The following is a 72089-nucleotide window of genomic DNA, read 5'->3' on the forward strand; positions in this document are numbered from 1 at the left end:
TCCTGCTGGTATACAATGATCTTGCTACTCGCTGGGTGTATGACCGTCGGGCTCTGCTGTAAACTGAGCTTTTATGGAAAATCAGGGCGCTCCATTTTCATCTTTTGTTGATGTGCCCTTTTGGTGGCTTTGGTTTGTGCCATTAGCTAGCAATGCTAGCATCAGTCGGTGCTACACGAGCTCCCGCTAAAGGCTACCATCCTACATAAAGCTCTCAAATATGAAAGACATTTAAAATTTTTACAGAGGTATGAATTTTTGAAAATTCATTCAATGTTAAAGATAGGGATTTTTCCAAGACTTTTCCTGACTTTGACCTTGAAAATTGAATCAGTTCTTGCCTATAAGGATATGAATCTTCAGAAACATTTAATATTGATATATGAAAAATTTTGGGCCCCAGGATGTTCACAGACAAACAGGGGTGAAAACAACTTTGTTGGTGGAGGAATTAATATTATTATAAACAGCTCTTAAGTAGTATAGGCTTCTGTGACAGTAATTACAGAAAGTGTGCGTTGTGAAAATTTGAACTTTGTTTGTTCCATCACCAGTTCCACACATCATTGTTGGAGTGGAAATCAAAAATTTACATTCAAGAAATAATTCCAAAAGCTGATTTGTCTAATCTTAAGAAAATCCTGCACAGAGGCTTGAAAAACTGTTACGGTCCAACTATGTATGGACCTGACTAAAAACAAAACAAAACAACAACAACAATAATAATAAAAAAAAAATTAACAGTTTTTGAGATATTGTCCAGACAAAATTTTGTCTTGGGACAGACAGATGAAGAGAATTCCTTGGCTATTTCGGACATGAATAGAGTGAAGTAAGAGGTGTCATCTTTTCATTCATTCATATTCTGAACCTGCTTATTCCAGTTAAGGGTCACAGGGGGCTGGAGCCTATCCCAGGGGTCACAGGACAAGGGGCGGGGTAAATGCTGGAAAAGCCACCAATTGCAGGCCCAACACATATAGACAGACAGACAAAGTTGTTCACATGCTTACTAACATAAGTGTTAGTGTTTCCAATTCACCTAAACTGGAGAACATGCAAACTGAACATAGAAAGAACCAGGTCGGAAGTGAACCTGGGACATCTTCGCTGTGAGGCAACAGTGCTAACCACTAAGCCACCTCACTTGCCAGTTATCTGCAAAGATGAAAAGATTTGATATTTTGATTTTCATTTAGGTTTCTGTGTTAAAAGATTAAACCATGCACATCCCCAACATGAGCATTCCAGATGCATACGTTGCCTTGTGTGTAACACGCCCCTCTAGAGAACAGCACACTGCTAAAATAGACAGAAAAATGATCTGGAGACACTTTGAAATCACACTGGCAACATTAAAATAATTAACATTTTTTTATTTGATTTTGTATGGCTGGGAAATAAGTCACAGACATGAAAAATGTAAATGTGACCTACAGTATGGCAGTGACTGGATATCTTTGGTACCAAGTCTCTTTTGAGGATGCTTGGGTCCTGCTGGAATGAATTTGTGTTACTTAGGGAGACTCAGACGAGGAGCAGTATTTGCATTGTGAGAAGACATCATATGCAGCATTTTGGCCATGTCATGTGCTCGTCTGGGCATGATCCAACACACAGGTACCTCAGGGTTAGACCCCAGCAGGTGGAAAAGGTCAAGGGATGCTCATGTTGCACTGAGCTGTGGCTACATGGCTACTTTGGAGCGGTGGGGACAGTCCGGTTGTCTGCATGGGAGGTTGCCATCCAGAACCCAGGAAGGTTTCATGATACTATATAGCAACACATGGCACCTGCAGATGTTCCCAGACCTGACCTGTTGAATCATTAGTGTCATTCCAATGTGCTGTTGTTTTTGTTGACACCAAAGTTAGGTTGGTAACAGGTGGTTTGCATTGTAAAAACCATGTGATTCTATGTGTTTGGCTGTCACACATTTGACTGGACTATTTTTCCTGGTACAGTGGAAATTGTGGAATCATGACAGTAATCTCACTGCAGTGTGTAATTTTTATTCTATTCTAAAGAATACCTGTGGGTAAACCTCCAATATCAGTGTGAATAAATCCCTGTTACTGGGTTAATAATGCTGCCTCATAATTTAACCTTTTGTATTTCAATTAAACTGTCACTCACCAAAGCCCATGCTTAAATATTTTGTCCACACTTTCAGTTTAATAGACAAAAAAAGCAACACAATAACATACATTTACAATGCTGTTATCAATATTCAATGAATTAAATAACAAATCCCTTATGACAAGGTTCTGTTAACTACACAAACATATTTCTAATTTTTAACTGTTCTTTTATTTGCCATTTTACTCTTGAATTTTGAAGTGCTGCTGTTATGCGTTGATTAAAAGACTGTTTATTTTACATTATATGATTAAATCTGTGATTCATAGTGTTTGCAAGCAGTAAAAACAGATAGGTACAATTTAGTTCTCCTTCCAACAACTGAATTGAAAATAAAGTATTTTGCCACTGGCTGCGTATCCTCCTATGTTTGTTCATTCTGTTCGATGTTGGGAATAAGGCCCTTGGTGTCTACAGCAGCTCGGTTTTGATTGCTGAAGTATAACTTGTTATCAAAGGTGAATTCTCCGAACACAGGCGTGGGTATTCTTTTTCGGAAGAGGAGGAATACACCAAGTCCAACTAAAGCAATTACTACAAGTACTATAGCCACAACAACACCAGCGGAGCCACGAGAAGCCTCTTTCGTGATCAACGCTAAAGGGAGGCAAAACATAAAAACTCATTAATAATGACATAACTCATCTTACATTTGTTACAGAATAGTTCCCTTTCTTACATCCCAGTCACATTATGAGCAGTCAAGCCAGTGAGCTCTGTTGTCACCTTTAATGATTCCTCCCTTCACAAGAAAACCTTTTTTGGAAAAATAGTTTAGGAAGAATGAATATTCCTATATTTCCGCAGCACCCCCACAGGATACCCCAAGGCACCCTGTCTTTTATCTTTTCCAAGTCCACAAAATACATGTAGACTAAATGATCATACTCCCAAGACCCCTCTAATATCCTAACCCTCTAATAACCCGCATTGCTCCTCCTGAATCTGAGGTTTGACCGACGGTCTCAGTCTCCTCTCTAGTACCCTGGCATCGGCTTTCCCAGGGAGGCTGAGAAGTGTTATTCTTCTATAATTGGAACACATGGTCTCCCTTTTTAGGGATGTGGACCACCACCCCAGTTTGCGAATCCAGAGGTACCCTCCCTGACTTCCATGCAACATTGGGCAAGCATGTCAGCCATGACAGACTAACTACATCCAGAGACCTCAGCAACTCAGGACAAATCTCGTCCACCCCCGGCAACTTGCCACAGAGGAATTTCTTGACAACCTCAATGACTTCTGCTAAAGTAATTGCACCACATTTGCTTGAGTCTTTCATCCCTGCCTCCTCGATGGAGGGGATGTCAGTATTGTTGAGGAGATCCTCAAAGTATTATTTCCACCACCTGAAGATATCTTTGGTCCAGTTTAGCAGCTGTCCTCCCCTACTGAACACAGCTGGGGCTAAGAACGGCCTCCGTTTCCTGAGGTGCCTGACAGTTTGCCAGAACCGATTTGAAGCTGACCGGAAGTCATTCTCCACCCCCTCTCCAAACTCCTCCCACACCCGTGTTTTTGCATCGGTCATGACTAAGGACATAGTCGTTCTGGCCTGCAGGTACCTCCCCACTGATTCTGGAGACCTCTGTGCTCACCAAACACAAAAGGCCTCCTTCTTCAACCTGATGGGTTCCCTTACTGCTGGAGTCCACCACTGAGTTCTTGGGTTGCCGCCATGAGAAGCACAGACAACCTTCTGGCCACAACTCAAAGCAACTGCTTCAGCAATGGAGACCTTGGGATCTGGGAGAGGTTCTTTCAGAGGTGCAAGTTGAAGGCCGTCCGGACAGACTTTTCCACCAAATGTTCCCAGAAAAGCCTCACCACACATTTAGGTCTTCCAGGTCAGCTCGGTGGCTTACCCTGCCATCTGAGCCTACTCATCACCAGGTGGTGATCAGTTGACATCTCCACCCCTCTCTTCACCCAAATGTTCAAGACACATGGTCGCAGGTCTGATCACGATTATAAAATCGATCATCGACTTTTGTCCTAAGGTGTTCTGGTACCATGTGGACTTATGGACACCCGTGTGCTTGAACAAGGTGTTTGTTATGGACAATGACCAGCACAAAAATCCAGTATGTTAGGATCAGACTAGGCGTGGCACAGAAGGTGGATGGACGCAAATGCAAAACTCACAGGGACAGGTGTGATTGTATAAAGGCTTTATGTCAAAAAGGCAGGCAGGGATTCGGTACACAAGTAGACAGTCAGAGAGGCGGCGGTACAGGCTGGTGACAGGCTAAGGCGAGGTCCAAAAACATGTAGTGGTCAAAACACAAGGCAGCAATGGTCATGGGCTGAGGCGAGAGCAAGGTCAAAGACAGAACATGGTCAAAAACACTGCAGAGCAAAACAGAGCAAGACAAAGGCCTGGAACGTGAACTAGAAAGCACAAATGAAATGGCAGGGAGTGGAGAAAGTGAGGGGTTTAAATAACAGGTGCAGTAATTAGGAAAACAAGACACAGGTGTCAGGGAAAGTGCTGGAAGGGGCGTGGTCAGATAAAACAGAGGTGAGGCAGGAGTAGACTGACAGGTGGGTGTGACTAAAAGAAACAGACTCAGTGACTGAAAATCAAACCCCAACCAACTGTGATAAAAACTGAAAAACCTAACTCAGAGATGAAGACAAGAAAAGAGTGCCAACATAAGACAGTGATCAACAAGAAAATAAAGGCAGAGACCACACTAGAATGGGATCAACAAGTGGCAACAGTAAAACAGAGAATACAACTAATGACTACCCAGAAATTAAAGGATAAACAGAGCATAAAACCAATGACAAAAGTAATATGCACATTAAAGAGATACTCAGAACAAAACCAAAACAAGACTTAACAAGTGACTAAAATACAATGGCCAAATACATATAACCAGGGACTGGAATCATAATAAAGAGAAAATTAAAGACACAGGATTGAAGACTGATACACATGAGTCCAGATAATAACAAGAGCCCAGAATGGGCTGAATCATAACAGCACTCCCCCCCAAATGCCCGGCACCGACGGCCAACAGAACAACACCGTCAACAACCCAGAGGGACCCACAGCCACAGACGAGCACGGGAGGGAGGAGGGGTACAGGAAGAATGGCAATAATAAATCGGAAAACAGGTGGGAACCCCACGGACCCACCCCAGGTAAAGGGACTACCAGGGGAGTGGCCAAAAGGCCACCCAGGGACAGGAAGTCCAGCAGGATGACAACAGAACCTCATGCAGGGGACAAACGGAACACCAAGAAGGCCAGCCAAAACAGAGTCTGGGCGGCAACCACGAGGGCGATCATGAGGCTGACCCAAGCCGATCAGAAGGACAGACGGGACATGGGGTGGCTGGACGAGACTCACAGCAGAATCCGGAGGACGGCCGCGGGGCCTATCACCAAACCTGGAAGAGCTAAGGGGTTGGCCAGGAGGTCGATTCATGTCTAAGGGCAGGCCTGGAGAATGGCCGTGAGATTGGCCGGACAAAGTAGCCAGGAGAAAGGGAGGACACGGGTTAGAAAATGGACGCAAATTATTGGAATACGTAAACCTAGGGGTGACAGACCGCCCATGACAGGTGTGAAAGAAGGAGGAAAGTAACGTAACCAATGAACCAGATGAGACCTGAACCAGTTTACGGAAGTGACCACTAGTGCGGGGAAACAAGCAATAAATCAACAAAATCCCCCCAAAAACAAAAAAGCAACTGAGGGAGAGGAGGATAGATGCCAGAACCTAAACCGTGGGGAACCAAAAACATAACCTGTCCAGGAGGTAACAGAGAACTACAAACCCTGACGCACCAAGGGAAAAATAGATGGGGGAAAAATAAAAGGAGCTAACCTGCTGAAAGGAGGGATATACTGACTGGACAAACCAACGCAGCGAAACTTTATCAGAGCCCTGGAACATTAATGATCTAGCGAGGGAACGACATGATGAAGAGAACAGTTTACTCAAAAAATGTAGAAGGTGCGAACACTGACCAACCAAATTTAGAGGACCAACCGAGAAATTCATTATAGAGCTGCATGAGGTGTTAACAGAACAAAGAAGTTGTTTAGTCAAGAAATGTGATACATAGCGAAACCAACGAAATGAGATGCAGAACGAAACAGAAAACAAAAAATATACAAAATCAAGGACCCAACCAAGCACACGCATGGGCTTATGAAAAGCAGAAGACTCAGAGGAGAAACTAAAAGGAACATTAACCACACCGCTGCAAAGGTTTTCGATCTGTTTCATATTGAAACGTAAACCAAGAGGTGATCCAAAACATAAAATAGACCCAAAATTCAGGATACCAGTAATAACTGAAAAAGGCATGGTGCACACCTTACAAATGAACCTGTTCACATATTGAAATGTGCTGCTGACAACCGCATGCATTGAGTGATCACACCAACAAAATCTTCTTAGGTGTCGACAAAACTGAGAAAGCTCAAATGCAAATCTGGGGAATAAATCCTCCCACCCGTAAATGATACAGGCAGATATAACACAATAGGGAAGCATTATTACATACTGTAAAGCGGATTGTGTTAGTAAACACATCAGGAGGTGAACTGACAAAAGAAAAAGCTGCCCCAAATCAGCCACTGTCCGGCTGATCATAGACGTTTGAGTTCCTGGTGTGGATGGTTCAGATGACTGGGTGAGGTGAGGAGGTTCACCAGGTGAATCCTGGGGAGAGGATGCTGTGGGTGAATCAGCAGACTCCACCCGTGACTGTGGTAAGGCGTGCATCATGGCTGATTCAGCAGGCTCCGTCATCGACTGTGAGGAAGCGTGCGTCGTGGCAGATTCAACAGGCTCCGTCATTGATGGTGGAGAGGCGCGCATCATGGCTGATTCAGCAGGCTCCGTCATTGATGGTGGAGAGGCACGCATCATGGCTGATTCAGCAGGCTCCCTCATCGACTGTGAGGAAGTGCGCGTTATGGCAGATTCAACAGGCTCCGTCATTGATGGTGGAGAGGCGCACATCATGGCTGATTCAGCAGGCTCCGTCATTGACTGTGAGGAAGCGCGCGTCGTGGCAGATTGAACAGGCTCCGTCATTGATGGTGGAGAGGTGCGCATCGTGGCTGATTCAGCAGGCTCCGTCATTGATGGTGGAGAGGCACGCATCATGACTGATTCAGCAGGCTCTGTCATTCACTGTGAAGAAGCGCGCGTCGTGGTGGATTCAGCAGGTGCCATCAGTGACTGTGGGGAGGCGCGCATCGTGAGGGATTCAGCAAGCGCCGTCGGTGAGGCGTGTGTCGGAACAGTGCTCTCTGATGACATCGAACACCGTAGGGTGTGGAGAGCTGGGGAATCCTGACGTGTGCATGCTGTGGGGAAGCCCTGTGGTATGTATACGGCGTAATACTGTGTGGGCGTGACTTTTCCAGAAGGTTCTACTTGTTCCGGAGGCGTCACGGCAGGTGCCGCTGTGCACAGTGGAGACATAGATCTTCCTGATGGCTCAGCGGATGATTCGTAAGGTAAAATCTCCGCTGAGGGGTCAGGCAACAACAAGGCTTCTCTTTCAGACGAGGAAGCAACAGATGATGGCGCACGAAGCTTACGTGATGCTGGCATTAGGGGTTGACTGGGCGTAGCCAGTGTGGGTGTGGCATATGACCGTGGAGCTGGTTCTCCTGGTTGGCACTGCACAGCCGGCTTCCGCGTAACTGAGCATCGTGGTGGTGGTGTCGGTGGCAGACAGAGCATGCTCGGTGTGACCAATTGAGATGGCAAAACTGCTGCAGTAGACAGGGTGATGAACTGTGTCACGTGTGAGCAGGCCTTATAAATGTCACATTCAATCAGAAAGTCCATGGTATCTACAACACATGGAGGCATCTGACCTTCCAATCCAGTCCAATCCAGTTTATTTATAGAGCACATTTAAAAACAACAAAGTTGACAAAAGCGCTGTACAATGACATAAAATCAATCAATCAATCAATAAGTAAATAGACTGGCAACAATAAAAGTTTTTAAAAACAATAAAATCATCAACGCTCTAGTCAAAAGCCAAAGAAAACAAGTATGTTTTAAGACGAGATTTAAAAACTAGAGGTGACTCCGCCTGCCTGATACAGAGAGGCAGGTCATTCCACAATCTGGGACCAACAACAGAAAAGGCTCTATCACCTCTACATTTGAGCTTTGTCTGAGGAACTACAAGCAAAGCTTGATCTCATGACCTAAGAGAACGTGATGAGGAATAAGACACAAGCAGGTCAGACAGATACCGTGGAGCAAGATCATTAAGACATTTAAAAACAAGCAATAAAATTTTAAAATCGATACGATAGCGAACAGGCAGCCAGTGAAGGGGAAAAAAGAATGGGCGAAACATGGTCACACCTCCGCGATCCAGTCAAAAGACGGACTGCAGCATTCTGGACCAGCTGCAGCCGTGCAAGTGAGGCCTGGCTAATACCAGCGTACAGTGCATTACAATAATCCAGCTGAGTCATAACAAAAGCATGGATTAAAATCTCCAAGTGATGCCTTGAAAGTGAGGACTTAATCTTAGCTAGCTGCCTCAGATGAAAGAAACTTGCCTTCACAACAGCACTGATTTGTTTATCAAGCTTAAAATCTTTATCCATTCTCACACCAAGGTTGCAAACCGTAGATTTATTGAACCACAACTACCTGATTTACTTGGCCCGACCAGAAGAACTTCAGTTTTCTTTTCATTAAAGAGTAGGAAGTTTGCAGACATCCAGTCTTTAATGTTCTCAATGCACTCCAGAAGATGATTGGCACCAAAAGCATTCTCACGCTTTAGGGGCACATAGATTTGACTGTCATCAGCATAAAGGTGAAATGACACCCCAAATCTACAAAAAACTGATCCCAGCAGAAGCAAATACAATGAAAAAAGAAGTGGCCCAAGAATGGACCCTTGTGGTACACCACATGACAGAGGAGCTGTGGAGGAAACAAAATCTCCAAGTTTTACACAAAAACTCCTATTCGTTAAGTAGGATCTGAACCATTCTAGAGCATAGCCCTGAATGCCGACCACATTCTTAAGGCGATCCAGGAGGATCTCATGATCCACTGTGTCGAACGCAGCGGTCAGATCCAACAACACCAAAACAACAGTGTGACCAGAATCAGTGGACACCAACATGTCATTAAAAACCCTCATCAAAGCTGACTCAGTACTATGAAGATTCTTAAAACCAGATTGATAGACCTCAGGGATCTCATGCTCATCTAAAAAAGCTTTCAACTGATTAAAAACAATTTTCTCCAACACCTTTGACAAAAATGGTAATTTAGAAATAGGGCAAAAGTTGGATAGATCACTAGGATCAAGACCAGACTTCTTTATCAATGGTTGAACAACCGCATGCTTCAGGCAAGCAGGCACTACCCCACTTATCAAGCTTCCATTGACGCAGTGTAGGACAGAGGAAGCCATTGTGGGAAACACTTCTTTAAACAAATGTGGAGGAACATGATCATTGGGTGAGCCAGCAGGCTTCATCTGACACAATACTTTTTCTAAACAGGAGAGTGTCACAGGCTCAAACTGACATAACACGGCTTTACAAGTGACAGAATCAAACACATCAACAGATGGAGGGCTAATAAGGGCCCTAGTTGACACAACCTTGTTGATGAAAAATTTAAAAAGTTTTCACACGCCACAGGTGAGGCTTCAATACTCTCAGGCTGGGGAACATTAAGAGCCATATTCACCATGTTAAAAAGAACACGAGGGTTGTGTCTATTAGCTGTAACCATATCAGCAAAATAAAGAGCCTTAGCAGATTTTACACATTTTTGATAGCTGGACCAACAATCCTTTAACATTTTAAAATAGACTCACAGGTAGAGTCAAAGCATAAGAAAAACTGTTCAACATCACAATCAAAGTAAGAATGGTCCCTAACCAACGGAGAATCGTTAAAAGCCACAGAGAACTGGGCAACAGTGGTTGAATTAATTACATGACAGCGACGCGCAGGAGCGCACGGTTTGACAGTGTTGCATAAATAAGGCACGTTAAAAAGAACTGGCGCATGGTCAGAAAACACAGCATCACAGACTTCTAAATTACACACAGAAATACCATAAGTTAAAACAAGGTCCAGTGTATGACCATGTACTAAATCACCCACGATCAAAATACGATCAAACTGAGGCATGATTTCGGCCGAGAAGTTAGAAAAGTCATTTAAGAAGTCTTTGTTGTATTTAGGTGGCCTATAAACAACGGTACACAACACGGGAGGATCAGCAGTCAGAACAAATGCGTTTAGCTCAAAGCTTGATGCTGTAAATGTTGAAGCAAACTGTTTAAAATTTCTCTGTAAATAGTTGCTACACCGCCTCCACGACCCAGAGCTCTCGGTGTAGAAAAGTAAGTAAAGCCAGCAGGCAAAAGTTCAGAAAAGGCACTCGACTCACCAATACCAACCCAGGTCTCAGTTACGCAGAGGAAATCCAGTCCATGAGACATGACAAAAACCTCCTGTAACAGTGGAATGTGCTGTTCATTTCCAAAGTAAACGCTTTGTTGATCCGGGACGTCGTGTGACTACCACAGAAATAGCATGAAGAGTTTGACATCAGCACTTTTTCGGCATGAAAAGACGTGCTGAGGGATTCACGAATCGGGGCGGAGGCGCAGAGCACAGAACAAAAAGCAACGCCGTGATGAAGCCTCACAGGACATGTTGTGGCATGTCCAGCCCGTCCACAATTTCTCGGATAGTCACACAACTGAAAAGCCACCGAAAGCCGTCTGAATTTTCCGAATGGTGCAAGAGCTGGGCATGTTAGGGCATGTCCTGTGAGACCAACACGGAGGTGCTTTCGTCCCACGCCATGAGCGGCTCCGTGGCAAATTTCTCCGCTCCTCTTTCCATTACAAAAACTCCTGTAACAGTGGAATGTGCCGAAAATGTGCTATGTCCAGCTGTCTTGCCATTTCTCTGGTAGTCAGACGACATCCCGGATCAACAAAGTGTTCACTTTCGAAACGATCTGGTCGTTTGAGCCTGTCGATCGCCGCTTGGTGCGCGGCGCGCCATCCGCCGCTGTGGGCCGTCTTTAATCCAGTTGTAATTGTCCTTAATCTCTGTGATCCCCATAAGATCTTTACCGAAAGCCATCTGAATTTTCCAAATGGTTTCCACTTGGCTGTCTCTCACATTTTCTGAAAAAAGTTTGATGAAGCAAAGCGGCAATCAATCAGCCAATTTCCTGACAATGAAAATCCGACGAGGGGGCTGGACCACTCCTCCCACAAGGCGTGCTCACAGGCGAATGACGCAACCGACAGGCGTGAAAAAACTCACGCATGCGCACGAAGGTTCAAGCTTGGCTGATGCAATCACACATGATTCAAATCCATATAGTTTTTGCAAAAAATAAAAAGGTCCGTTACTTTTCTAACAGACCTCGTATGTGGATTATTTCTTCAGAAGAATACCACTGAAACTAACAGGTAAGAATTTATATTTACTACGTGTATTTTACTCTGCCAATCAATGCATTAATGGATGTATTTTGGTTGTTTAAGCCACAGGGTTCAAAGCATGCGAAAAAAGCGTCAGCCTTTAGCTTGTAAATTATGGTGTATCTAATACTGAGATAAACTGTGACTTCTAATACTGTGTTTTACTGCTTTTAAAAGATGATGACAGTGTTTGGGGTTTTATTTTTTACTTCTTCATTTTTCGTGTGTTCTTTGTGTTTGTGATCCTTGAATTTACCCAACAGCCCCTGCGGAGCTTAAAGTGAAACTGGTTTATCAGAAGCCGACAGTGTAATCCGATGTGGCCGCTTCCAAATCAATACTAATAGTTGCGGTTATCTGTAATAAAGAAATTTTTTTTAGCAGTTTATCATCATAAAAGATAACTTTTCAGTTATCTGATTAATGGTTATCGAAGCTAACTTTTTGGTTAGCTGTGCCCACCACTGCCCATACCCACCCGGTGCCTCTCACCCTGGACAACTCCGGGAAAAGCGAGAGTCCAGCTCCTCTCCAGGACAATGGTTCCAGAGCTGTGCTATGTGTGGAGGTGAGCCCAACTATTTCTAGTTAGTATCTTTTGACCTCCCACACAAGCTCAGGCTCCTTCCCCACCAGATAGGTAAAGTACCAGATTCACTGTAACATGCAATACGGTCTCTATATGGTCAAAGCAGGAGCTGTGTCCACATTCTCGGCATGACATCAGACCTGTTTCTGGTGAGCGCTGGACTCCACCAGGGCCGCCGCTTGTCACCACTCGTGCTCGTGATATTCATGGACGGGATTTCAAGATGCAGTCAGGGACCAGAGGGTGTCTAATTTGGTGACCTCAGAGTTGCATCTCTGCTTTTTGCAGATGATGTGGTTCTGTTAGTGTTATCAGGCAGCAAGGTTGGGTAGGATTACTTTGAAAGAATACATGTGGATTACATGTATGTATGTACATACATTTGGATTACTTGTAATCTGATTACTTTTGAATTACATTTCAAAGTAATCCTACCCAACCCTGTCAGGCAGTGGCCTTCCATGTACTCTGAGCAGGTTTGAGGCAGAGCGTGAAGCGACTGAGATGAGAATCAACACCTCCAAATCTGAGACCATGGTCCTCTGTCAGAAAATGGTGGATTGTCCACTCTGGGTCAGCGGAGTGTTACTGCCCTAAGTGGATGAGTTTAGGTACCTCAGGTCTTCTTCACGAGTAGGAGTAATTTGGAGTGTGAGATCAATAGATGGATTGGGATGTGTCTGAAATCCTACGGACGCTGTACCATACCGCTGTGGTGAAGAAGGAGCTGAGCTGGAAGGTGAGACTCTCAATTTACTAATAGATTTACGCTCCTATCTTCACCTATGGTCATGAGCTTTGGGTAATGACTGAAGGAATAAGATCGCAAATAAGAAGCGGCAGAAATAAGATTCCTACATCAGGCATTTGGGCTTACACTCTTGGACAGGGTGAGAAGCTTGACTATCCACTTCCACTACTTCCAGAAGTATCCAAGCGCCTCTGATTATATAAAAGGAAAAGTGTGTCGTCAACCCCTCACAAGGTGTCTCGCATGCTACGCACGTTCTGAGTCACAGAGACTACATTCAGAAGGGTTTGTGACTTTTTGGCAAGGAACTCTGAACAGTTCAAAAATAAAGCAAGACATGGCGCCTCCCTGCGAGTCACGCAAGGGGATGGCGAACCCTTGCATCTCATGAAAATGCACGATTTTCTGAGTCAGTGCTGTTCGCAAGCACTCGCAGCCCAGTGAGATTCCACCATCTACTGTTCTGCAGAAAAGGAATCACAGAACTCCTCCACCCCACCTCCAGAAATTATGTTGACTGCGTACCACCAGTGGGTAAACAGTCCCTTTAATATCACATACAAGAGAAGTTAATAAGTTAAAAAGCGATTACGCATTTTTTTGAGTTAATTTGGAGTTAAATAGACAATGGGATCATGGGATTTTTCTCACATAGTACAATTATCAAAACTACTCAGAGGCTTGACTGCTAAAAATGTTGTTTGACAAAGTTTTTAAAAAAGTGAATTTTTCCTTCAAGTGTGTAATGTTACCACATATATAATGAAAATAACTTACCAATGACTGGAGCTTTTTCTGTAGGTGGTATAACTAGAAAAGAAGAAACAAGAAGGAACTATATTGTACTTTCTGGACAGCCATGTTAAAGTGTTTTACAACAACACAAGTGAAAATGCCATTCCAAATACATTGAAAACACAAAAAGGTAAGAAAAACACACAATATGTTTCCACATTGATAAAGGGGACAAGACATACAAAATAACTTTATATATATATATATACAGAAATAACTTAATATATGCAACATAATTAGATAACCACTAATTCAAAATAATGAATTACAAATAAAAATGAGTTTTGAATCTAGAGTTAATTAAAAGATTCAACAGAATTTGTCTGTCAACAAGCAGGCTAGCTCACAAAGTAAGTTTTCAATAAGCAAAACTCCTCAGCCTGTTGACTTCTTTTTCAACTTCAGGACCCAGCTTCAACCTGCACCCTGAAGCAACATGGCATGAGACAGCACAGAAGGTTCAACACGTTCTGCAGATTGAGAGGCTTTTAACTGTCCAGTACTTTATTTGTCAAAAAACAGATCTTGAAATCCGATTTGCTTTTATGCTACTTAGTTGTAATCCAGAAACAAAACGTTAAAGTACAGACTAGCTTGTTGTATGTTATAGATCTGCTGGTTAAACTTACTTTTGGGTGTTTTGCAGATGTAAGCTCTATATCTGCTGCAGCTGTTTGTGCTCCACTGACCACTGTCAGAATGAACATTCACACATGATTCTGATTTTGGCATTCCTGAATTCCAGTTGGTGTAGTCCACAACGCTGTTATCAATCCACATCCACTCACCTGAAATGAGAAAATCTGTTAGATTACTGTCCAAGATAGCAGGCACAAACAATTAACACAAACTTACTTATTCTATTTGCAAGCTACTGGGGATCACATTAACTTTAGTAATCTATGGTCACCTTCATGACTCTTGTATAAACCAATCCAGAAAGACTTGGCACCATCCTGCAAAAGGTCCAGGGTCTGTTGTATAAATTGACTTTCCTGAGGATCCTGAACACTGGCCAGATTTGCACCTGTCAAGCACATGCACAAGAGTGTACATATATACACAAGGTACACTTGCCAAAACTGATCATGACCTCAGATGCAGACCTGCCCCTAATAAAAAATATATGACTGTATATTTGTTTATTTGCACCATCAGAAATATCATACCCCACTTGCATCACCATGAATTGTTTTTCTTGATAAATTGATGAAAAATTTCAAATGTTGACAATGTTAGTGCGGGGAGGGGGGTGGGGCATGTGAATCTGTGTCAATATCGGGATCAGTGATATATGTAACATGCACACACTGCCACACCCATCACACTACAGAACCACCTTGTGTCCTGGACAATGGTGGGCACAGCTAACCAAAACGTTAGCTTTGATAACCACTAATCCGCTAACTGAAAAGTTAACTTTTATAATGCTAAACCGATAGACCGTTAAAAAACTAGTGGAAGTTACCGCTAATGCTAACTTTTAGTATTGACTCAGTTGCGGCCACATTTGTCGGCTACTGATAAGCTGAGGGCCAAGAAAGTGCAGGTTTTCCTCGCAATCAATCACCTCAGCAGGTGGGTTTACTGATGAGCTTCTCCCCTGAGCAAAAACACTTGATCATCAATGAAATCACCTGCTTAGGTGATTGGTGGAAAGGGAAACCTGCAGTGTCTTGGCTCTTCATGGCACATGATTGCCCACCCCTGCTGCATAAGCTCTTCACAGGTGTCTGTTATTCTCAAAGACAGAGCACTCGAATGTCACTTCTGGGAGAGGATCTGATCAATTTAGGAAAATTACAAGGTCCATCCTGTTATGCAGATCTGCTCCAAAGTTTATTTGGTTCTTCTTCTTGGCTCGTTTTCCACACCACCCAACCCAACCTGACAGCCTGACAAACACAGGCCTGAAAATATTACCTCCTTGATAGTGCACTCTAACTTGGCAAAATATTTCATAACTTACCCATTTTCAGACATTCAACTGAGGCATGAGCCCAGTTGTCCACCACAGAGTTAAGGAAGGAATAACAATGTCCTCTGAAGGGTATCCAGCTTCTTTTCTGCTTTGGTTCTGGGCAGTTTCCAGGAAGCTGTGGGACCTCAGTAGGAGGTATGTCTGTCAGAAAGACAGGCGATGACTTCCTTCACATGAAGTTATTCATAAATCATGCACTGCTTTCAGAGAAGTAAAAGACATAGTGTCTGACCTGGTGACCTCTTGCAAAGGGAGTAATACTTGTTGGTACATGGTGCGGTCTTCCATGTTTTGTCCACATCCATATACACACAACCATAGTTGTTTTTTGGTTCATCTGTGCCCCATTTGGTGTAAGACAGGAGCCAGTTATCAACCCACTTAAACCGCCCACCAGTCTGGAAAAAAGGAAAAAATCCCACTTACAACAACAGGAGGCACTTGAATTGCTTAATGTCTGCAAGAAATGTATGAAATGCTAGAATTTTCATACAATATTTGCAACACAGCACCCAAATTAGCAAATTATAAATAATGAACTCTTTACCACATTGCTGTTGAGGCCAATCCATACAGGCTCATTGTACTTGTACACCTGCAAGGTGACATAGGCTTGAGCAATGGGGTTCAGGATACTGGCCAGATCCGCATCGTATGCTTGGCACTGCCTTCTCGCCTCGTCCCATCTCATATTCTGAGCAACCACTTTGTAGGAGTCATTGCCAAGCTTGTAGAAAGCTCTTGGTTGCACACTAGTGGGTAGGACTGCAATCTGAGAGTCTTTGTCCAAAAGTAAATAAGTAAATACATCACCAGCTTTTTTTAAATGATGCAGTAGAGTTATGTATTTTTAATATTAGTGAAATTTACATATTGTGACTTGATACTTATTATTGTCTAGAGTACATTCCATCTGAAACCGTCATTAAAATGTATAATATCTCCTCACAAAAACTTTACCCACCACTGTTCCTTTTGCAGATGAAACCACGATTAACATCACAATCTTCAACCTTCCAGACTCCTTTTAGTTTAGAGGAGCTGCCCACTATAATCACACAGTCAAATGTCTAAACAGGTAGAAAAAACACCACATTAATACTCCTTCATATTGTCATTTTTGAAAAAAAAAATTTTAACATCATACATCATCTGAGAAACATTTTTTGTTTGTTTGTCCCACTACGTCTGCAAAGTGATTGGATCAATTTCCACTAAACTTGCTGTGTGAATGTAGGCTGACCCCATAATTACCCTTAAGGGGTTTGTTTTAGCAAAGGTCAACGTAATCGGGTGAAAAGTCAAAATTTGATTTTACCTTTCTGTTTCTTCCCTGACTCATCATAGGTCCTTTGTTTAATTTCTACCAAACTTGATATGTGAATGAGTCCTGTGATTTTTCACGCCAATGTTGAGTAAGGCAAGGTCAGACTGGCCAAAAATCAATCCTTGGGGTTAGGGTCATTTGTGGTCAAATATCCAAAATTAAGATTTTCACTCTGATTTGCATGAAACCTGTCACACATATGTAGCTGGGTTCTGGAACTGCCCAAGCAAGATCAAATTTACCAAAGATTAGTCTGTTGGGTAAAGTCATGCCATTCAGTCTGTTTGGTGGCCTTCTCCTCCCAGGTCCTTTTGCAGACTTCTAATAAACTTGCTATGTTAATGAAGGTGGAATCTGACATTGCCCTGAAAGAATTCATTTTGGCAAAGGTAAAGGAATTTGATTTTTCAACAAGATTAGGACCAAATGAGGCACACACACACACTTCGGTGGATTCCACAGTTGTCCTGGGAAGGTTCGTTTGAGGTCAATCATTTGGGTGAAGGTCAAGATCACTGAGGTCAAATGTCAGATTGCCATAGTTCCTCCTGTATTTATGCCCTGATGCACTATTATCAAGTCATTGAAAATAAGCACATCAAGTTTTGTTCTTGATTTATTCTGTTTTACTAGTGTAAACCCACAAAGGAACTGGTTAACTGACAGATTTAACTGACAAGTCTGGCAGGTGTGACTTATGCCAGATAGTTACCTCATCCATGAATGAATAACGTCCATCAGGCACTGATGTTGGGTGCCCTTTGGCCCAGTTGGTGTAAGAAATCCCTTTCCCGTCTGTCCATACAAAGCGCATCTCCCAGTTAATATCGTTCATGCCGATCCACACATCTTCATTGAACTGCAGCATCTGTGTTGTTAGGAAGGCTAGAAATGGAACAACAAATCTGTCAATATTAAGTTTCATGTTATGAAGACATCATTTTAAAACAATCTTCACTATTTAATATTGTTCACATCACTCACCTTGCTCTCTTTCACTAACAATAGAGACCAAATTTGCACCCTGGTCTTTGCAGTGTTGCCTGGCCAGCTGCCAATTCTTGTTATCTTTCCCCACAATAAATTTGTAGCACTATATGAAAACAAAAGGTTTGTAATCAAATATATGAGAGATGCCAGAAAAGGTGCCCATTTCAAAACTATTTACAGTCAGAGAATATCTGATAATCATATTTCATCCTGACATAGTGCATGATCAGATACATTTTTTCGTAACTTTAATCAATTTTCAAGACAACTGAAGATGTTGGTACAGTGGTGCTTACTGATTCTTTATACATTACATATATACATGCCATGTGTCTTGGGGGGGGGGGGGGGTTCTGGGTGATCTGGGCACTCATGATGTAATACTCAGATGACACTGGATGCGTAGACTGTGTACATACTAGACAAAGTCTGCGTGATGTCACCTATAAATGTTCTACAGAGACCCGGAATAGCTGATATGAAGCTCGTGTCTGGGCGCAGCCATGTTGGCAGCAGAAGCAACACTGATTCACGATGAATACATTAATGCATAAAGGGGTAGTGCATGGGTGACTCAGTGTGTGATGAAAGAAACCTGAACACGCTCCTCTCTTTGAGTCCAACCTACTGAAGATAAACTCGGTTTGAGTGTTGATTAAATCATATTTTGGGGGACTGTGCAGTGGTTGTCCTAACTATTTGCTTTGGTTTGGACATTAAATGTTGTGAACCGCCTATTTTCTCAGTAACTGTACATTAACGGGACCTAACAGATAAAACTACAGACAGCTGCTAAAAGTGCTAAAGCCCTTAGCACGCGATATTAAATCAGACGAGAATGTCACTCAGTGCAAATATTGCAGCAGAGAAGTCTTAGGTGATCTTCGATGACCTTGCTCAGTGTCAATAAAACTCCAATGGATGTGCATATCCAATGTGAATCTGGTTCCATGATGAAAGTCTGAGCAGTCAAACGACACATGAAATCCATTTTTTCCAAATCTTTTTCAAGACTCATTCATAGGTCATTTGAAATGTGATACAAATCACATTTTTGCAAATGTGTTTTGGTCTGAGAGTTCAGATTGGATTCCGGGTGTGTTTTGTTACATCTGTGATTTTTCATGCCACATAAAGCTCAGTTGCGGGCAGCTTTAGGTTGTGAGAGCTGAGATGGTCACATTTTGCTCTCTTTCTGCTCCAGCCGATTTTCAGCCCAGTCCAATCATTCATTGCACACTCCAAAAAAAAAAAGAAAAAAAAGAGAAAACAAAATGTTCGACATAGCGTGTGCTTACAGGGCATGCTGTCAAGTGAGAGCCATTTTTCAGCTCAGTGAATCAGCTTCAAAGTGCACGCGCACACACAAACACAATTACAAAATTCACCATATGTAATATCATGTGAAATATATGCTAACAGTGTATTTCATACATTTACAGTGCATACAGAAAGTATTCACAGCACTTCACCGTTTCCACATTTTGTTATGTTACAGCTTTATTCCAAAATGGAGTAAATTAATTTTTTCCTTCAAAATTCTACACACAACACCCCATAATGACAATGTTAAAAATAGCGTTTTTGAGATTAGAGATTTATATATATATATATATATATATATATATATATATATATATATATATATATATATATATATATATATATATATATATGAAAACAACTAATAAATTGCATGTACATATGTATCCACAGCCTTTGTCTTGAAGCTCAAAACTGAGCTTAAGTGCATCCTGTTTCCACTGATCATCCTTGAGATGTTTCTTGAGTTTAATAGGAGTCCACCTGGGGTAAATTCAGTTGATTGGACATGATTTTGAAAGCTACACACCTATCTCCATATAAGGTCCCACATTTAACAGTGCATGTCAGAGCACAAACCAATTATGAAGTCAAAGGAATTGTCTGTAGACCTCTGAGACAGGATTGTCTCAAGGCACAAATCTGGAGAAGCATACAGAAACATTTCTGCTGCTTTAAACGTCGCAGGGAGCACAGTGGTCTCCATTATTCTGAAATAGAAGACGTTTGGATCCACCAAGACTCTTCCTAGAGTCGGGGTAGAAGGGTCTTCGTCAGGGAGGTGACCAACAACCCAGTGGTCAGAGCTCCAGAATTCTTGTGAGGAGAGAGGAAAACCTTCTAGAAGGGCAACCATCTCTGCAGCAATCCTCCAATCAGGCCTGTATGGTAGAGTGGCCAGACGGAAGACACTCCTTAAAAGGCACCTGAAGGACCATCAGACCATGACAAACAAAATTCTCTGGTCTGATAAGACAAAGATTGAACTCTTTGGTGTGAAGGCCAGGCATCATGTTTCAGGGAAACCAGGCACCATCCCAACAGTGAAGCATAGTAGTGGCAGCATCATGCTGTGGGAATGTTTTTCAGCGGCAGGAACAGGGGACTAGTCAGGATTGAAGGTTTCATCCTGGATGAAAACCTGCTCCAGAGCGCTCTTGACTTCAGAGTTTGAGTTTTTAAGGAAGATAATTTTGGACATTTTTATTTTTTGCATTTTTTGCATTTAAAATGCCATAAACAAATTAAAATGTTTGAAATATCAAGTGTTCTAATACTTTTGGAGGGCAGTGTAACTCCTGTTTGCTTGTTTGTTTGTTTTTACAGTGCTGCTCACCTTTACAAAGCTTTCTCATGTATTTGTGGAATGTGGAATGTGAACATTCCTACCAATTTTTACTACCCACCCAACAGATAGAAGGTGTCTTTCCTTGTACAGTCACAATGACAGCAAGTTGTCATTATGGACTTGGGATGAGAGTAATGTTAGAGGAAGTGTATTAAACACGGTTCCACAATTTTACCTTTCCATGGAAATAGAGCCATTCAGGGGCACATCCTCCTTGGGGGGCAGTTGTGGGGGCCATTGTTGTGTTTATAAAAGTACTACTTCTTTTGCAAATGGAAGGAAGATCCACACCACAGTTGATATCATTCCAGTACCCTATGTGCAGAGTTTCCATGCATCACAAAAGCAATGTTAATCAAAATCATGGAAGTGGTTTATAACAACTAATAAGGCATCCTTTTTTTTTTAAACGTACCCATGCTCTTGTACATAGTCACGCAGTTTTCCTCATTGTTAGAAAAGCTGGGCTCATTTTGTTCCCATGCAGTGTAAGTTACAGGGGTATCATCAATCCAACTGAAGAAGCGAATTAGAAACAATTAATCAACTTATAACAGCTTTCAGATCTATCAAAATATAAAGACAACACTGATGAGTAGAGGCATGAATTCAGTCAGTAGAAATATGCTACAAAAAGAAAAAACATGGACAAGAAATTAAAATAATTTGGGGTTACTTTTGTTGAATATAAAGGGACTTATTTTGATGGTGGGCACTATAAACAGCACAAATCCATTAGGGACATGTCTAAATGCACTTTTCTTTTTATGAGGTGGGAAATCCTGCTGCAGAGCCTGGTGGTGGGTGCAAAAAGGTTGGATTTACTGTGTTCATTATTCATGGCCACTTTGTAGCACCTATTCCCTTTACTGTGGAGTGAGCCATACACACGGTGCTCTGGTAAATGGGGAAGCAGATGCAACTCAAAGCATTTCTGGTGCATGAAAGGACTGGCATGAACCAATCAGATTGCTCATCAGCCACCAAAGCACGCTGAGGTGAAGCAGGCCATCTGCAAAGTGTTTTTGCAATCATTGTTAGGGGATGTGATTGTCTAGTGGTTAAGCGTTGGGCTTGAGACCAGAGGATTCTCGGTTCAAATCCCAGCCAGACTGGAAAATCACTAAGGGCCCTTGAGCAAGGTCCTTAATCCCCTAGTTCAGGGGTGGCCAAGTTCAGTCCTCGAGAGCCACATTCCTGACACTCTTAGTTGTCTCCCTGCTCCAACACACCTGAATCCAATGAAAGTCTCATTAAAAGTTTGCTAATGAGTCTTTCATTGGATTCACGTGTGTTGGAGCAGGGAGACAACTAAGAGTGTCAGGAAGGTGGCTCTCGAGGACCGAACTTGGCCACCCCTGCCCTAGTTGCTCCTGGTGTGTAGTGGGCGCCTTGCATGGCAGCAGCCTGACATCAGGGTGAATGTGAGGCATTGATGTGTAAAGCGCTTTCAGCGTCTGATGCAGATGGAAAAGCGCTATATAAATGCAGTCCATTTATCATTTACCATTTCATGTTTACACTCATGGATGTCTTCAATCAGTTCATTTTCAACATGGGGTTTAATTCTTAAAAGATACCACAAAAGACAACGATAGCAGACTAGCAACAGAAGACAACACAGAAGACACAAGAGATATACTATAACAGAAGAAGACAAGAAACAAAGCAAAGAAAGAAAGCGAAGAAGACAAATAGCATCAGATATCAGACTTGTGCCTACACAATGACATTGCAGTTACCTAAATGATTTATCCAAATTCACTGTCATGCCAATGTAGTACTGTCCTTCAGATGCTTTAGCTATCTGTTGAAACACATTAAGAGACAAAGTTACACTGAGTCACAGTAGCATGTTTACTGCTTTGCCAAACCAGCAGATGAGGACACAGAAAACCTCAAATACTGTGCAAATATCTTAAGCATAAAAGAAATAGTTTCTAAACATCATAATTTTTACTGGAGTGATATACAAAAATGACTATCCCTTTATCTGAACAATTTATTATTTTGGACAAACTCTTATGTTTACATATCTCATGTTTATTTACCAATCATTGGTTAGTCAGTTTACCCAAATTTGATAAAGTTGCTGCTTTAATATACAACTTTTATGAATCAAATAAGTTTTTTCTTTTTTTATAACATTTAGAAATTTCACATTTTTCTTTTGCAGACTAACACTTATTTAAAACACAGCTGACAACGACATTTACAGATCAACATTTGGGACTCATATTTATTGTTTTAAAAATTCCTGTTTTAATTCATACCAGTTTCCAAAGGAATTTCCTCTCACTCTCCCCTGTGATTACAGCAAGTTCACCAAAGTTCTTTTTGCAGAATGCTCTCGCAGTTTCCATGGGGACTTTGTCATTGTTGATGAAATACTGCGTGTCATTGTATATAATCCAGCCGTCTTCTGTAGTGTTATACACTATGAAGAGAAAATGCCTGATTTGTTCCTCAGCTACAGTCAGTTTGATTCATGAAAAAAGGGCTAAGATTCCAGGTTTGTAAAATAAAGGAACAACATGACAGCTGCAATAATTTACCTGGTGCAACTAAGACAGGATCCGGTTTGGGAGTCACACCTGAAAGCATACAGTACCATGAGGGAGCGTGCATAGAACAAATTTCATTTTCTATACTGCGACTACATTATTATGACTATGTTGCCTTACAAACACAAACTCATCATGAGGATAGTTGATGTTACCTTTCCGTATCTGGCAAATCCAATCATTGTAATGTTCACAGTGCTGGTCGTTCCAGTGGCGTCCATAATAATAAAACATTTCTGCACAGTGTTCATTGTTATTGTGGTTGTTTGGTTCTCCATAGCCCCAATTTTCATACTCAAACTAGGTCATAGATTTTTGAAAAAGAAGCAAAATTAGATGTGATTGAAAATGACAGTGATAATTTAAGCAGCGGTGGGCATCGTTCTGCAAATCAACTAATAGCTAATTAGCAAAGCTAACTTGCTCATTTGTGGATTACCTTTTTAGCCAACCTTAAAAACCATTGGGGGACCAGTTATCTTCCACTAAATTTAGCTGCGCTCACTTGAAATTAGCTGGGGCTTCTTCAGAATACAATTTAACAGACAAAAGCATTTATAAAGCCTAAAATCATGTTTGTTCCTGTTGGATCGTATACATTGAGCCAATAAGCCATCTCGCGGTTATAAGTGTGCATTCCTGGGAAAGCCTATGGCACTTCTGGGTCAACAGTCACAGGTACCAAACAACATAGTTTGCTGCAGGCTTAAACAATACAGCTGGAATTTGCATGACTGCTTTCTTATTCACTACTGTCACAATTGCCAATGTTATTGCTCAATCTCATGTGGCTGAACGCCACTTGTCCCTCTGAGAAGTTGATGCTGACCGTATGGGACCAAGTAACTAGTTAAATTAACCAGACTAGTAGAATTAACCAGACAAATCACTCCAACAACTAAAAACGGTCATACACCACCACCCACAGAATCAAGAAAGTGCTATCAATCTGTATCACTCACCTAAATATTTTAGCAGTTTATCTCTGTAGCATTTCACAGTTAACTTTTCAGTTAGTAGATTAAAGGTTACTGAAGCTAACTTTTAGGTTAACCGTGCCCACCACTGAATTAGTGTTAACAATCATGTAAAACATACAGGAGAACCATCAGTCCAGACAAAGCCTTCATTTGTACTGAGGTAGCTCAGGCCAATCCAGGCTGTGACAGATGTTTGGTACCTGTTGAACAATAACAAACACGGGTATTGATTACTTGAATGGTTGATTTACATAAGAGAATGTGATATATTTGGTTAACATACTGAGCATTTCTGAGGTCCTCCTGACTGTGTATGCTCATTAGATCTCCACCGATGTCCTTGCAGAAATTGTGTGCTTCATGCCAAGTTTTCTTTAGGTCCTTCCCCTTTTTATAAAGCTTTTATTTGTTGAAGAAGAGAGTTGTGATTTATTATGAATAATTGTGATTTATTATGAATAATTAAACTGAATGTAATTTTGCATTGCTGGAGTGTTCATTTTAAAGATATAGTGGGGGAAATAAGTATTTGATCCCCTGTCAGTTTTGCAGGTTTTCCCACTTACAAAGAATGGAGAGGTCTGTAATTTTTATCATAGGTACACTTCAACTGGGAGAGACAGAATCTCAAAAAAAAAAAAAAAAAAAAAAATCCAGAAAATCACATTGTATGATTTTTAAATAATTAATTTGCTTTTTATTGCATGAAATAACATCCCCTGCAAACCAGCAAGAATTCTGGTTCTCACAGACCTGTTAATTTTTCTTTAAGAAGCCCTCTTATTCTGCACTCTTTACCTGTATTAATTGCACCTGTTTGAACTTGTTACCTGTATAAAAGACACCTGTTCACACACTCAATCAATCACACTCCAACCTGTCCACCATAGCCAAGACCAAAGAGCTGTCTAAGGACACCAGGGACAAAACTGTAGACCTGCACAAGTCTGGGATGGACTACAGGACAACACGCAAGCAGCTTGGTAGAAGACAACTGTTATGATTATTTATTAGAAAGTGGAAGAAACACAAGATGACTGTCAATCTCCCTCAGTCTGGGATTCCATGCAAGATCTCACTTTGTGGGATAGGGATGATTCTGAGAAAGCTCAGAACTACACAGGAGGACCTGGTCAATGACCTGAAGAGAGCTGGGATCACAGTCACAAAGATTACATTAGTAACACCTGATGCTGTCATGGTTTAAAATCCTGCAGGGCAGCAAGGTCCCCCTGCTCAAGCCAGCACATGTCCAGGCCTGTTTGAAGTTCACCAGTGACCATCTGGATGATCCAGAGAAGGCATGGGAGAAGGTCATGTGACGGTCAGATGAGACCAAAATAGAGCTTTTTGGAATCAACTCCACTTACCATGTTTAGAGGATGAGAACAACCCCAAGAAAACCGTCCCAACCGTGAAGCATGGGGGTGGAAACATCATACTCTGGGGGTGCTCTTCTGCAAAGGGGACAGGACGACTGCACTGTATTGAAGGGAGGATGGATGGGGTCATGTATTGCGAGATTTTGGTAAACAACCTCCTTCCCTCAGTAGTGGCATTGAAGATGGGTCATGGCTGGGTCTTCCAGCATGACAATGACCCCAAACACACAGCCAGGGCAACTAAGGAGGGGCTCCATAAGAAGCATTTCAAGGTCCTGGAGTGGCCGAGCCAGTCTCCAGACCTGAACTCAACAGAAAATCTTTGAAGGGAGCTGAAACTCCAAACCTGAAAGATTTGGAGAAGATCTGTATGGAGGAGTGGACCAAAATCCCTGTTGCAGTGTGTGATAACTTGGCCAAGAATTACAGGAAACGTCTGACCTCTGTAATGGCAGACAAATATTTCTGTACCAATTGTTAAGGTCTGTTTTTCTAGGGGGTCAAATACTTATTTCATGCAATAAAATGCAAATTAATTATTTAAAAATCATACAATGTGATTTTCTGGATTTTTTTTAGATTCTGTCTTTCATAGTTGAAGTGTACCTACGATAAAAATTACAGACCTCTCCATTCTTTGTAGGTGGAAAATCCTCCAAAACTGACAGGGGGTCAAATATTTATTTCCCCCACTGTAAGATTATTCAAGAACAGATCTAAAAAGAATGAGGTTGGAGTCAGCCCTGAGACTGCTCTCTTACTTTGTAGCAGACATTTCTCTTGCCAGCAGGAGTCCATCCTGATGCACAACTCAGAGCTGCAGTGGTGGGAGGAACTGTGGTCATTTGTGCACCATCTGCAATTTTCTTGCAGATATATTTCTCTTTGTTGCTGCAGCTAACAACATCCCACAACCCAGCAAACATTCCAGTTGTCATCGCAACACATCCTTGATGTCTGTCTTTAATCAATCCCAGAAAAAGAAATCATAGAAATAATGTCAACAGATTGCACTCAAACACATGAATGCACTTTTTAAAGCATTACCCGTATGGGTATCATTTCAATACCAAACTGTATAGGTGGTGCAACAAAGCATTTGTACCCTTGTTGGTCCCTTGTTGTACCTTCACACAGAGAAGTAGGTGTATTATTTATGATTTCAAAGGCACATTTTTCACTGTCGATGATTGTGATTAAATGTCACTGTTTGAGGTTAAATATTTGAGCTGGTAACTCATTTAACAGCATTAACTCTGTTGGACTAGATTTAAACGGTGAAGTGGCATAAAACAACTAATTATATAGGCAGCTACTTATTTCTTCTGTTTCAAACAGGACTGCGCCCTTCTTCGTCAGTCGACTTGTATGACGTTAGTGGAGAGCTGCGTCAACAAACGCGAACAAGGCTAAGCCAAACAGCTACCTGTGCAATCAGTCATTTTAAAAGTTACTTTATATTAACTGAGGCAAACACGCCTATGTGTACCTCCGTAGGGATCTTCTCCATGCTACCAGCCACTTGTAATGATATTTTATTCCATTCAGCAGTGAGTATAAGTCCTGTGATGTTTTAGCTTTCCCCACAGACTTTCATTGTATAGCTGAGGAGTTGGCAACATGGTTGCCAACTCCTCAGTAAAGCCCCTTACACACGGGGCTTGCATACAGTTGCGTTGTGATGCATATGGTGTATGCTGGAAAATTGCACAGATTTGGAGTAGTCTCAGTGTAGGCTGCTATGTGATTGTGTGTGGTTGCGTTCCTAGTCTTGCTTTCAGTTGCTTACTGCCACGTATGCAACCTTCGCTCTCCACTCCTACCTACTTTTTTTTGACAGTGTGGAAATGCGCTCCCTTCTCAAAATTGTACTTGAACGGCACTCATGTTGCACAGAGAGAGAGAGAGAGAGAGAGAGAGAGAGAGACCTAGCGCCTAGGTGAAAGGTTTGGCTCCAGACACTACAGATGACACAAAGATGGATTTGATAGAAGACATTATTTCCAGGAGTTAATGGACTTTATTAACATGCCACAATCGTGAGAGAACTGGAGGACGTGAAAGCAAAGCAAAAGCGGAGCTGCTTCTGGTAGTCGCGGACACGATCCGCCATGAGAAGTGGACATCGGACGATGGACATGTCCTCTCATTGGCGAATGGTCCGTGAGCAAGAGTTAGTGGACTTTATTAAAATGCCACCATCGTAAGAGAACTGGAGGAGGTGAAAGAAAAGTGAAGCAAAGTGGAGCTGCTTCTGGCAGTCACGCACGCAATCTGCCATGAGAAGTGGATGGTGGACATGTCCTCCTGCTGGCCATCGGTCCGTGAGGAGTGGATGGTGGACATGTCTTCTGAACGTGGAAGCTTGGCTCGCCTCATCTTCAGTGATTTTGAAGCTTTACTGCCAGCAAAGTCCAGCAGGATGAATAAAATCTATCAATCCAGGTATGTACTGATGAAAGGATTTTTTGTCCTGGCGTGTAGAATTGTGGAGGCTTGGTGTACAGTAGTGCAGTTTTGTGTAGATTTACACACACTTGCGGAGTGTTGTGTAGACTTGCTTAAAAACTCCATACTTTCTGTGTCCAGTGCTCTATGCCGAAAAAAATTAAACAGGTTTATTTTTTTTGCGTCCACCTCGTGTAGCCCTCAGCATATTGCTGCGTAGGGAGTAAAAACTCAGCGTAGAGCTGCTTAACTCAGTGTCGTCAGTACGCCGCAATATGCAACTCTCCACTGGCCCCGGTGTGAAAGGGCTTAAGGAAAGTCATTACTGGCTGTTCTAAAAGCCGCTAGAAATCGCTAAATGATGTCCGTACATACATAAAAAATACATGTATGACACAAGAAAGTGAAAACACTTATTTCCGTAGTGGTCCATATTATTATTACGATTATTATATTGATCAGCTTGTTGTTATGGTTACTCTCCATGCTGGTAATTTTATTACTTAATGTATTTGATATTCATGGTGGACACAAACTCAGCTGTCAACAATTCCTGTGATTGCTTGATTTATAAAAAGCAGTTTGATTTGGCAGAATAACCAAAACAATGAACAAAATGGATAAAAAAAAAAGAAGTAAAAAGCCCAACTGGACAGATGAGCAGTGCCTGCTGTTAGCACAGCTCACTGAGGAGAATAAAAGAGTTTTAAGAAGGAAATTGGGTCCTGGGATCACGGCACAAGGGAAGTTTAATTTAATTTAACCAGGTTAGTCCCATTGAGATCAGGACCTCTTTTGCAAGGGAGACCTGGACAATTATAAAGTTTCCAATTCACCTAACCTGCATGTCTTTGGATGTGGGAGGAAACTGGAGCACCCAGAGAGAACCCACGCAAACATGGGGAGAACATGCAAACTCCACATAGAAAGTCCACAGGTGGGAATTGATCCCATGACATTCTTTCTGTGAAGCAACAGCGCTAACCACTAAGCCACCATATTGCCCAAGACCAAGAGGCAGACTTCGGTGTGCATTGTCCAACAAATCAATGCGTCGGTCCCTCTTCTTGTGCACACAAGTGCTGGTACGTGCTGCAATCCAAAGCGAGAGCGGAAATTGCAGCACATAAGCGACATTCTTCTCAAACAGGTGAGTGTTGTAGGCTAACATTTAGGCTACGGCTGCTGACATAGGTTACTTTGATATTAATAATTGTATGAATGATATAGAATTTACATGCATTTACATTTTTTTCTGTAGCCAGGTATCTCAATGTTGTGATGACCTTCATCTTAGGCGTTATTGTGTTACTACGCTGGTTGGGAAAAGTAAGCTCATTCCTGATGAGGTCAACCACAAACATCATCCCTCCACCGTCAAACTGGCAGCATGTTACTGAATCACTGCCATCAACATACGGAGAATATCTCTCCTTTCTCTCTGTCTTTCCATCATCTTGTCTGTTTAAGACACTCTTGAGCTTCTTAAAAGTCCTCCTACCTCCTCTTAATAGTTTTTCACCTTAGGAGCTCTCTTAAGGCAGAAGAGATGCTTTGTGAATAGCTTTTATCTTACCAAGCTTCAATGACTTTGAATTTGAAGAATTGTAAGATTTTTCTTAGAATGATGTCACTAAGAGCTACTTTTAGCCTTAGGATGCTTTGTGAATACGTGCCCTGGAGTTCCACTCTAAGAAATAGATTATTTTCTTCTGATGGAAGTGTGATGGAGGCCAGCAGGAGCCACTGTGCATGTGGTTGGAGAAGTCGGGGCACATTGGATCAGAAATGTTTTGTGGCAGCATAAACACATTATGCATAGGTTTAGCTCATTCTATTGTGGATTTAATACAAGTTATTTTTTATAAGGCTGTGTTATGTATTTATGTCTCCCCAAGTGTAATTTACTGGTGTTTAAAATCAAATTTAAAATTTTTGATTCATTGTGCCCTGGACACTAATTCATGGGGCACAGTGAATCAACTTAGAATATAATGAAAAAACACATTATGAAGATTTCTTCAAAATTATTAGATATATGCTGATGCATATACAAACTATAATCCAGCAAACCAGCTGTGTAATGTGTGAGTGACTTATATAGTGATATAAGTGCTTTAGAAACTATTATAAATACAGCTGTCATAACTTCTGTTCAAACGTGAAAACAGTTGTTTATATACACAAATTATAGAAATAATTAAAGGATAAATAAATGTATCAGCTTCAACAAGTAATATTTGTCACCTACTTGATAATGGGGCTTAGTAAATCACTTTCCAGACTGATTCACTGTGCCCCGGGTGCATGTGACACACATGATTCATGTTATCAAATAGCTGATAGTCTGGAGAAGACATAACACATGCTCATCAGTTGGACGGGGTAGTCTTCTAACTAATAACAATTTTTTGCGCCACTTTTTCTTTGTTGTGAGAAATAAATACAAAGACACTGACATCAACAAAATGTACTTTTGATAGGAAAAAAATTGACTTCACTTGCCACTTAGTTGTACCCTTAATGTATCCAAAAACAAAACACTAATTTATAAGGGGGTGTCTTGATGCATAAAAATATGGCATAACTACTGCAAATATATATGTAGTTTTGCAGATATAGCTACTGATTCATTGTGCCCTGGTTTCCCCTCGTCAGTAAGCCTCACTCTTCCAGCAGCCAAAGGATACTCAGGCCAGAACCTGGGTTTTCGCCAGCTGACCAGACACGAGAGAGAGAGAGCAGCCGCTACACAAGCTTGTCTGATTAACAGCTAATGCACTTCAGCGTGACAGCTCAACTGATCCATAGGCTAACTTCATGCAAACTGTGATGCTTGTATTTTTTTATTGTAGTTATCAAAAATATAAATAATTTTACTGTGATGTTAAAGGAAAACAGCTCTTCAAAAGTCAAAGAACAAAACACCATAGAGAAGTGTGTTGTACCTGGCATGCCCACATTGAAATGACTGAATGTGGCTTTTCTTCTGCTGGTCCATTTGAAAGTGTTTATGTCGTCCATGTTGGAAAATCCTATCCAGAAATATTTCTCTGGTCTCAACCCCACCAAGCTGACCAAAAAGGCATTTTCAAATCTGAATAAAAGCATAAGAAAAGTGAACTGAAAATACAGTATACACCTCAGTGAGCACATTTCTGAGTGGTTAAATTGGAATGCATTTTTACCATTTCAGACACTGAAACCTAAAGCTTGGCTTTTGAAGGATACATTATTTTGAAAACACTATTTCCAGTGTCAAAGTGAATTTAGAATATTATCAAATATTTATTATCCAATCATCCATTTTTTTTCTTATCCAACCATCCGTTTTTTTCTGATTGTTCCGTCAGGCGGGGTACACCCTGGACAGGACAAACGAACACATTCACACCCGCACGTAAAATTTAAAGTTCCTAATCCACTTAACCTGCATGTCTCTGGATGTGGGAGGAAGCCACACAAACACTGGGAGAACATAAAAACTCCACACAGAAAGGCCACAGGTTGGACTTGATCCCATGATCCCACACCTTATTGCTGTGAGGCAACAGTGCCAACCACTAAATCACAGTGCTGCCTTCAGTTTAGTTCAGCTAAATTTATTTATACATAAGTCATCTCAAGTTATGACTCACAAGTAATGTTTAAACCTCACCCATCCTATGACCAAGCACATCAGTGAAAATTGTAAGGAAAATCTCAGGCATTTTTTTTTTATAGGAAGAAACTTCAAGCAGATCAGACTCACTGGGGTGACCATCTGCTTGAGCCATGCTAACAAAAATTACACGTTCACTCTGAAGGTTAATTTAGAGTGAAAAGTTAGTTAAAACTGTATGTCTTTGGTATTCTGCATTTCAGTTGCTTAGTTTTTATGCTTCAATAACATTCAACTTCAAGTTTGCTTCAAACAATTTTAATGACTGACACATAGGGGAAAAAAAAAAAAAATCAATATTTAAAAAAAAAAAAAAAAAAGCATCCTGAATATGAATACATACCTATCAGCCACATCTACCAGATTAGAGCCGGCATCTAAACATATCTGCTTTGCCTCATCAAATGTTTTCGTCTCAGCTCCAATGTTATAACAGTATGAACCAAACCGGAATGAGCCCTTAAGAAATAAATACGGATTAAAGGACACATAATCTCATCTGTAAAATTCCACACAGATTTGAAAGGAACATCATCACTCACAGTCTTGCACCCTGGATTAGCCTCCTCCTGGGCTCCTTCAGGTGCTGTTGTAGACGCTTCCTTCTTACAAATGTATCCATACATCTTCTCGCACATACTATCTGCCCACTGTCCAAACTGTGTAATTGACCAATGGCAACAGTGCCATCGGGTTAATTATATTGTAGCAGCAGCCAGACATAATTAACAGACCGTTGTAACTGAGTGATTTTTCACCTTTCCTCTAATGAGGACACAGTCCTCTTGTAGGTTGGTGGCATGAGATGGCTCACCTCTCTGCCACAGGGTGAAGGTGACGTGGGATCGGTCCGACCATTCAAACAGCATGTGGTTCCTCTGATCGTTCAGTCCAATCCAAAGCACATCAGTCTGCACTGAAGGTTTTGAATGAAACATACTTTTATGGTTATGAACTATTTTTCTGAGATTTGTTGTAATGTATTTTTGAGTTGAGTGCACCTTCAGTTGCCATTTTATTGGGTGTTTAAATGTTGCTAATTGAATTTAAATCAGTAATTGTCAAATGAACACACTCACATTTAAATAAATTCAAAGTCATGACATTTAGCATAGAATATCGATGTGCAAACCACTGGTGGGCACAGTCACTGAATCAGCATACATCTGTTTAGCAAAGCTAACTATAAGGGGCGATTGAGACGTTTTGAGCCTGACCCAGAAAAAGTAGTACGTGGTTCTCCATCTTTTGCATTCTGAGAAACCAACATCTCAGACCTGCTATCAATACTGCACCAAGTGCGTCAAAACGTCACACATTCTTGAGAATGTGTGTCTAACCTATTTTTGAAACTGAACAAACTCTGGCACATAGCTAATTCTATTCATGCACAGGCCATTGAATTTTTTTTTTTTAATCTCCTATTTCAGAGCAATGCTTATTCTTCCATCCATGGTATTTGAGCTACTGGTGAATAATTATGATGCATTCTGCCAGCACAGTGCACAGCTGTCTGTCTACACTCTGTTTGCCCAGTTGAGTTGTTTCCCATGTATATTAATACATGGGAAACAACTCAAGTAGCAGTATTTTTATTGATGTATCTATTGCTGTCTATATTATATTTACTATCAGCATTTCTCTAATGTTTGTCCAACCAAAGCAGGTGCCCTGCACCCACATCCAGTAACTTAACTAAACCTAAGTGGCATTTTTAATTTAATTTTGGCTTATTGCAATTAACAGGTAAAATCCTCTTTTACATACTGCTGTCTGTCACGTTACAGCCTGCTATCAATTGTGCATTTGCTCTGAGTAAATCAGACGCAAAACAGTTTCCACCCCAATGTGCAAAAGCTTGGATTGATCATAGAATTTGGCACTCGTTATCTGGGATCTTGGTAAATCAGGCTCTTAATCATTTCCACTGATGCAATAATTTCCCTTTCTTCTTTACTGAAAACGGATTACATTTTCTCCCAAAACTTTTCAGTCCCAAAATTATCCTGTAACTTCTTTCATAAATATGAAATGTATATTTACAGTATGCAGCTGTTAGGCAACAATCCATTATTTACCATTATCAAGGAGGGCAATACTGCCAATTGTGCAGGCATGGTTGACCTTTAACCTGCACTGTCCATCAATTTGCCTGTCCTAATTACATGTATTGAAATATTTTGGTTTTAAGAAAAATCACACAACTCATTGCTGTGTGAAAACTATTTTATTGAGTTGCTTCTACATCATTGTTGATGCTATGGAGGTGGGTTCTGGTCCGCCGGCAGGGATGCAAGTTGGTTTGCTTTCAGTCACATGCTTGTTGATAGTCATGTTGCTAAGTGACTAGGCATCGAAAACTCAAAGGAGTCCAGTCAGACAAATGAAATTTAGTCATTATTAGGAGCCTCAGCTAAATGTTATCAGTTAGAGGAAGAGTGATCATCGAAGCTGACTTGTAGGTTTGTTGTGCCCACCACTGGTCAAAATTATAAACTCATTTGTGCACACTAACAGTATCCAGACTGTGATATAATGAAGCTCTGCTCCTCTATATTGTGTATGCTGGCCAAGTCTCCTCCTTCTTTGTGGCAGGCAGTCAAGGCATCCTTCCACATCTTCTTACTCCGGTCCAGGTAGTAACAATGACCCTCATATGGAACCCAGTGCCTGGGGCAGAAGCTGGGCTGGTTGTTGCCTACAGAAGAAGAAGGGCCTTTACTGTCATTGTACATACATAGAACACAATTTGTCCTCTGTATATAACCCATCATAATTACAGTTAGACACAATCCAACCACTAGGAGCAGTGGGCATCTACTGTCCGGTGCTTGGGGACCAACTCCAGATGAAGAGATGCTGTCTTGGTCAGGTGCACAGAAAGGAACAAACTCTAAATAAGCATGTTTTTGATTGTGGGAGGAAACTGGCGTGCACAGAGGAAACCCACACAGACACGGGGAGAACATGCAAGAAAAGACCAGGTGGGAAGCAATCCCAGAACCTTCTTGTTGTGAGGCATCAGTGCTAACCAATACACCACTGTGTCACTGTTTGCTTTTTTATAAGACAGACACCAAAAAATCTCAAATTGAGGCCATGGCTTTTGTAGATTTATGAACAAACCAGCCTGTTTTTGTCTAGAAAACAGGATGTAATTCATTGACTCTGTGAAGGCGGTTATTACTTTGCTGCTGTTCTTCTGCTTGTCAGCACAATATAGCTCAACAGATTTCAGTGAAATGTGGTGCAAATGTCAAGAAATAAACCTTTAAATTGTATTATGAATCTTGCTCAAGGGGTAAATTCTTCCTTCATCCACTGATCTGTGGCTTTCAGCTTTGAAGATATTTCCTGGTTCCTTTGACTCTGATTCAGGATCAAAGGTCAGTATCACAGATAAGTGATCATGTTGAAAGGCCAGTGATCAAGATCAACGTTAGGCAAACAACATAAAAAGCAAGCACTCTGGAACAAAGATAAGACCATGGGTCAAGAATTATAAACACAAGTGAGTGATCAGATCGATCAATGTGATTAGGTGCAACGATGAGAGTTGAGGATCACTTGATTGTTCCAGCAGATATTAGTTTTAGACCACATGTATATAAAGATGTAGATCTTTTGAATAAAAACTTTGGACATGAATAGTGGATTCAGGATTAGAATTTGGATTGAGCCTTTAAATAAAATGTGACTCTGACGCCTTGGTCACCAAGCGTGGTGGTCACCAAGGTGTTAAAAATATTGGACGGAGAATTCTCTGTCCTATATTTTGAACATTTCATGACAGGATGAGGCTGCAAGATTTGTCTTTTATAGTCATCTGTAAACACTTACGCTCACCTCCCACTAGATGGCGATGTGGGATAACATGTCCCACATTTTGAACTTGTCATTTCATGATCATGAATCAGCAGGTTTTCCCTTGCTACTTGTGGCGACCCCAAGTGCAAAACAAGGGAGCAGCTGAAGGGACTTACTTTTACTTGCACATACATCTGAATATTTGTCAGTATATCTCCAAGACCATTAACCTAAAATTAACCAGACTTTGCACATGTGCAGTCCCATAGGTATACACCCAATGGGGGCAACGATCACCATAGTAAGATAAATTGCACACAAATTAAGCCACATGACTGCATAATCCAAATTTTGACTCAGAAACAATATTACTTGCAATAGGCACAAACAATTTTGATGCAACGAACAACTGACGCCAAGATACCGGGGACCAGATGACCTCACTGTTTAGGCCACGAGGTCATACAGTACAGAATTTGACCCAGAGTTAAATGGTGGGATTTGCCACTTCAGGATGTCTTGGTACCATTTACACTGTTAGGTGGCCTGTCACTGATTACGCCTGACGAATGACATGGTAGTCAATAATCTATCAAAATAGAATGATTGATCACTTCCATCTTATATTAATATTAACCCTCATATGCTAAATTGCAAGTTCCAGTTATATTTAGTTGTGATTTACTGTGTTGAAGGTATTTCTGTGTAGGCTCTCAGTTGTCCAGGTGGTTTCCATAGTATAGAAGCTTAGATCCCGCGTCAAGCAACCCAGTCCAGTCGAAGATTCAAGCTTCTCTACTGTGTTGAAGGTACTCAATCGCTATCCCCTATACACTGAAAAAATAAATATTGGATTTACATTATTTTAACATGTGCAACCTGTGTACCGTACATACTGAAGCCATGTTTTTAGCAGATCACAATAGCTTAATATAAGTTTCTTAGCTAAACCACCTGGACCTAGGGGAGGTAATGGTCTAGTGGTTAAGGCATTGGGCTTGAGAACAGAAGATCCTCGGTTCAAATCCCAGTCTGACTGAAAAATCACTAAGGGCCCTTTGGCAAGGTTCTTAATCCCCTACTTGCTCCTGGTGTGTAGTAAGCGCCTCTGGGTGAATGTGAGACATTATTGTAAAGCGCTTTGAGCGTCTGATCCAGATGAAAAAGCGCTATATAAATGCAGTCCAGTTACCTACAGGCTTAGTATCTCTTATTTACCTGTTTTACATGCTGATTTGGTTCTCTGTGTTAATCAAAGCAATCTATGTTTGTCTGTTTACCATAACAAGACAGTATAAGGTATGATCTTGCGCATGTACAAAAAAATTGCAAAGAAGAAGAAGGAAGATAGAAGCTAGTGGTTGTAAAACACTGATTGGAAGCTCTGTAAGAACGCGGGCAAGTCCAAGAGTCTCAATTCTGGCTCGGAGTGCGGCGCCCCGTGCGCCATTGTGGGCTGTCCTTAAAGCTGTAGTAACACTCCTTATTCTCTGTGAAGCCCGAAAGCCAGATAAATTTTTCGAATGGTTTCCAGCTGCCTGTCTCTAACAGTTTCTGAAAAAATTCTGATGGAAAAAAGCCCAAATCATTCCGCCATTTCCTCGCAATGAAACGACGACGAGAGGGGTGGACCAGTGCTCACTCAAAGCCTGCCCACAGGCGAATGACGCAACCGACAGGTGTGGAAAAACTCACGCATGCGCACAAAGGTTCAAGCTTGGCTGACGTAAAAACATATGAATCAAATCCATATAGTTTTTGAGAAAAATAAAAAGGTCCGTTACTTTTCTCACAGACCTCGTATACTTCATTTAACTGCTCAAAGAAAAAAAAAAACAGCAGTGAGATTCATGCCAGTAATGTCTGAAAGGAAATGCTTTGGACAAAAACTACAGATTTTGTTTATTCCTATTCATGTCCAGAGATCAAGGATCCACCATGTAGAATTTATTATGTCCAAAGTTTAAGGATCCAGTGACCAATATCATATTTATTTACTTTAAGACTCAATAAAATGTTGTTCAATTTCAATTCAATTTCAATTGAATCGGCTTATAAAGCGCCAAATCACAATAAAAGCCATCTCAAGGCGCCTCACATAGAACAGTTCAACATAAAAAATTTAAATAAATAACTAAAAAAAATCAAATACATAATTAAAAACAGAAGTAAAAGACTAAAACAGATAAAAAATAAAAACTATTCACAAGAAAGAGAATAAAAATAGGCTTTAAGTCTTGACTTAAAAATGTCCACGGACTCCAACTGCCTCACGGTCGCAGGAAGACCATTCCACAGAGCGGGTGCACGATAAGAGAAAGCTCTTCGTCCCACTGACATAGAAAACCTGTAAAGCCTATTTTTAGTACACAAAAAATTCACAAGAGGTATCGATAAGGGAATTGATAAGGAATCGGATCGAAAGAGGAATCGATAATGGTATCAATATCGATAAAATCTTATCGATACCCATCCCTAATAAACACAGGGGCGAAGTCGAGGATCACTGACATGCCAGTCTGCAACATCAGCACTGGCGAGGTGATTTTCGATACACTTGATGAAGTTCTGAGGTATGTTTTATTTTGTTCATTATATTTGATTTATTTTTCATGTTTTTATTAATGTATTTCCATTAGTGACACACAGTTCTTGTTTCTGTAAAAAATAATTAAATTTGACACATTCAGTTCTATAAAATTCAGCTTGACGCATGAATACTAGATCTCTATTGTTTGAAATTCAACTGTGGAGGAAATACTAATGATCCTGACTTTAATGTCATTGTGGCAACTCATAATATGTGGACAAAAACCCAGTTATGTGATACCGCTATGCGGTTGTGTGTACTGTAATAAAACTGACTTTGGTGCAATTTGGAGGTTATAAGGATTTTGTGTTGATTTTATGGATTTTCTCACTGGGTTATACAGGTGGACCCTCAAAGGGGTTGATATGGATGTCTGAGGTCACCAAAATGAACATCCTCCAGTGCCTGACTGCTCCTTGAAATCCTGTCCATGAACAACAGAAACAGGACCAGTGACAAGGGACAGCCCTGGCAGAGTTCAATACCCAACGGGAACAGGTCCAATGTAAGGCAGAGAATATGAACACAGCTCCTACTTTGGACATATAGAGACTGGATTATGTATTCCAGTGGTTCTGGTACCCCGTGCTCCCACAGTGCCCACCACAGGATACCTTAGGGCAGGGGTGTCCAAACTACGGCTCGCGGGCCAACTGCGGCCCGCGGTTCAGTTTTTATTGGCCCGCAGCAAATTCTGAAAATATAATTGAATATGGCCCGCACAAGAAGCTTGAGCTCAACTTTGTTGCACTTCTCAGTTTCAACACTAGATGGAGCCAGCGGCTGGCTCCAAACCAAAGAAATGCAAAATAGCTTGTGAATGTAGAAGATTTCAAACACGGTTGGGAAACGAGTATTTCTTCAAAGAAATCAATGGAAAGTGTGTCTGTTTGATTTGTAATGAAGATGTTGCTGTGATGAAAGAGTATAATATCCGTCGGCACTATGAGACCAAACATCAGAGCTACACATCCCTTACCAAAAAATAGTACTGGTAAGTATATAAAAAGTAAACTAGAAGTATACTTGAAACATGCTTGCATATACTACTTTTTGGTAAGGGATCGTACACCGGTGCCGAACAAACACACAGAAAGTCAAGCAAATGGCAGCTAGCCTGCAAGTTCAACAGCAGTTTTTTTTCGTGCTAACAAAATACAGGAAAACGCCACAACAGCAAGTTATGAAGTCGCTAAACTTATTGCCCAGCACGGCAAACCGTTTTCAGACGGTGATTTCATAAAGCAGTGCCTCATCAAAGTCATAGAAATAATGTGCCCAGAAAAAGTGCCGGATTTCAACAATGTGAGCTTACCCAGAAATACAGTGGTGCGGAGAATTGAGGACTTGTCAGCTAACTTGAAACATCAGCTGAGAGATAAAGCTTGTGCTTTTGATTTTTACTCAATAGCATGCGATGAGAGCACAGATGCCACAGACACCGCGCAACTGTTAATTTTTTTGTGGGGAGTAGATGATCATTTTTGCTGTACGGAGGAGCTGCTTGATATGATGAGCCTAAAAGGCACAACGACGGGAAAATATATTTTTGAAGCTGTGTCAGAGGCAGTTGAAAAGATGGGGCTTAAATGGGACAAGCTCTGTGGAGTAACAACGGATGGAGCTCCGGCCATGGCGGGTGAGCGCAAAGGAATGGCATCGTTAGTGTGCGCCAAGGTAAAAGAGAGCGGAGGTGAGGCTGTTAGGATGCACTGTATAATCCACCAAGAAGCACTGTGTGCCAAGACTGTCCAGCTGGGTGATGTGATGAACACTGTTGTAAAAACTGTCAACATAATTCAAGCTAGAGGACTGTACTACAGAGAATTTCAGGCTTTCCTATCTGATGTAGATGCTGAATACGGGGATGTACTCTACCACTCTGATGTGCGCTGGCTCAGCCGCGGCTCTGTGCTGCAGCGGTTTTATTCGCTGAGATCAGAAATCGACCAGTTTTTAAAAGAGAAGGGCCGACCTCTTCATGAACTAAGTGACCCTCTGTGGCTGGCAGACCTGGCATTTTTAGTTGATCTTACACATCATCTGAATTCACTGAACAAGAACCTACAAGGCAAAGAACAGCTGGTGCCACACCTGTATGCGCACATGAAAGTCTTCTGCATAAAGCTCCGCCTGTTTGCGACACAACTACGAGGCTTTAATGCTGCACACTTCCCTGCGCTGTCTGAAATCAAGTCTGCTTTTCCGAAGGCCGACCTTTCTGCTAAAAAGGAGAAATATGTGTCTGTGATTGCATCTCTCGTGACAGAATTCAACCAGCGTTTCCAAGATTTTTCTGTCATTGAAAAACAAATCAAGCTGTTCTCAACCCCCTTCCTGGTGGAAGCAGAAGAAGTGGAAGAGAGTCTGCAGTTAGAACTGATTGAAATGCAATGTGATGATTCTCTGAAGAGTCAACATCAGCTTCTCTCCCTCCCTGAATTCTATCAGAGTTTGGATAATGCCAAGTTTCCTCTGATGAGACGCCACGCAAAAAGAATGATGAGCCTGTTCGGCTCAACATACATATGTGAACAAACATTTCCTCTGTTAAATCAGAACAAAAGCAGACTGAGAACCAGAATGACTGATAGCCATCTCTGTGAAGATGGCTATCAGTCATCCTGGTTCTCTCCCTCAGCCCCAACCAGTCCCAGCAGAAGACTGCCCCTCCCTGAGCCTGGTTCTGCTGGAGGTTTCTTCCTGTTTAAAGGGAGTTTTTCCTTCCCACTGTCGCCAAGTGCTTGCTCACAGGGGGTCGTTTTGACCGTTGGGGTTTTTATGTAATTATTGAATGGCCTTGCCTTACAATATAATGCGCCTTGGGGCAACTGTTTGTTGTGATTTGGCGCTATATAAATAAAATTGATTGATTGATTGATTGATTGATTGATTGAAGTCCTTCGTGTCTCAACCACCAAACTTTCTCCTGACATGTCAGCCATCCTTCAATCCAAAGGACAGCATCACTGCTCCCACTGAGTGCAATGTTCTTCACGTTATAGGTGAGTTAGAAATACACACAGTATTCATGTGTCAATATGTCACCTAGTGTGTGGCCCGGCCCTTTGTTTATTTTTCTGTATTTGGCCCTCACTAAAAAAAGTTTGGACACCCCTGCCTTAGGGGACTCGGCAATACCCCTTTTCCAAGTCCATAAGACACATGTAGACTGGTCCCATCACGCTTCCAAGACCCTTCTAATATCCTTGCGAGGGTAAAGAGTTAGTCCACCATTCCACGATCAGGATGTAAAACTGTATTGTGCCTCCTAAATCTGGAGGTCAACGAACAGCTTAAGTCTACTCTTTATTACACTTCTCAGCCTCCCTCCAAAGTAACAGCACTCAGCCAGGGATTTCCGACACCCTCCTGCCACCTCTTATCCTGGACAACTCTGGAGGAAGAGAGAGTAGAGAGTCCAGCCCCTCTCCAGGAGTTTGGTGCCCAAGCCTGCACTCTGTGTGTTGGTGAGCCCAATTATTTCTAGTTTGTATCGCTCAACCACCTACACAAGCTCAGGCTCCTTCTCCACCAGAGAAGTGATGTTCCACATTTCAAGAGTCAAATACCATCACCGAGTGTCAGTCCATGTGGGCATATGCCCCGTCCAGTGCCTGAACAACAGCGCACTAGACCCTTCAGACTCTCTTTATGGGTGGTGAGCCCACGTGAAGGTGACATCATGTTATTTTGTCAGGCTCTGCCTGACCAAGTCCTATGGTTGGAGACTCAGCCACTGGGAGCTCGCCTGAGAGCCCCCACCCCCCAGGCCTGGCCATCATAAGCAATTTCTTTTAGAACTAACTCTTGGCAAATATTAATGTATTTCTGGGGAAAACAGTGTATTTCATGTACACTTATACCTAGAAACAGACTGAATACCTCTTAGAATCTAATGTAATCTGACCAACTCATTCGTACTTCCTCTATTAGAAAGAATAAGGAACTCTGAGTTTTTTTTCCTCATTTTGAAATAGCAACAAACAAATAATGTTAAAAGACACCCTAGCTTTCTTTCTAAAACCCTTTGTTTTCTGGATAAAGGCTCAATCCTTTGGATTGAGAGTGACTGACCTCTTACATCTACATGTACAAATAAAATTCTGGAACTATTATTTACTTCATACTGCCACATCATCACTTTTTGTATATCGTTTAACATGCAAATGCAAAGGCAGCTATTAGTTTGTCCAGCTTGGTGCTGCTACTCGTGTCCTTGAACAACACACTGAACTCTGAAATATCTTAATATTAGTGCTCATTGCTCCCTTTGACCTCACGCAGAATATGACAAAGATGTAGAAAAACAACATACAGCACAAATTCATGATTTACACTGTGATGTCAATCCACCATTTGTCCAATATTTAACTTACCTGTCAGTGGAGGAGGCAGATTGGTTGAGTTTCCTTTGCGACATATGTAACCGAGTTTCTTGTTGCAGGTGGTGCTTTCCCATTTGGAGGCTTTACCAGCATTTAGTGTTGCACAGTTAACTCCAGGAACTGATGATGGATGGCCTGTAAGAAGGATACAGTATTTGTTCATAATGAGTATCTACCAGGGTGCTCCAACTGTAAAGCTTGTCACTGCATAAACAGTATTTACTTTAAGAAACCTGCTGGTTGTAGTCCAGTCAGGAACACCCAGTGTAGTTCTAGATTACAATAAGTGCAAATGCGCTCTTGTCACAGTGTATTACTGTGTCCACCTTCACTAACCTGGCACCCAATTTAAATATCTGAATGGGTTTCCATTGCTCCACTGCCATCCACTCTGAAAATCCAAGCTGTTCAGTCCAATCCACAGAGACGTCCCCAAAGTACTGGTCAGTCCTGTGCCGAAAACACCTTATGAATGAATGAATTCAATGATAGTTTAATGAGGCTGTTTATGGGTGAAACTGGTTTGGTACCTGAAATGTACGACTGCTCGTGGAGCTCTACGATGCTAAGGAGGTCAGCGCCCTGCTGCTGGCAGCTCTTCCTGGCCTGAAACCAGGTCAACACTGATTGTGCATTCCTCTGGTACTGGACCCCTGTGACTGGGTCAGTGTCCCAGTCTGGGGTGGCTGTATAAGAGGAATGGGCAAGCACAATAATATTAATAATCAGCATGATTAAATTCATTTCTAAACAGAGATTAAAGTTTTTGAGAGATTACGGAGTTTCAAGGGTAATTGTAAATCAAGTCAAGTCAAGGAACATTCGTCAGTGCCATGTGTTGCTGCATCCTCAAAATTACCCAAGCAGGCAACCGGTCCAGGCCTACTTTCTGAAACTAACCATCTATCGCCTGTAGCCAGGTGAAATGTGGGTGTCCCCTTGGCCTTCGCCAGCTGCTGAGCCTTCATCAGCTGCTACTTCACCATGCCAGTTATAGTCCTCAACTTAGTCTCCATAATTAACCGCTCTTTTGACGCAAAGTCATTCCAACAGTACTCAAGGATCCCTCAAAGAGACCAAGTACCAAAGAATTCCAGTCTTTACCTTATGTCCCTGGTTAATGTCCAGTTCTTACAACCACACAAGAAGACAGGAAACACCAAGAACAAAGACGTGGACCTTCATTCTCCTGCAAACACATGTGCATCGCGAAACACCTCTGTCCAGCATCCTCAAGATTCCTTAAACCAGAAATTGAAAATATCTGAAAAACCTTCATCTTTGCTTGAAAGAGATTCTCTGACATGTTTTGGGCAATTGTGGATTGACATGTCTTACAAAACAGTAAATTTGATCTTATTTTCTTTAGCAGTCCTATTTCTGCCTCCATAGGGTGTCAGGAGAAGGGCAAGGGCGTGAGGGAAGGAAAACAAATGCAGTGCTGTGCTGATGACTAAAATGTAAGGAAGTGTTGGAGATCAGAAACCAGACTTGTTCAAAGCTGACCTCATGGAATAAATGTCAGGATGTCATGTGGTTTTAGAACTAATACCTTTTGGTTGGCCGATTATAATTTCCAACATTTTTGTGCGCCCCTTTCACATGTAATTTATCTACAGATTACGCATGTGCACTTGCACTTTTCATGAAAATCAAACCATTTCAAACCAAAAACAGAGATAAAAAGCATGGCGTTTGTTTTGTGGTGAATTACTTTAAAGTTATGTTTTTTCAGTATATAAGTTGCCCATGTACTACCTGACAACTTATATACAACGCGTATAAAAACATGTCTGACAACAATAATCCAATCACAGATAAGTTACTTACTGCATACACAATAACTTTGTCAAGTGGTATTCCTTCCAAAAAAAAAAAAAAAAAAGAATTAATAAATGTATTTTTAAAGTGAATGCTACAGAGAGAACCAAGCAGTTTTGTATCACATCCATAAATACTCTGTTAAATTAAAAAAGGTGAGTATAGACTTATGAAGGTCATGTCAAAGAAAATAATCAGAGGAGCAAGTTTTGTTTTTTCCATTTTGCATAGTGAGAAAAAGTTGAATTGCTGGCAAAAAAAAAGTCAAACTTTAGTTATTACTGTCAGACATAACAAGCAAACAAACAAAAAAAATTCAAATGAGTATTTATAATTTTTGTTTATTTTATTTATGTTTATTTATTCCATCAATCCACTATAACAGAGGGTGGTGGCAGAAGTAGTTAGCATAGTTGGTTTCAGTGCATAAGGTTCCTGGTTCAAACCCCACCCCTGCCACATTTCTCCAAGTAATGTGGAGTTGCTGTTGTGTGGGCTGCTGAAGAGGAGGTAATGCTGGCCCACCACCAGATGGCGTCCTGCCATGCTGGCACCTTTATGCCCTGCAGAGGGTGCACAGACCTGTTGGCACTACCAGGTGCGCCCCCTTAGGCCGTCATCAGCTGTCACTCTTCATCTCATCCATCACTCCATAAAAGCCTGGGAGAGACACCATAACTCTGCCGAGTTATCAGCTTACCATACAGGTAAACCTACTCAGCCGTTTTGTGCCGTACGCACATTCATTGTACTGAAGTCTTTGCAGCTGTGACTTATACTTGCAGCTTGTTGCTGGGTTTGTGAAAGTTGGAGGAGTCTCCACTCCTCACTTCTGACTTACTGAGTATAACCATTGACACTGCACGTTCTCCAGTTTTTCCTCTGTACTCTGGGCGTATCTGAATTTATTCGCTCAGGAGGATTACTGTGTTTTTGCTGACTGTTTGCTGGGTGTACACACACCCACCTAATCTGTTTTTGCTTCTGCCAGCAGTACCGGTCCGACATCCTTGAGCGGTGGCCACCTGGGGTACCAGGACTTGGCGGTTCTGGTGTGTTGCAGACTTCCGGCTGGTGGTGGAACTACGTGGGTCCCGGCTCTTCTCTGGATAGGCGTCTCCTACCATCGGGCCTGCCCATGTGTCACCATTTGTTACTTAATTGGACTTTGCATATTTGGAACCCTGTTTGCACTTTTGCATAATAAATTGTAATTTATTGGAATTCCTATTGACCGCTCATTTATGCCCCCTAACGTGGGTCCGTGCATTCCCTTTCAATAGGATAACTCAGCCACGTCATGGACTCCGAGGGGCGTTTACCACCTAATGACCGATCAATGGAAGTGCAAGGTGCGCAGGATCCACCAGGAGGATCGCTGGGTGAGCTGCAGCACATTCTGTCTAACCTCACTGTTCGGTTGGATTTATTAACTGAACAGGACGCTCACCTCAGCCGTTGGATGGAGGCTCTCACCGCGCAGGTAGACACGCGCGTCAGGCACGGCTGCAGCCACTCCCCCTCCAGTGGATCTGCCGCCAAACAGAGCTAATCCAGTGGTCATTCAGAGGTCCCCCCCTCGTCGCCTGAAGCTTACATAAGTCCCCCGGAACCGTACGGTGGTTGTGTTGAAACGTGCGCAGACTTTCTGATGCAGTGCGCGCTTGTTTTTTCACAACGGCCCATTATGTACGCGTCAGAGCACAGCTGGGTGGCTTACATGATTAACTTACTTCGGGGCAGAGCATGCGCTTGGGCTACGGCGCTCTGGGAACGAGATTCACCGGTCCTCTCTACTTATACTGAGTTTATAAGGGAGTTTTGACTGGTGTTCGATCATCCCAATAGAGGCGAGGCCGCTTCTAATATGCTGCTGTCAATGAGACAGGGACGACGGAGGGCAGCTGATTACGCAATCGACTTCCGCATCGCGGCAGCGAGGTCCGATTGGAATTCAGTCTCACTCCGCTCCGCCTTTGTAAATGGGCTGTCTCCGGCCCTAAAGGAGCATCTGGTGGCTAAGGATCAGCCGCTGGATTTAGATGGGCTTATCGTTCTAGTTATTTGTCTTGACAATCGGTTAGAGGAATACAAGCGGGAGCGAGACGAAGGGCATGGCCAGGTGCGCGCCATCCCTCTCCCTTCCATGTCTGAAGCAGCGCCGTCCTCTCCCCGCTCCAAAGCCAGAGCTTTCTGCATATCACCAGCTCCCCCTGCTGACGAAGCTATGGATAAGAGCAGGGCGAAAATGAAAGTAAAACAAAGGAGGCTGGCACATGGAGAGCGTGTTTACTGTGGCTCGAATGAGCAGGCGCAGAATAAGGGGCTGCAGGCGGTTAAACACTAAAGCTCAACCTTAGAGACTGGGCTAAGAGTGAGCCATACAAACCACACGGCTGTCCCACGCAAATGCGCACAACTCCCAGTCACAATCCTCTGTGGGGATTTAACCCTTACCGCTTCAGCACTGATTGACACAGGATCGGAAGGGAACCTACTGGATAGTAGGTGGGCTAAGGCTGTAGGGCTCCCTCTGGTGGCCGTTCCTTCACCATTAAAGGTGCGGGCGCTAGATGGCACCCTACTACCAGAAATCACACACCAGACACAGCCTTTAACCTTGGTTGTCTCTGGGAATCACAGGGAGGAGATTGTGTTCTGTGTAACACCTTCTACCTCCAGGATAATTTTGGGCTTTCCATGGATGGTAAAGCACAATCCCCGGATTGATTGGCCGTCTAGAGTTGTGGCTCAGTGGAGCGAAACCTGCCACTGGGAGTGTTTAAGATCCTTGGTGCCACCTGGTGATGAAGTTAAAGAGGAGGTCAGAGTCCCCCCAATCTCACGGAGGTGCCGGCTGAGTATCATGACCTTGCTGACGTCTTCAGCAAGGATATGGCACTCACCCTGCCCCCGCATCGACCATATGATTGTGCCATTGATTTGGTTCCAGGCACTGCGTATCTGTCCAGCAGACTGTACAACCTCTCACGTCCTGAACGTGAATCAATGGAGACCTACATCCAGGACTCATTAGCTGCCGGGCTAATCGTTAGGTGCAGGTTTCTTTTTTGTGGGCAAGAAGGACCGCGGTCTCCATCCATGCATTGATTATAGAGGGCTGAACGAGATCACGGTTCGCAACCGATACCCGTTACCTCTATTGGATTCAGTGTTCACCCCCCTGCATGAAGCCAAAATTTTCACAAAACTGGATCTTAGGAATGCTTACTACCTAGTTTGGATAAGGAAGGGAGACGAGTGGACGACGGCATTTAACACCCCCTTAGGGCACTTTGAGTACCTGGTCATGCCGTTCGGCCTCACTAACGCCCCCGCTACATTCCAGGCTTTGGTTAATGACGTACTGCGGGATTTCCTGCACCAGTTCGTCTTCGTATACTTGGACAATATTCTCATCTTCTCCCAGGACTTTGAGACTCATGTTAAGCATGTCCGTCAGGTCCTTCAGCGGTTATTGGAGAACCGGCTGTTTGTGAAGGCTGAGAAGTGCGAGTTCCACCACACCTCTCTGTCCTTCTTGGGGTTCATTATCTCCTCCAACTCCGTCGCACCTGATCCGGCTAAGGTAGCTGCGGTGAGAGATTGGCCCCAACCGGTAAATCGTAGGAAGCTGCAACAGTTCCTAGGGTTCGCCAATTTTTACAGGAGGTTCACTAAGGGCTATAGTCAGGTAGTCAGTCCCCTTACAGCCCTGACCTCCACCAAAGTCCCCTTCACCTGGTCGGATCAGTGCGAAGCCGCGTTTAGGGAGTTGAAACACCGGTTTTCTACTGCGCCAGTTCTGGTGCAGCCCGATCATAGCCGCCAGTTTATTGTTGAAGTGGATGCCTCTGACTCAGGGATAGGAGCCGTGTTGTCCCAGAACAGGGAGTCCGATAGTGTTCTCCACCCCGTGCATGTTTTCCTGCAGGTTAACCCCCACTGAACGGAACTATGACGTTGGCACTCGGGAACTCCTGGCTGTGAAAGAGGCCCTCGAGGAGTGGAGACATCTGTTGGAGGGAGCTGTGGTCCCGTTCGTGGTTCTTACTGACCACCGGAACCTGGAATACATTCAGACCGCCAAGCGGCTGAACCCCAGGCAAGCCTGGTGGTCATTGTTCTTTGGCTGCTTTAAATTTAAACTCACCTACTGCCCCGGGACTAAGAACGTCCGGTCTGACGCCCTGTCCTGGGTGCACAAAGAGGACGTTAAACAGGCTGTTGGACCCACCTGACACCATCTTGCCGGAGCCCACTGTCGTTGCTACCCTCACATGGGATGTGGAGGGAGTAGTCAGGGAGGCCCTGACCCGACACCTGGATCCAGGAGGTGGACCACCTAATCGACTGTACATGCCACCAGACGCTCGGACTGCCGTGTTGGACTTCTGTCACAGTTCCAAGCTCTCCTGCCATGGGTGCGAAGGACCATGGCAGTGGTTCGCCAGCGGTTCTGGTGGCCGTCAGTCGAAAATGACACACGGGACTACATTCAGGCCTGCACCACCTGCGCCAGGTGCAAGGCTTCTCACCAACCAGAGAAGGGGCTCCTCCAGCCATTGCCTGTGCCTTGTCACCCCTGGTCGCACATAGGATTCGACTTTGTCACAGGCCTCCCTGCATCCCTGGGAAAGACAGTCATCCTGATGATAGTGGACCGGTTCTCGAAGGCGGCCCATTTTGTGGCCCTCCCTAAGCTCCTGACTGCCCTGGAGACTGCGGACCTCCTGGTCTACCACGTCGTGCGTCTGCATGGTATCCCAACGGACATAGTGTCAGACCGTGGTCCTCAGTTCTCCTCGCAGGTCTGGAGGAGTTTCTGTAAGGAGCTGGGGGCCACAGCAAGCCTGTCGTCCGGGTACCACCCCCAAACCAACGGTCAAGCAGAGCGGGCTAACCAGGACCTCAAACAAGCCCTGAGATGCGTCACATCCGCGCATCCGATGGTCTGGAGTCAACACCTGGCCTGGATTGAGTACGCACACAACAGTCAAGTGTCGTCCTCTACCGGCCTCTCCCCGTTCGAAGTCTGCCTAGGATACCAACCGCCGCTTTTTCCTGCTGTCGAGGGAGAGGTTGAGGTGCCCTCAGTCCAGGCCCACCTCAGAATGCCGTCAGGTGTGGAAGAAAGCCCACTCTACTCTCCTGAAGGCCCGGACGCGGTCTAAGGACCACGCGGACCGCCGACGAGCCCCGGCCCCTGCATACCAGCCCGGGCAGGAGGTGTGGCTTTCTACTAAGAACATGCCTCTGCAGATGGACTCTCCAAAGCTAACTGACCGTTTTATTGGACCATTTAAGATTGTCAAGGTGATCAGCCCATCCGCGGTGAAACTGCAACTCCCGGCATCACTGCGTATACACCCTGTCTTTCACATGTCCCGGATTAAACCACACCACTCCTCGGCCCTCTGCCCCCCTGGACCAGCGCCACCTCCTGCCCAGATCATCGACGGGGAACCTGCCTGGACTGTCAAGAAGCTCCTGGACGTACGTCTTCGGGGCCGGGAGTATCAATACCTGGTAGACTGGGAGGGGTATGGCCCAGAAGAGCATTCCTGGGTGAAAAGGAGCTTTATTCTGGATCCCGCCCTCCTGGCAGATTTCTATTGGGAGCACCCAGACATACCGGGGCAGGCGCCAGGAGGCACCCGTTGAGGGGGGGGGTCCTGTTGTGTGGGCCACTGAAGAGGAGGTACTGCTGGCCCACCACCAGATGGCGCCCTGCCATGCTGGCACCTTTATGCCCTGCAGAGGGCGCACGGACCTGTTGGCACCACCAGGTGCGCCCTGTTAGGCCGTCATCAGCTGTCACTCTTCATCTCATCCATCACTCCATAAAAGCCTGGGAGAGACACCATAACTCTGCCGAGTTATCAGCTTACCATACAGGTAAACCTACTCAGCCGTTTTGTTCCGTACGCACATTCATTGCATAATAAATTGTAATTTATTGGAATTCCTATTGACCGCTCATTTACGCCCCCTAATGTGGGTCCGTGCATTCCCTTTCTCAACAGTTGCGTCAGAAAGGGCATCCGGTGTAAAACTTGTGCCAAATCAACATGCAGACCCACCTTGGATCTGCTGTGGTGAAAACAAGGGAGCAGCCGAAGGCACTTACTTTTTATGGTCTACTGTAACGTTGTAATGTTTTCAGTTTGTATGAACACAACCACCTCTTTCAAGCTTATGTGATTTACAAATACATTTTCTTCAAAGTCCTTATATTTATTACCACAATATTTAGGCACTAAAGAAGAATAATTTCCTTGTTGCTAAAACATTCTGAAATACAATTTCACCAATTTATTGACACAACATTTTGTGTCAATTAATTGCATGCATGCTTTGATTTGTTCTCAAAAGTTAAACTTTAATCTTTGATTTCTGATTGCTGACATATTGTCAAAAATGTATTTCAACTTTATACTACTTACATTTACATTTATTACATTCATATAGTGCCAAATCACAACAAAGCTGCCTCAAGATGCTTCACACAAGTAAGGTCTACTACTTGGAATGCAAACTTCAAAATCTCTCTTTTTTCCCGTTAATGTACCTTAATTCTCTGTCATAGCAAAAGACAAAACTGAATGTGAAGGAAATATTCAAACTACTGGAGAAAAAACAAATAACAAAGAATATTGTTTTTGAATGGAGTCAGACTGGTTGAACACAAAGACATAAATATTGTTGCCATTTTTTGATTCAGCATGTTTTTGTTTTCTTTTATTTAATTTGACCCTTAAAGGTCCTGTAAATAATTTACTGCCAGTCCATGTCACTCTAAATCACCAACATCTTAGACCAAAACAGTGGTTTCCCTTTGGACACTCCTGCTCCTGCCTCCTCCGCATTAAGGGAAAGAAACGCAAATTCTGAGTGAAGTTGGAGATTTCTAGACTGTAGCTACCCACTGCTATGTTCAGTGCACAGTGGTATATGGCGTCACTATTGTCTCTATAAATGTGGGGAGGGGCAATGGTTTCACAAAGTGAGACTCACGTGCACTAAATAAGCAATATACAGGAAATGCGTAACAGAAAAGCTCAAATTAAAACACACGCAGAGAGAGTGTTGCCATGTTACCATTACAGCACTACACCTTTACACAGAAAATACTTGTTGACTGCTATATTTATGTGTAAAATGCTAATTATTAGACCTTTATTTTTTTGTGCATCTTTGGCACAGAGATAATCCCATAGATTTTGGCATCTGAAGGTTTATATAAATCAGTGATTTCAAATGAGTGCAAAAATATTTGGTAAAGTCACTTACATGTGGTGGGACAAAAGCCCCACTTTTGCTCTTTATTGTAATCTGTTTCTGTTGCACACCACAGGTGTCCATCTGAGCGGCCGTCCACGGTGCATTCAGCGTACCACTTCTCCGTAAATTTAAAGGGAAACTGACAAGGTTTTCCAAAGGCATTGCCTCCTATTGTGAAAATCTCTGAAAGGACAACAGGATTATAAAGATGAAGCAAGCAAAGCCAGTCAATAAGAGCAAAATGTTACAGTTCTAATGTATGTCCAGCCTTAATACACAGGCCAGATTATTACGTATTATTATTATTATTATTATTATTTATTATTCGTGAAGTAGCCACATTTGTTTCATACTAAATACTGCTTTGTAAATCCAACTCTGTGGTGTACTGTCATGAGGTTTATCAGACAACATCTGTTGTTCAATTCAAAATATCTGAACACATATTTAATAAGGTTGACCAGGGGCCTCATGTACGAAGACTTGCATGGATTTCCTACTGAAACATGGCGTACGCCAAAACCCAAAAACTGGGGTAAATACAAAATATCCAGATATATCAAAGCATACTTACGCATGGATCCATGCACGTTCCATTTGTACATCCCAGTGAATGTGGATTTGAGCGCACATGCACACGCAACAAACTCCACCCTGGCCACGCCCCATTTAAATATGCAAATTCTTGTAATTAGGCCCTGGAGCTGTGATTCTGCACGCTGTCACATCACACAACATGAACACAGAAAAGAAATTATAACAAGTGTGTGCTACAGATGACTGGAAATTACATGGAGACACGCAAGGACAGTTTATTTGGTACCCTGTTAAATGGAATATAATCATGTAAGGCAGGGGTGCCCAAGTTTGGTCCTTGAGATCTACCTTCCTGACATTCTTAGTTGTCTCCCTGTTCCAACACACCGGAGACAACTAAGAGTGTCAGGAAGGTAGATCTCGAGGACCGAACTTGGACATCTCTGATGTAAGGAAAAATGTTAGTGGGAGCGTGTGTATTAGGCCATAAACGCTGTCAGCTCAGAACAGCGCACACACACACACACACACTGAAGCTACCACTGACAGTGTGTGACATTCACACATTTACACATGTGTTCATTGACAAATACTGAATACAGGGAGCCAATCAGTTAACTCACTTGATGCCATTGACTCTAAAACGTGTCTTTTCCGATAGTAATGCCCCGCGTTAAAGACGCGTCATCGAGCCAATTTCTTTTCTTCTCTTTTCTTTTCTTGTGGTATGTTTGTTGTTGACATGGACATAGAACTCATTTTTCTATGGGTCTTGAAAAAACACTCAAATGCTGAAGAAATCCTGGCACTGGGATGTTCTGAACTTTGAAAATGGCTGGCACTCAATGAGTTAAGAAGCTCTGCTGCTCCAATCTCAGTATCAAGAAAAATAAAACACATTAATAACAAAAAACATCTTTCAATGTGCACATGCCCTAATGTGCCTGTGCTGGTTTTCATTCAGAACAATTTCACGAATAAACTATTTGCCCAGCAAGCAGCTACATATTGTGCACCGTGCCAGCCTCCAGCCTGATGGGCATTTGCCCATCACATATGATGTGAACATTGATGGAATGAAATTGTTTCCTGTTAACAAAAACAAATTCATCATGTGATGGCGCCTTTATGTGTGCAGTCAATAGCTCTGACTACACTAACGAAACCAGATCTTTCTGCAAATTGTGCTTTAAGCTTGGAATGTGATGTACCTGGATGACATTCAGATGATTGTGTTTCACACAGCTGGCATGGCTTGGCTCAAGGTTGACTGGCACACTCCTGAGCAATCGGCCAGTTCAAGCTGGAATGCTTCTGTTGCCAGGACGCACAGCATGGTCAGCACCTGTGTGGACTGTATTGCGCTCTGGGCCAGCCACAGTTCTGCATGCAACTGCAGTAACAATGGCCTTGGTAATCGAAATTGGCTTGAGCCAATTATTGTCATTTGCAAGTTAATCCTTGCGTTACCAGAATACACGCTTATGTCGGATTGCACCATTTGCACAGACCTGGTGCCAGAAAAAAATATTAAGGGGGCAATGAGTTTATCACAGGGGGCGGGGTCGTCGCCCCCCCCCCCCCAAAAAAAGTGTGCACTGGAGGGGACGTGCTTCTGAGCATGCGTAATGAATTGGGTGCGCTCCTGGAAAGCTCGTGTATTTAGGCTACACCGTTGTAAGAGAGTGACTAAGAGTAAAGAGTTATGACAGTATTTTTTTAATTATTATTTGAACGTATAGACCCTCGATCAAGTGATCTCCTGCATACCACACAGAGCTGGTGTTCTGTCGAGATGAGGTGCGCCAACGTTCAACATTCTGAGCTGTGACGTACGCGTCGGACCAAAACACGGAAGACTCGTGGTAGAAACCACTGATCTCTACAAAATGGACTGGTCCAATCCATTTTGTAAAGATCAGTGGTTTCTGCACCAATCCGATTGGTGCAGAAACCACTGATCTGTACAAAACATTAACGTGTGACAGGACTGCTCATTTATAGAGCAGTTTTCTGAAGAAAAATAATTGGAAATGTTTTTTGTTGTTGTTTGTTACCTCAAAATTTCTGATTACTGTTAAAAAAAAGTTTAGAACACTTGTAATTAAAATAGCTAAATAAATCAATAAATGGTTCTTTAGAAACCTTTCATCTGTAAATTAAAACCACCTGTTATTTCAGATTAGATCATTTCTTGTTTCACATAAGGAACCTTGGACATTTATTTTTAGACAAATAAAATAACATGGAAACTTGTACATTTTTTTAAGACTGGTAGATTATTTATATCTCATTTCAACCAGAAAAACAAACACTAAATAAATACAAATGTTTATTTTAAATGCAACAGGAAATAATTTAACAATGACTGCAGTGTGATTGTAAAGTAGGATTTCTGTGACATAAACCTCATGGTGTTTTTTTTATATATATATATATAGTCATTTAAACTTGTAATTTCGTCAAAATATGTAACTGCCTTTAATGTTATCAGGACAGTCATTTCTAAAACATGAATTTGAGCACAATAAGTGGAGAGCTTCTACCTGTGCAAATATCTTTTGACTTTTATTTGTGGACATTTTTAATGATCCGTTCATTTATTGTTAAAATATAAAATGAAACAGCTTTTTAAAAAATAATAAAATAGTTGCTGTTGAAAGAGCCTTTTATTTAGAAGCAGGTGATGGTCTACTGGATTCTTGGGACCAGATGAAAGTCTCTTCTGCAGCTTTGAACTCTGGTGGTGTTGCTGAAGACACCTTTGTCCTATTTTGAAGAGCAGAGATGTTTTCTTTCGACTCGACTTCGTGGTGTTCAGCTCATCAATGGAAGTTTGGTTGTCTGCACAGCAAATGTTCCTGATTGGGACAAATAAAAATATTTCTTTAAATATAAAAACACTAAACAGTTTATATATAAAAAAGGGAAAAAAACGGAAAAAAAAAAACGATGGAAAAAACAGCTGAAAAAATAAGTTATTTAAAGTTGAGCTTTTGTGGTGTCTGAAAAAAGCTGTAGCTTTACTTGGTAAAAATAAGAAAGACTGAACCATCTACAAATTAAAGCGTTCACTCAGATCAACTGTGCTAAAAAGCTAAGCTAACGTTAGCCGATCATTAAACCTTCACAGTTCAGTAAATGTCACATTTTATTTTTACATTATTCTCACCTCAGTAAAGCTGCAGAACTAAACTCCGTTGGGCAAACTGGGACTTTGCATATATCCAAAAAGTGGGAGATTTCGGACTGAGTGGATTTGCTCCATCACCCCGGCTGCCTGCCTCACTCTGCCCAGTGATGATGCCTGAAGGCCGGCTTCTCCATGCAGTTCGGCCCGCTGTCGCGGTTCGATTGATATCCCACCAAGTCGTCAGTCCTCCCTCGGTCGGCGTCACTCCGAAAAGTAGCTGAAAAAAAGCTTCTCCCAGCAGGGTAATAGGAGAATCGTTCTACTGCTGTTTTTTAAAGGTTTTTGTGGTTCAGGCGACCCAAATTCAAGATGGCGATCGCTGAACTTTTTTCAGTTTGTGGAAACAGCCAGAGTGTGACCTGGCTGCAATCTCTGCCCTCTTGCTGCTTCTGTAGCGACGCGTCTGACGTCACAACGCGTTGGAAACACACCGGCCTGGCGTTACGAAGCGTTAAAGCGTCGCGCTGAAGCTTGCAGTGTGAAAGGCCATTGACACTGCTTGAATAAATCGAGCTTGCCCTCTGCCGCACTGACAAGCGCAACCCTCAACCTATCAAATTGCTTGAACACAGACACACGCCATATCCGTTTGTTGTAAAATTAATTACTTTAGTTAATTAATTTGGTTTATTTGTTAAATACGTGATATTATTGAATAACTAATACTTTGCTATATTTTCCAGTATTTGTTTTTCTTTCTTTTTTATTTTTATTTTTTGATAACTCTAACATCCGAGGGGGTGAGGTTGATGACGTGAGGGGGTGTCGCCCTCAAATGCCCCCTCATAGCGCTGGGTCCGCATTTGCAAGGTCCTCTAACAACATTAATGCAGCCAATGTTGATGCCATATTATGCATCACTTTGCGCATGCTTTTATGTCCACCCATACAATTGCAAACACGTGGGTGTGTTAATTGTTCATCAGTGTGTCTCTGGTGTGCACATCACACTGAAGACATCTTGTTTTCACAATATTAACGGTTCCCAGCAACACCTGTATGTGTCAGCAGTGGAACAATAGCTGTTGAAACGTACATACACCAGTCAGGATTTTTGCATGGCACACCACACATTTCCACAGTCATTTCACTTTTGATACATCGGAACGTTGGCATGGAGAAGGACGTACGCCATGTTTTTGTGCATACGCACGCTTTGTACATGAGCCCCCGGGTGATGGAAACAATCTGTGTATCAAACATGGTCAACATTTGCAAGGCTAAAACCATTATTCCAGATAATGAAACCCTCGTACATAAAATAACATACAGCCCCAATTACAATGAAGTTGGGATGTTGTATGAAATGTAAATGAAAACAGAATACAATGATTTGCGAATCCTCTACAATGTATATTCAATTGAATACACCACAAAGACAAGATATTTAATGTTCAAACTGATAGACTTTTTTGTTTTTGTGCAAATATTTGCTCATTTTGAAATGGATGCCTGCAACACGTTTCATAATGTGATGCACCATACAGCACCATACTATTTTGTTTTTTAGTAATTGATACGGTGTGTCTGGAAAGTATTCACCGCACTTCAGTTTTACCTCATTTTGTTATGTTACAGTCTTATTCCAAAATGGAGTAAATTAATTCTTTTCCCTCAAAATTCTACTCACAACAATCCATAATGACAACATGAGAAGGTTTTTTGTTTATTTTGTTTGTTAGTTATTTTTTTAATTTTTGCAATTTTTTTAAAAATTAAAAAAGAACTAAGAAATCACATGTACATCAGTATTCACACCCTTTGCTCAATTCTTTGTTGATGTGTCTTTGACAGCAATTACAGCCTCAAACCTGAGCAGTTTTGTCCATTCCTCTTTGCAGCACCTCTCAAGCTCCATCAGGTTCGATGGGGAGTGTCGATGCACAGCCATATTCAGATCTCTCCAGAGATGTCCAATCAGATTCAGCTCTGGGCTCTGGCTCGGTCACTCAAGGACACTCACAGAGTTTTCTTGAAGCCACTCCTTTGATGTCTTGGCTATGTGCTTAAGGTCATTGTCCTGCTGAAAAATGAACCGTCGCCCCAGTCTGAGGTCCAAAGCGCTCTGGAGCAGGTTTTCATCCAGGATGACTCTGTACATTGTTGCATTCATCTTTACCTAAATCCTGACTAGTCTCCCAGTTCCTGTCGCTGAAAAACATCCCCACAGCATGATGCTGCCACCACCATGCTTCACTGTAGGGGTGGTGCCTGGTTTCCTCCAAACATGACGCCTGGCATTCACACCAAAGAGTTTCATTCTTTGTCTCATCAGACCAGAGAATTTTGTTTCTCATGGTCTAAGAGTCCTTCAGGTGCCTTTTGGCAAACTCCAGATGGGCTGCCATGTACCTTTTACTAAGGAGTGGCTTTCATCTGGCCACTCTACCATACAAGCCTGATTGGTGGATTGTTTCAGAGTTCATTGTCCTTCTGGAAGATTCTCTGCTCTCCACAGAGGAATGCTGGAGCTCTGACAAAGTGGCCATTGGGTTCTTGGTCACCTCGCTGACTAAGCCCCTTCTCTGCGATCGCTCTGTTGAGAAGGACGGGCAGCTCTAGGAAGAGTTCTGGTGTTTCTTCCATTTATGGATGATCGAGGCCACTGTGCTCATTGGGACCTTCAAAGCAGCAGAAATGTGTCTGCATCCTTCCCCAGATTTGTGCCTTGAGACAATCCTGTCTCAGAGGTCTTCAGACAATTCCTTTGATTTCATGCTTGGTTTGTGCTCTGGCATGCACTTTCAACTGTGGGACCTTATGTGTCCCACAGTCATCCCCAGACTTGTCCAAGTAAAATTGGCTGTGAAAGTGAATTAGTTGTGTTATGCAAAAAGGTATAATTATGCAACCCAGTATTTTGGATTTAATATTTTGGTATTGTTGTATACCATATTGTAGGGATTTGTTTTTCATGCGAGTAAAAAGGCGATAATTTTTTAAATTTTAATATCAGTAAGTCTGAATGTTTTTTTTTAAATGGCATGAAGAATTTAAAATGTGTAAAAGCAGAGGACAATTATATGGTAACAGAATTACCATGACAGCAAATACGGCCATATTTTAGTTTACAGTTAAAATGTTGCTTGGATTCTAATTACATTTACCGTAGAATTGTCCCAGAATATGATTACTTTCATTATACATTGTATGGACAAAACGTTTATATAAATGATCAAAATCAACCTTAATATTAATGCGTTAGTTTTGTCTACTTGGTGTCTTAGCTGATCTTTGTAGTTCTACTATGTTTGTTGTTCTCACGGTGCATTTAGCTTTAACATCCTGATGACAACTTAAAGACGAACACTGAGCTGCTTTGGCAAATCTAATTAACAGTTTATTGTCAATATGAAGACTCACAATCATTAAAAAGCTAAATCAAAAAAGCTAAGTTTTGATTTTTGCAATTTGCAGACTCTGGTTTTGTTCATTGTCCCTTGTAAATGACATAATGACAGCAACAGCATTTTTTAATTTTTTTTTTTTTACTTTAACATTTTGATTGTGCTGATGAATTTTGAAGCTGTAACATGAATTATTGCATGTTACACACAGTTTAATATTCTTTTGAGATACTTTTACTTTCAAAACTAAAAGCTGGCATCCACTCTTTGAATTTAACATTCCCTCATCCAGTTGGAGAATATGCACATTACTGTAAAACACTGTTGTGAATATTTGTTAAAATATTTCTAAGAAACATTTTCAAATAATTCTACCTTGGTATCCCTTGGAACAAAGATCATTCTGAGTACCAAATATCTTCCATCGACTCCAGAGTCCCGATCCCGTGTAGACCATTATGTTCCTCTCGTTGTGGTTGCCCCAGTTGAAGTGCAGGTCCTTATCTTTGAGGCCAAAGAGCGTCTCGTTTTTGCATTGCCAGTGCTGGAGTTCACTTGTCTCATTGCATTCAAACAGAAGCACCTTCACCCAGTCTTTGATCTCAGTGGCTCCAACGCACAGCTTGAGGGACAGACTGAGGAGGCGCGACTCCGAGGCCCAGCGGAACTGCTGCTCTTTAGCATGAGGATTACATGGGGCCAGCGTCAGTGAGGTGGCACTTTCAACCTTTACGCATTTGTTGTGGTCCTGGTTGAAAATCAAGAAGGAGCTGCTGTCTGGAGCAAAATGATTCAAAGCTCATTACTGCCATGATATTAAGTTGCAATAAAAGAATAACATGTAAAAGGTTTGTACCTGTTTCAGCAGTAATGGACGGGACCTGCAGTTGACAGAGGACCACAGCAAAACACAGACGTGCCAACATGATCTTTTTGGGTAAAGTTTGCAGTTAGTGGTGGAAGAACATGTTAGAGAGTCATCCAGTCAGGAGGAGAGCATTCTGGCATGTGTGAAGGTGTGTGACACGGACACATGGTGCTTCCCTCCCTTAATCACACTGATGGATATCCTGTCACATGGGGAGGCAATGATGAGTCAACAGCAGCGGTTTCTGCAAGCTTTCACAGAACTAATGGTGGCAGCGAGGAGTTGAGAAATGGGACACAAGCAGCCTCTTCATGCAGGAAACCGAAACTCGGAAAAAAAAAAATCGATTAGTGTCCAGGCATCAAATACTAAATAAACTGGAATGATGACTTTTGGAAGCAGTGTTCAACATACCATGTTTTTCCAAGGTCATTATATTTCCTTCATATGATTTTTTTTTCCCAATGCACAGACAGCAGGCCGTCACTATGTGTGGGGAGTCAGTCAGTCAGTCAGTCAGTCAGTCAGTCAGTCAGTCAGTCATTCATGCTTCATTTCACTTGTCAACATAAGTTCAGTTGTACCAAACTTGGTACATGCATTATGCATATTGACCCCAAGATGCTAAATGGTTTTGGGGTTAATGTGTCAAGGGTCAGTTTATAACGAGTATACTTTGTAAAAATCTTGTGAGTGCAATAATTTCTTTCCTAATTACACGATTGTCTCTTACGTGTGTTAGGTATGGTAACCCCAGAAACCTATTGATTTTGGGGTCAAAAGGACAAAGGTCAAATTTACTGAACTGTACTTTCTAAAAGCTTTCTGCAGAGTGGCGGCACTTATCGGTGGTAAACTTATCAACATTTGCCCAGGGTGCTGTGGGTTCGAGCAGACTAGGCACTTGTTCTAATTTACTTTTCTTCATTAAAATAAAGTTTCACAAGCAGCATGAATTTGAAGACGTGATCAGCATTGTGACTGCACCTGAATGAGTCCAAAAGGAGGAAAAGCTGTTTTCAGGACTTTGCTGATGTGTTAGTTTTGAAGGGTACACCCCGCCACCATTCCTGAGATCTGAGGCTTCAGATGAGGAGTGATAATAGCACCCAGTAGAAAGAGAGGACAGCAGGAAATCGGAGGAAATGAGCAAACATCACACTGGCTGATTTGCAGAAACCATCAGCACACAAATGCTGTAATCATTCGATGGAAACTTGTAACACTGTTATTTCAGCAGTGGGCAGATTTTGAGAATATGAAGTAACTTTTCTTCCAAAAAATATCTGTAATATTGATTGATTTTTCCACAGAACATGTTTCCACTGTGTGATGCTCCAGTCTCGATGTCTCCAAGCACAGAGAAGTCTACACCCCTTATACAGTTTGAAGTGGCATTTGTGAATGTACAGTAATTCCACATTTTAGTGCTTGTCAAAGGTTTCCCAGAATAATCCCTTGCCCATGTGTTTATATTAGCTATTAATGCAGTGCCGTCTGAGGGATTGGAAATCACGGATCATCAGCTTAGACTTGTGTTCTTGCCCATCATGCACTGAAATTCCTCCAGATTCCATGAATTGTTTAATGATATTATGCGCTGTAGAGGGAGAAAAATCCCTTCCAGTCTTTCTTTGAGGAACATTGCTTTCAGACGTTTCAATAATTTTCACACGTATTTGATGAACTGGAGATCCTTTTATGCTTTTGTACCAAATCATGATTATAAGCATGCATTTAGAATAACATCACTATCTATCTATCTATCTATCTATCTATCTATCTATCTATCTATCTATCTATCTATCTATCTATCTATCTATCTATCTATCTATCTATCTATCTATCTATCTATCTATCTATCTATCTATCTATCTATCTATCTATCTATCTATCTATCTATCTATCTATCTATCTATCTATCTATCTATCTATCTATCTATCTATCTATCCCCACTTTGTCTGATTTGGGGTTGTAGGTAGATAAAGAAGGTCTAAATTCTTAGGATGTGACATTACATTACGTTCTTGACAAATGTGCTTGTGCAGGCTGAAAGGCCTCCCTTGTGGCCTGTGAAACCACCTCCCTTTGTGGCACATGCACAAATCCATTTCTACATCACCGAAACCAGCTGTGCTCTTAGATATTCTGTTGTTGTACATTTGCAGTGTAGTCTTTGCCCTGAGTGTCACTCTCAAAAGTACATCCTTTCTGTGTTGAACAACCTCAGTTTGGTCATGAAGTTGAAGTAGACAAAGGCCAGGCACACCAACAGGTTCTTCATCAAATACAGGATGGGTGTGACGAAGCCAAAGAAGGCAATGAGTCCAACACGCACGAAGAAGAAGGGCAAGTCTTGCAGGGCCACACCAAGTGAGGAAAGCAATGGGCTGTGGGGCATGACCACCACACGCAAACAGGACAAGTAGCTGAAGATATAAATGGAAACACCCAGCCTGAGTAGTAGACTCGTGGGTGTTCTGCCACCCTCACCATCTCCACTGTGTCCATCCAGAACAGGAAGCTGTCCACAAACACGTCTGCTCGGGCATCACTGGCACACAGGAAACGTAACGGGCCGGTGTAAGCATACGGAGGTATGTGGTATGCTGCACCACTTCCTGAGTGTGAATTCAACTCGGAGATGTTAAAAGGTCTCCCATGGTTATGTGGTATTCCTGGAACCATTCCGTTACTCTCTAGGCGTGCTCCTACTCCATTGTGTACTACAAATGGTAAATGGACTGCATTTATATAGCGCTTTTCCATCTGCATTAGATGCTCAAAGCGCTTTACAAATAATGCCTCACATTCACCCCGATGTGAGGGTGCTGCCATACAAGGCGCTCACTACACACCGGGAGCAATAGAGGATTAAAGACCTTGCCTAAGGGCTGGGATTTGAACCGAGGACCTTCTGGTCTCAAGCCCAATGCCTTAACCACTAGACCATCACCTCCAACCAGGCACACAAACTTTTGACACAACTTGAACAACGTGATCATCTCTAAGGCAAGAATTTTACTCAAAGCTGAGCGGGGGAATTACCCATTCACAGTGTCTCCTTAAAATTACTTGATGGCTAGTATTATAATTGTTGAACTATCCAAGCATGCACTTTGGCATTTGAGTGGCTGTTTGAGTGGAACCAAGGGCATAAATACATATGCCAGGATAGAAATTGCAATCTCATGGGAACTGTGGTTCTAATCTTTGGAACACCATATATAGTTCATTGCAAATTCAGAGCTTGCTGCCATATTCAGGTGCTTTGGATGGATGGATGGATGGATGGATGGCTGGATGCATACAGTGGCTTGCTTGGTATAGAGGAGGGTTTTATTAAAAAGAAGACCTGAAGGTTCAGCTACAATTTGCCAGAAGGTACATCTGAGATACAAGCCTAGATTTAATGTTTTGCTGAAAGAAAACCCTCCTCTGTACCACTTCATCATGAAGCTGTATAACTGGGGATACAAAATGCAAAATATGCACTATGCATAATTTCTCCAGTCACAGCCACAGAAGCCTGTAACTTCTTCTGGGTTGTCTGGGTGTCTTGGTGGCTTTCCTCACTCTTCTCCTTCTTGCACAGTCACTCAGTTTTTGTGAACTGTCTACTCCACACAGATTTACCATAGAGTGCCATACTGTTTGTATTTCTTCATAACTGATGTAAATAAAGTCCAAGACATATTCAGTGACTTGGAAATGTTCATGTATCCGTCCCCTGACTTGTCTGAAGAAAACTGACAATAAAATTGATCATTTACAGATTTTTATACAAAAGTGCTCCATTACTTATACAACCCATCATCTTGGCTTTTATATTTTTAATTAATTTATATCAAGTTATAGAGATTTACTTTCACATTGAGTCTAGGGAAGATAATTTTAGAAATTTTTATATTCAGATGCCTGATTTACTTTTTGTATTTTAAATGCCATAACAAATTAAAATGCATGAAATACCAAGGGGTATGAATACTTTTGCAAGCCAATGTAGACAGACAGACAGACAGACAGATAGATAGATAGATAGATAGATAGATAGATAGATAGATAGATAGATAGATAGATAGATAGATAGATAGATAGATAGATAGATAGATAGATAGATAGATAGATAGATAGATAGATAGATAAGGGTGATATTCGAAATGCATGCTTATAATCATGATTTGGTACAAAAGCATAACATTGAATCTTTGAGGAGCAGAGATGGGCAAAGGATCTCCAGTTCATCAAATACGTGAGAAAATTACTGAAACGTCTGAAAACAATGTTCCTCAAAGAAAGACTGGAAGGGATTTTTCTCCCTCTACAGCGAATTGTGCCACTTCTGCATTGTTTGATGAGTAATCACTGCAGTGAAGAAATGCTCTGTTGATTTTTTTGCTGCATAAGCATTTTGTAACTCTGGGTACAGACCGCCAAAAATAAAATAAAATAAAGCAATCAGTATATTTCTCAATATTATTCTGAAGAAATACTGGTTGGAAGTGTCCACAGTGTCTGACTGCCTTATGTGCAGTGGGAGATCATTTCACAGGGCAGGGGCATGATAAGAGAAGGCTCTGTGATTGGCAGACTTTTTATTCACCCTGGGAGCACAGAGAGGCAAACGCAGGGCCTGAGCTGGTATGTAGGGCTTAACCAGGTCCACCAGGTAGGGAGGCGCCAGTCCGTGAACAGTTTTATAAGCCAGTAACAGAACCTTAAAATCCAATCTCGCAGAGACAGAAAGCCAGTGAAGGATGCCAAAATGGGTGTAATATGATACTTTCTACTGCATGTCAAAAGTCTGGCAGCAGCATTTTGAACCAGTTGACGATGCCTAATGCCAGACTGCATGCGGTAAACCAGCAAATAAAGCATTACAATAGTCAAATCAAATCAATTTTATTTATATAGCACCAAATCACAACAAACAGTTGCCCCAAGGCGCTTTACGAGTATATTGTAAGGCAAAAGCCATACAATAATTACAGAAAAACCCCAACGGTCAAAACGACCCCCTATGAGCAACCACTTGGCGACAGTGGGAAGGAAAAACTCCCTTTTAACAGGAAGAAACCTCCAGCAGAACCAGGCTCAGGGAGGGGCAGTCTTCTGCTGGGACTGGTTGGGGCTGAGGGAGAGAATCAGGCAAAAGACATGCTGTGGAAGAGAGCAGAGATCAATCACCAATGATTAAAAACAGAGTGGTGCATACAGAGCAAAAAGAGGTGAATAAAAAGAAACACTGGGTGCATCATGGGAACCCCCAGCAGTCTAAGTCTATAGCAGCATAACTAAGGGATGGTTAGTCTAATCTAGAAAAGGTAAAAGCATGTATCCAAGTCTCAGCATCAACCATAGACAGGATGTGATGAAATCATTGTAATATTTTGATTGGGATAATAATTTTCAAGGAGATTTTTATCATAAAAATAGTCCATATTTAAGTTTTGATCCCACACCTAATTATTAAAAGGGACTGTGGAAAATCAACTTATCTGTTTTACACTTTCTTATGTTTGGGGCTTCATGTAAAACATCCTCAAAATGCTACAATTACCACATGCACACAGAAATTAAGCCTGAAACACCTCACTTTATGATTGTTTGAGATATGGAACATAAATCCATATCTGTGTTCTGTGTATCTGGGTTAATCTGTGAGACACACACAATGAATGCCTCGTGTAGACCTACATTTTTCTTAGAAACACGTTGAATACCCAATCCATCCCCATGGCACAGGATTATCATTTTTTTCCAAAATCCAAAAAACCTCCAAGAATGTTTCTACATGGATGACGATGTGCTACAGTATGCTAGTAGACATAAGAAACATCAACTATTAAAAACTGTACATCACATTAAGTGGGCAAGTGATGACTAACACAGCAACAAAGTCTTACCTCAACTAATGCAAAGGTCTGGAAAAACTTCAGCGTCCTTGCTATGCTTCTGTACAGACCTTTGTGTGTGCCTTTTTGGATGTAGAAGCGTATCATTGCCATAGCTAAAACCAGCCACCTGTATTAAAACTAATATATGTGAAGAGTTAATTACTCAGGACGCAGGAAGATAAAACAGTCCGACAAGAATCAATCACAATTTTTTATTTATTTTTTTGTTCTGTACCATATTCCAGCAGTAACACAGAGGCAGTGGAGTTAGTTTGAAAGCAGAAATAAAAATTACTACTATGTGTAAGGCTATACGGTGCATCCAGAAAGTATTCACAGTGCTTCAGTTTTTCCACATTTTGCAAATTTATTAAAAATAAATGACTAAGAAATCATGTGTCTTTAAGTATTTAAAGCCTTTGCTCAATACTTTGCTGATGCACCTTTGGCAGCAATTACAGCATCACATCTTCTTAAATACGAGGTCTGTCTGTAAACTATAGGTCCTTTTTATTTTTTGCAAAAACCATATGGATTTGAATCACGTGTGATTGCATCAGCCAAGGTTGAACCCTCGTGCGCATGCGTGAGTTTCCCCACGCCTGTCGGTGACGTCATTCGCCTGTGGGCACAGCTTATGGGAGGAGTGCTCCACCCCCCTCGTCGGATTTTTTTGTTGTGAGAAAATGGCCGAACGCGTGGAGCAGCGTTACTGCATTAAATTCTGCCAGAAACTTGGCGACAGCCAGGCAGAAACTATTCGAAAAATCCAAACAGCTTTCGGAGATGAAGCCATGAGCAGCACACGGATTAAGGAGTGGTACAACCGGTTTAAACACGGGCGCGTAACGGTGGAGAGCGAGCCGCGCTCCGGTCGGCCATCAACGAGCCGAAATGACGAGATCTTTTCCAAAGTGCACGCTGTGGTTATGCGGGATCGTCGCTTGACTGTCCGAGAAATTGCTGAGGAAGTGGACATTGGCAAGACTTCGGAACATTCCATCATAACGGACGATTTGGGCATGAAACGAGTGGCGGCGAAGTTCGTGCCGAGGTTGCTGATGGCGGAGCAAAAGCACCTCCGTGTGGAAGTCTCACAGGACATGCTGGACTCCATTGACATTGATCCCAGCTTTATGGACACCATAATCACCGGAGATGAGTCCTGGGTGTACGGGTACGACCCGGAAACCAAATTTCAGTCGTCACAGTGGAAGCATTCCACGTCGCCAAGACCGAAGAAGGCGCGCCAAGTGCGCAGCAACATCAAGGTAATGCTGACTGTTTTTTTTTACTCCCGTGGTGTGGTACACCACGAGTACGCACCACAGGGTCAAACAGTAACAAAGGACTATTACAGGGATGTCCTCCGTCGTCTACGTGATAGTGTGCGGCGCAAGAGACCGGAGTTGTGGGCCGGAGGAAATTGGCGCCTCCACCACGACAACGCACCAGCTCATTCCTCTCATTTAATACAGACTTATTTGACCAAAAACCAGACTCCGGTGGTTCAACAGGCGCCTTACTCCCCTGACATGGCCCCTTGTGACTTTTGGCTCTTCCCAAAACTTAAAATACCATTAAAAGGAACCCGATTTGAGACAAGAGAGGACATTATGGCTGCAACGACGGCGGAGCTGCGCGCCATCCCGAAAAAGGCATTTTTGGAATGCTTCCAACAGTGGCGACAACGCTGGGAGAAGTGTGTGGAGTCCCAAGGAGAGTACTTCGAGGGTGATTAGGTTTCCAACCCTCCAGGTAAGCCAGTTTTTTTTTCCCAACCAATGGTCCAATACTTTTCGGACAGACCTCGTATGATGCCATAAGCTTGGAGCACCTATCTTTAGGCAGTTTTGCCCATTCCTCTTTACAGCACCTCTCAAGCTCCATCAGGTTGGATGGGGAGGGTCGGTGCACAGCCATTTTCAGATCTCTCCAGAGATGTTCAATCGGATTCAGGTCTGGACCCTGGCTGGGCTACTCAAGGACATTCACAGAGTTCTCCTGAAGCCACTCCTTTGATATCTTGCTGTGTGCTTAAGGTCATTGTTGTGATGAAAGATGAACCCAGTCTGGCCCAGTCTGAGGTCAAGAGCATGATGGAGCAGGTTTTCATCCAGGACATCTCTGTACACTGCAACATTCATCATTGCCACAATCCTTACGAGCCTCTCAGTTCCTGCAGCTGAAAAACATCCCCACAGCATGATGCTGCCACCACCATGCTTCACTGTAGGGATGGTGCCTGGTTTCCTCCAAACATGACACCTGGCATTCACACCAAAGAGTTCAATCTTTGTCTCATCAAACCAGAGAATTTTGTTTCTCATGGTCTGAGAGTCCTTCAGGTGCCTTTTGACAAACTTCAGGCGGGCTGCCATGTGCCTTTTACTAAGGAGTGGCTTCCATCTGGCCACTCACCATATACCATACAGGCCTGATTGGTGGATTGCTGCAGAGATGGTTGTCGTTCTGGAAGGTTCTCCTATCTCCACAGAGGAATGCTGGAGCTCTGACAGGGTGACCAGTGGGCTCTTGGTCATGTCTCTGACTAAGGCCCTTCTCCCCTCTAGGAAACGTCCTGGTGGATCCAAACGTCTTCAATTTACAGAAGATGGAGGCCACTGTGGTCATTAGGACCTTCAAAGCATCAGAACTGTGTCTGTACCCTTCCCCAGATTTGTAACTCAAGACGATCCTGTCTAAAAGGTTTACAGACAATTCCTTTGACTTCATGCTTGGTTTGTGCTCTGACATGCACTGTCAACTGTGGGACCTTATACAGTTGTGTTCAGAATAATAGTAGTGCTATGTGATTAAAAGGATTAATCCAGGTTTTGAGTATATTTCTTATTGTTACATGGGAAACAAGGTACCAGTAGATTCAGTAGATTCTCACAAATCCAACAAGACCAAGCATTCATGATATGCACACTCTTAAGGCTCTGAAATTGGGCTATTAGTTAAAAAAAGTAGAAAAGGGGGTGTTCACAATAATAGCAGCATCTGCTGTTGACGCTACAAACTCAAAACTATTATGTTCAAACTGCTTTTTTAGCAATCTTGTGAATCACTAAACTACTATTTAGTTTAGTTAGTTTAGTTTAGTTTTTTTATTTAGTATTTAGTATTTAGAAAAGTATGTTCAACAGGTGCTGGCTTCATCCTTAAAGGGGGGGACACCTGATTCACACCTGTTTGTTCCACAAAATTGATGAACTCACTGACTGAATGCCACACTACTATTATTGTGAACACCCCCTTTTCTACTTTTTTACTACAGTAATAGCCTGATTTCATAGCCTTAAGAGTGTGCATATCATGAATGCTTGGTCTTGTTGGATTTGTGAGAATCTACTGAATCTACTGGTACCTTGTTTCCTATGTAACAATAAGAAATATACTTAAAACCTGGATTAATCTTTTTCGTCACATAGCACTACTATTATTCTGAACACTACTGTATGTAGACAGGTGTGTATCCTTCCAAATAATGTCCAATCAACTGAATGTACCCCAGGTGGACTCCAATTAAGTTGGAGAAACATCTCAAGGATGACCAGTGGAAACAGGATGCACCTAATTGAGCTTCACGGCAAAGGCTGTGAATACTGATGTACACGTGATTTTAGTATATCACGGGGTATTTTGTGTAAAATTTTGAGGAAAGAAATTAATTTCATTCTTTTTGGAATAAGGATTTAACATAAAAAGTGTCAGTTTGTAAAATGGCAATTTGTTGCTGAACTTTCACAACTTTTCAAGAAAACCTTCCTCTGTACCGCTTCATCGTGAAGTTGTGTAAGTGCGGATACAAAATGCAAAACATGCACTGTGCACAATTTCTCCAATCAGCCAGAGAAGCCTATAACTTCTTATGGGTTGTCTGGGTGTCTTGGCGGCTTTCCCTTACTCTTCATCCACAGTCACTCAGTTTTTGAGAACTATCTACTCCATACAGATTTACCACAGAGTGCCATACTGTTTGTTTTTCTTCATAATTGATGTAAATAAAGTCCAAGACATATTCAGTGACTTGCAAATGTTTGTGTATCCATCCCCTGACTTGTTTGAAGAAAACTGGCAATAAAACTGATTATTTACAGGTTTTATACCAAAGGGGTCCATTACTTACACAACCCATCATCGTGGCTTTTATATTTTTAATTAATTTATATCAAGTTGTACAGTTTGCTTTCAGATTGAGTTTAAGGAAGATAATTTTAGAAATGTTTATGTTTTTCTATTTGAAATGGCATAAAAAAATTAAAAACGTGTGAAATGCCAAGCGTTCCAACACTTTTGGAGGGCACTGTATGTGAAATACAAAGAACAACTCTGCTAATATTTTAACCTATGTGTCCACATGTTTGGGACAACTCTTTTTCATGATCAGATGATCTCTGCACACATCGTGGAGTCTGCTGTTGGGAATAGTATGGTTCAGTTGTGGATTTCTTTGCAAGTGGAACATGTTCTGAAGTGAATGACAGTGGTCCCAGAAAAACGTCAGTCCAATGCAAACGCAGCTCACCTCAGCATTTAACCATTATTGTTTACATTCTGATTTTCTGGTGTGCGCTACAGAAAAATATCTCTGGCAGCAATGCTATGATTTGGCAGGACAGTTTGCTGTTTAGAAAACATGTTAATACGAGCAAAGTGCCGCGAAGTGCCATGAAGTGCCATGAAGTGCCGTGAAGTGCAGCGCAGCGGCGCAAAGTTCGCTCGGAGTCCCATACAGGAAGTGCCAAATATTGAGTCCACAGTGAAACAGGAAATGTCAAATGTTGAACACTTCCTGGCATGGGGGGAGCTAGAGGGGAGGCCAGGGTTGCACTGGACTCCCCTGAAATCTGATTGGACACAGATGATTGACATGTCACAGCACTGTACATCTGGTTGGAAAAAGAGCTGCATTTTGAAATCAGTGTCACATTCAGTAGTTGGTGCTGTGTACCACAAAAAGTTCTAATCCACCTTAGTCGAAGAAGAAAAGTTTGTCTCAGATTTGAAGTGAAGACATTGTTTGAATCATGGACTAATAATGACACCAAAGTTATATTGGTCAGTAAAGGACTGTATGTTATGCCAAAAATGATGGCCAGGTTGTTAAAAGCGGTATTTCTCCTTTAATTCGGGTTGCCTTATGTCGGGTTGTGTGTGTCTCTAGTGAATATTAACAGGCAGTTGTTGATTAAATAACCTCTTAATTTTGCTGTCTGAAGGACTTAAATAACCTCTTAAATTTGCTCTCTGAGTGACACCAGGGTGACGCATTTCACTTAAAAATACACATGCCACGGAGTGTTTCTCAACTGTGCTCAAAAGTATTGGTACTTGGTATTTCACACATTTTAATTTGTTTATGCCATTTCAAAGACAAATAAATAAATAAATCTAAAGTTATCTTCCTTAAACTCAAACTGAGAGCAAATGTCTACAACTTGAAATAAATTAATTAAAAATATAAAACACAGCTTCCTGACGAAGTGGTGTAGAGGAGGATTTTCTTAAAAAGAAGACCTGAACGTTCAGCTCCAATTTGCCAGAAAGTACATCTGAGATACAAGCCTAGATTTGATGTTTTCGAGAAAGAAACTTTTGTATTTCTTCATAATTGATGTAAATAAAGTCCAAGACATATTCAGTGACTTGGAAATATTCATGTTTACATCCCCTGACTTGTTTGAAGAAAACTGACAATAAAACTGATTATTATTTACAGGTATTATCAGGTTTTAGCGATTTGCTTTCAGTCTGAGGAAGATAATTTTAGAAATTTTTATTCTTTAAATTTTTTGTATTTCTTAAATAAACAAAAACAAATTAAAATATAAGAAATATCAAGTGTTGCAATACTTTTGGAGGGCACTGTATCCTAACCTGTGGTATTATTACTGTTTTTTTAAAGAATGTTTAATTTTCACTGTTGCTGCACTCCCCCCCCTTCGCTGGGGGGGAAGAAGCCTGAGCTTGTGCAGGAGCTTGAGAGATACCGACTAGAGATAGTCGGGCTCACCTCCACGCACAGCTTGGGCTCTGGTAACCAACTCCTGGAGAGGGGCTGGACGCTTCACTTTTCTGGCATTGCCCACGGGGAGAGGCGGAGAGCTGGGGTCGCATTGCTTATTGCTCCCCAGCTCAGTCGCCATTTGTTGGAGTTCACTCCAGTGAATGAGAGGGTCACGTCCCTACGCCTTCAGGTCGGGGACAGGTCTCTCACTGTTGTCTCGGCATAATGGGCCGAGCGGCAGTGCAGATTACCCAACGTTTTTGGAGTCCCTGGGACGGGTACTAGATAGTGCTCCGACTGGGGACTCAATTGTTCTCCTGGAGGATTTCAATGCCCACGTGGGCGGCGACAGTGAGACCTGGAGGGGGGTGATCAGGAAGCACGGCCTCCCTGATCTGAACCCGAGTAGTGTTCAGTTGTTGGACTTCTGTGCTAGTCACAGTTAGTCCATCACAAACACCATGTTCGAGCACAAGGGTGTCCATAAGTGCACGTGGCACCAGGACACCCTGAGCCGGAGGTTGATGATCGACTTTGCAGCCATATCATCTGACCTTCGGCCAGGAAGCCGGTCAGACCTGGCAG

At 42.2% G+C, this 72089-nt stretch overlaps 1 protein-coding gene across 1 annotated transcript; it reads right to left on the reverse strand.

Annotated features, from left to right (window-relative positions):
* Positions 1-2488: 2488 nt before the first annotated feature.
* Positions 2489-59756, reverse strand: LOC117510874 (macrophage mannose receptor 1-like). Its single transcript, XM_034170769.1, has 30 exons — positions 59579-59756; positions 59098-59499; positions 51655-51828; positions 43071-43226; positions 42877-42990; positions 42532-42675; positions 34271-34453; positions 32514-32671; positions 32298-32414; positions 32099-32214; positions 31043-31191; positions 26408-26607; positions 24548-24663; positions 24383-24464; positions 23440-23584; positions 23276-23314; positions 22994-23157; positions 22463-22527; positions 21136-21236; positions 20896-21035; positions 18044-18152; positions 17772-17944; positions 16697-16802; positions 16280-16512; positions 15965-16130; positions 15721-15873; positions 14662-14778; positions 14381-14539; positions 13734-13766; positions 2489-2736 (listed from the first exon to the last, which is right to left on the reverse strand). The coding sequence occupies exons 1-30, from the start codon at positions 59646-59648 to the stop codon at positions 2504-2506; spliced, it is 4317 nt and encodes a 1438-aa protein (XP_034026660.1). The 5' UTR covers positions 59649-59756; the 3' UTR covers positions 2489-2503.
* Positions 59757-72089: the final 12333 nt, after the last annotated feature.

Source organism: Thalassophryne amazonica, chromosome 1 (assembly GCF_902500255.1).
Source record: "Thalassophryne amazonica chromosome 1, fThaAma1.1, whole genome shotgun sequence".
Classification (NCBI taxonomy): Eukaryota; Metazoa; Chordata; class Actinopteri; order Batrachoidiformes; family Batrachoididae; genus Thalassophryne; species Thalassophryne amazonica.

Coding starts and splice junctions, on each gene's coding strand:
- LOC117510874 (XM_034170769.1), bottom strand. CDS start 59,648: ATGTTGGCACGTCTGTGTTTTGCTGTGGTCCTCTGTCAACTGCAGGTC. Junction 34,454..42,531: donor TCTGCCTCCTCCACTGACAG/GTAAGTTAAATA, acceptor CTTCTTCTGTAG/GCAACAACCAGCCCAGCTTC. Junction 26,608..31,042: donor TTTCAATGTGGGCATGCCAG/GTACAACACACT, acceptor GATTGATTAAAG/ACAGACATCAAGGATGTGTT.